The sequence below is a fragment of the Clupea harengus genome, chromosome 11 (genome assembly GCF_900700415.2).
Source record: "Clupea harengus chromosome 11, Ch_v2.0.2, whole genome shotgun sequence".
Lineage (NCBI taxonomy): Eukaryota > Metazoa > Chordata > Actinopteri > Clupeiformes > Clupeidae > Clupea > Clupea harengus.
The window spans coordinates 11,162,091-11,233,532 of record NC_045162.1 but is presented as its reverse complement, the minus strand read 5'-3'; the positions used below and the strand labels follow the sequence as shown (position 1 = coordinate 11,233,532).

General features: G+C 42.6%; 6 protein-coding genes across 8 annotated transcripts in view; 2 read left to right on the top strand and 4 right to left on the bottom strand.

The window, feature by feature from the left end:
- tapbpl (TAP binding protein like) overlaps nt 1–2,367 on the bottom strand; it is an 11,453-nt gene extending 9,086 nt beyond the window's left edge. The window contains exons 1-3 of the mRNA XM_012841982.3: nt 1,594–2,367; nt 1,314–1,405; nt 871–1,080 (exon numbers count right to left, since the gene is read on the bottom strand). Of these exons, the coding sequence (XP_012697436.1) occupies nt 871–1,080; nt 1,314–1,359 (256 nt within the window). The 5' untranslated portion in view covers nt 1,360–1,405; nt 1,594–2,367. The remainder of the gene's footprint in view (nt 1–870; nt 1,081–1,313; nt 1,406–1,593) is intronic.
- A 657-nt stretch (nt 2,368–3,024) lies between these two features.
- LOC105912969 (transmembrane protease serine 9-like) lies at nt 3,025–19,602 on the bottom strand. The gene is made up of 16 exons (XM_031577030.2): nt 19,491–19,602; nt 19,091–19,313; nt 18,706–18,856; nt 18,015–18,140; nt 17,596–17,670; nt 17,254–17,453; nt 16,746–16,963; nt 15,808–16,169; nt 15,386–15,520; nt 15,029–15,103; nt 14,652–14,812; nt 5,564–5,754; nt 4,837–5,159; nt 4,314–4,433; nt 4,141–4,215; nt 3,025–3,935 (listed from the first exon to the last, which is right to left on the bottom strand). Exons 1-16 carry the CDS (start codon nt 19,517–19,519, stop codon nt 3,157–3,159), a joined length of 3,243 nt encoding a protein of 1,080 aa, XP_031432890.1. The 5' UTR covers nt 19,520–19,602; the 3' UTR covers nt 3,025–3,156.
- LOC105912968 lies at nt 19,260–25,056 on the top strand. The gene is made up of 2 exons (XM_042709080.1): nt 19,260–19,372; nt 22,969–25,056. The coding sequence occupies exon 2, from the start codon at nt 23,270–23,272 to the stop codon at nt 24,599–24,601; it is 1,332 nt and encodes a 443-aa protein (XP_042565014.1). The 5' UTR covers nt 19,260–19,372; nt 22,969–23,269; the 3' UTR covers nt 24,602–25,056.
- An 8,301-nt stretch (nt 25,057–33,357) lies between these two features.
- Nucleotides 33,358–60,599, top strand: LOC105912998 (trypsin-3-like). 3 transcript variants are annotated; one of them, XM_012842011.3, is made up of 6 exons: nt 33,358–33,921; nt 57,662–57,769; nt 58,357–58,501; nt 59,351–59,604; nt 59,770–59,906; nt 60,366–60,599. In XM_012842011.3, the coding sequence occupies exons 2-6, from the start codon at nt 57,730–57,732 to the stop codon at nt 60,516–60,518; spliced, it is 729 nt and encodes a 242-aa protein (XP_012697465.2). In that variant the 5' UTR covers nt 33,358–33,921; nt 57,662–57,729; the 3' UTR covers nt 60,519–60,599. The 3 variants fall into 3 exon arrangements, with proteins under 3 accessions (XP_012697465.2, XP_031432892.1, XP_031432891.1); XM_031577032.2 differs by having other exon boundaries at nt 57,659–57,769; XM_031577031.2 differs by lacking the exon at nt 33,358–33,921 and adding an exon at nt 50,298–50,883 and having other exon boundaries at nt 57,659–57,769.
- On the bottom strand, nt 39,546–45,855 carry LOC105912967 (trypsin-3-like). The gene is made up of 5 exons (XM_031576114.2): nt 45,840–45,855; nt 41,098–41,227; nt 40,449–40,702; nt 40,158–40,294; nt 39,546–39,698 (listed from the first exon to the last, which is right to left on the bottom strand). Exons 1-5 carry the CDS (start codon nt 45,853–45,855, stop codon nt 39,546–39,548), a joined length of 690 nt encoding a protein of 229 aa, XP_031431974.1.
- An 8,465-nt stretch (nt 60,600–69,064) lies between the features above and the next one.
- Nucleotides 69,065–71,442, bottom strand: part of LOC105913006 (complement C1r subcomponent-like) — a 10,444-nt gene continuing 8,066 nt past the window's right edge. Inside the window, exons 10-13 of the mRNA XM_012842020.2 lie at nt 71,069–71,143; nt 70,215–70,405; nt 69,671–69,891; nt 69,065–69,586 (exon numbers count right to left, since the gene is read on the bottom strand). Of these exons, the coding sequence (XP_012697474.1) occupies nt 69,223–69,586; nt 69,671–69,891; nt 70,215–70,405; nt 71,069–71,143 (851 nt within the window). The 3' untranslated portion in view covers nt 69,065–69,222. The remainder of the gene's footprint in view (nt 69,587–69,670; nt 69,892–70,214; nt 70,406–71,068; nt 71,144–71,442) is intronic.

Sequence of the window (71,442 nt, the reverse complement as noted above, 5' to 3'; positions counted from 1 at the left end):
TGGAAGAAGGAAAGAAGAAAGGAAAGGAGAGTGGAAGAAGGAAAGAAGAGTGGAAGAACGAAAGAAGAAGAGTGGAAGAAGGAAAGAATAATATTCCTAGTTATACAGTTGAATGGAGAGGGACAGAGAGAAGAGGAGCCTTGGAACCTTTGCGCAGGTGTCAGTGAAGCACAGGTGCAAGCCAGTTTAAAGACCCTATTATGATGTCATAATGGCCCAATGTAAGTCAATGGGAGAAATTGTATTAGTTTTTATTTAATATTTTAAAAAGTATAAAGTTTAGAAAAATGAAAAATACATAGCATAAGTGTCCTTTACAAGACCTACGCAGCAAAGTTTGAACAAAGTTTCTAAGTTAAGCGGTTCAAGCTGAATAAAGCGCAGAAGTTTGGTACAAAGAATAATAATAAGAAGAATAAGAAACGAAGGAATAACAATACAGGGCATTTCATGCACTGTAATAAGAAGAATAAGAAACGAAGGAATAACAATACAGGGCATTTCATGCACTGTAATAAGTATAAGAAACGAAGGAATAACAATACAGGGCATTTCATGCACTGTAATAAGAAGTAGAAGAATAAGAAACAAAGGAATAACAATACAGGGCATTTCATGCACTGTAATAAGAAGTAGAAGAAGTAGAAGAAACGAAGGAATAACAATACAGGGCATTTCATGCACTGTAATAAGAAGCCTAGGAATAACAATACAGGGCATTTCATGCACTGTAATAAGAAACGAAGGAATAACAATACAGGGCATTTCATGCACTGTAATTAGGCTATCATACCAGTATAACAACATAGGGATTGATCAATCATCAGTTCAGGCTGTTTAGCTGATGTTGCTGAGGTTTTACTGACCAACCTTTCACTTCAAAGATGAGTTCATCTGCGCTGGGTTTCTCCGGGGGGTTAAATGGGGTCACGGAGTCCAGAGAGTCGGAGTCGGAGGCGGTCGGCAGATCCCTGAGGACCAGCATCGCCGGCGTCCGGGTGAAGAGCCCTCCTCCACCCATACCCCCCATCATTCCACCTCCCTCCTCTACAAGGAAACAGGACAGCACCACATCTGCGCCTGTCAAGGAAAAGCAAGATTTTCTGACATGATACACACACTTTTTCACACTAGGGGGCGCAGCTTTACAGAACTACACAAATGTCAGACTGCTCGTCTGCTTCCTATGGTTCTTTTCACACTTGCAACACGAAAGATACACTGAGAAAAATCCTTTTCGTCTCTTTCATTGTCATGCAAAACTATTAAATATGTATGTAATAATATAATTATTAGCTCTACATATATCTTACCGTATGCTGATGAGACCAAGCATCCTATCATGAAGACGTTAAGCATAACTAGGCTGGTAGATGTGTCTGCTCAAGGGATTGTCATTGGTAAGCTAAAGATAATTAAAATATGAAAAGATTACGCATTTGCTACAGAAAAGACTGATTCTTCAAGTCAGCCTACATTTTTTTTTAAAACTTTCGCTTTCGTTTTCACAAATGTCTTTCACTCAGCTCAAATTTATTTTATAAACAACCGTACATACATGAACTGTACATATATAAACTTCTGACGCTTTACCAAAACGCAATCTCCCAGTGCGGCTATTCCGTTGAAGGGCAATAGAGCCCGTAAGCAGTGTCGTCAAAAGTCTCCCCTGAGAAGTGAAAGTCAGATCCGCTTTATTTTCACAACCAACGCATGAAACACCTTTGTCGAATCACAGAAGTGGAAGAAGCTGACTTCACAGGGGTGTGTTCCATTTCTGTAGCCTATCAGACACGCGCTTCAGCGATTGGTTTTGTGTAGTGGGCCCTGTTCTTGTGCTAAACGTAATATGACATGGCAAGGCACGTGTATTTCACATCTCATACATAAGCGCATTTATGGCAAATACGTGTAAAATAATAATAGACAAATGACGCAATTACAAAAGGTAAGCAAAGTGGACAGTGGTATTATGTACAAAACTGCCAAACGTGTGGTCAATAGTGATTAGTAGTCATAGTGATTCTTTCAGTGCAGAACCATAAAAAAAAAAAAACAATTCAGATACAAATACAGATTTATTGATCAAGAAATGGGTCCAGTCATTTCACTGTCAAATAAACATTTCAAATGACAGACCAAATTCTTCTTCATTGCAGGCATTTTGAGGGGGTTTCTCTGTAGAAGTGATCCACATTCATTCCAATGTATCTTATCCTAGTGTTCATTTTAATAATACATCATGTATTATTATTAGGGCTGTCAATAGATTAAAAAAAAATAACTAATTAATCGCACATTTTGAAATTAAACGTTTTTTTTCTTCTTAAGACTAAATCTTATAAATTAACGAGTAATCACTTCATACAGCATGTATTTTAGACACTGTTGTTTAATTGTATTTTTTTTTTAAACACAATGGTGCCCCTTGACGGTAAATCGTAAGAATTTCCCCTGAAGCAATTCGAATCACCTCAATCAGCCCACTGTCCTCAACTATGTTGATGGGCTGACAGTCACCGGCAACCCAAATGGCAACCTTTTCACGGACTGGTCTAGTTATTTTCCTAGAGAAGTCATGGAGTGTGGGTTGGCGACCATCTAACCTGGGACTGCTTTCTGTCAGGTGCTTTGCATTAAGGTGATAACTTCAAGACGAGCTGCTTCTGTGATAGCTAAATTCAGCTTGACAAATGCTACATACAACTTTAGTTTTGTCGATTGTTCCGTCATTTTGGCTCTTAAACAGAGACTTTCCGCCCAACAATCCCTCAGCTCTCTCCATCTTCAACTACCGCAGTGGTCTCAAACTTTTTCTGTTCATTCCCCACTTTGAACAAGGGGGGCTATTCAAGCCCCACCTGTCCCTCATCTCTCCCATAAAATGGTAGGCCAAGTCTGGCCTGATGTAATTCCCAATCCTCTCCCCACCTCTTCTCCGCCTCGCTTCCTGTCATAACTTCATGTCCTATCCAAATAAAGGCTTTAAAAAAAATAAAATAATAATAATTATTAAATTATTATTATTTTTTTTAAGTTGCGTTAATTGCGTTAAAATATTTTATCGCGTTAATCGCGGCCGCATTAATCGCATAGATTAACGCGTTAACGCTGACAGCCCTAATTATTATATGTAACATCTTGCCTGGAATTGCCCTATTTCTCCTTCTCCATAGTTTCCCTAATCCAGTCCAGGTAATTCTGTACTTTGGTATAGTAGGTCTTACTTCCACAAGCTGGTCCCCAGGACACAATGCCCTTCACTCGATAGGGTTCCCTATGCGACCCCTTCCCCAACATGGGCTGAACCAGAGCCCCTCCACTGTCCCCTTGGCAGGTGTCTGAGCCATCCAGCCCTGCACAGAACATGTTGCGGGTGAAGGCCATGGGCTGCTTCAGTTGGCTGTGGTCCGGCGTCTTCTGGCACTTTTCCTGGGAGTATTCCCCGATGGCTGCGTAGCGAAGCTTCCTGCTCATCCGGCCCTTCTCCCAGGCTCCAAACCCAGACACCGTCCCCATCTTCCCCTCCAAGGCAGGGCCCTCCGCCCTCTCTGGCAGACACACAGGGAGGAGAGCGGGGCTGAGCCTCACCCTGGAGGAGAGCTTGATCAGGGCGATGTCATTGTCGTAGCTCGTGTGTTCGTCATTAGACAGACCCTTCTGGAAGCCGGGGTGAACGACAACCTTCTCGCTCACCATAATTACTCGCTTGTTGTCTTGGCCTTCGACGATGCCTCCGTACAAGGTGAAGTTCTGGTCATCGTAGCCGTCCACCACAGAGGCCGCGGTGAGAGCCCAGCGATCGCTGAGCAGGGAGGCGCTGGCTCGGTGCGGCTCCCTCACCAGGAGGTGCCAGGGCAGCGCCCGCAGCCTCGCCACTCGGCCACCCAGGATACGGCCACTGCTATGGCTAAGGGTATCTGTGATTCCACACTCTAGGGTGGGAGGGTGGGGGAGAGAGAGAGAGAGAGAGAGAGAGAGAGAGAGAAGAGAGAGAGAGAGAGAAAGAGAGAGACAGATACAGGGAGAGAGAGAGAGAGAGGGGAGGGAGGGAGGAAAGAAACAAAGATTTTGATAATGATAATGTCTGACTGTGCATATATGTTTGGGGCTAGGTGACAAAGCAGACCAATGCATTACCTGGAACACATTTTGGCCACCTGGAATGTCCAGTCCCAGATCTCCACAGTCCGTCAGCAGCGCATGTGTAGGTCTCTGTGTGGGGGACAGAACACAGCCCAGTGCAGTTAGCCTACCACCTGCATCAGCATGGCCAGTATGTGTGAACAGTATCCTGGCGACAGTGCTCCAACCTTGTCCTTCTAGCCTGTAGTACTTCGAGGCACATTTGAGCTGGATTTCACTGTTGTGCTCGTATCTTATGCTGCTGTTCACCACCTCAACCAGGTCTGGTAGTTCAGGGGGATCACAGACTGTGACAGAAAATGATCAGGAAATGCTGGAGCCAGTGCCTTTTCCCATACCTCATATCATTCTTGTCATAAGCATTGCATTTCTAAATTCACACGCTAACAGCTTAGTGGCTCTGCTGCTGCCTCTCAGACTATAAATCAGAGGAATAACATGGATCTGCGGCACAAGAGAAAATTTATTATATACGTATATTATATAAAAATGTATTTACGTCTGTTCTCACTATTCACCATTCTGCTTCTGCATCAGGCCAATGAAACACTGTTCATAGTAAGCCATCTCATTTTAGTCAAACAGCTGAGTGAAAACCTCTGTACAGGATTTATGATTTATGTTTTTGATATTGATCGTCTTTTTAAAGACATAAGAGATTGTGCTGTGTTAATGCTGTAGACTACTCACAGTGTTGCTGCATGGTGCTGCTGATCCAGTGATGATGCGGAGAAACGCGGGTGTAAACTCCATATGTCCCTTCCTGATTGGCCACTGCCCGAAGGAGGACCCCTGCCACCCCAAACCTGCCGCCCTCCTCCACCCCGAGTGCTGCCCCCATGTCACCGCTGGGGAGGGACTTCACTCCCTCAGGGAGCTTAGAGCAGAGGGTATGGTTAGTAGGGACTGCATGCCTACTGCTGCTGTCAGATGTGCAACACCTCACATGATCCACTAGTTGGAGCCAGACACCATGGTGGCCGCTAGAGCTGGACTTGAACGCTGACACCAAGCTGACAGAGACAAAGAAACACACCAGTGGTGAGAGTGTCTGTGTCTGTGTCTGTGTCTGTGTCTGTGTCTGTGTCTGTGTCTGTACCATGAGAAGTAAGCTCTACTGAGTAAGATGACAGAAAGGAGCATACTGGAGAGATGAACCAGATATGGTTTTCAAACTTATAAAACTATAAATAATGCAAGTTTCAGGCTTCAGTAAATGTTATTGTCAGTGAAGAATAACCGTAAATAACCAAGTGTAAGCAATATCAGTCTTACAGTAGCCTATACTGAATTTAGGTTTGACCGTAAGACTGATATTAGGATCAGTCAACACTGTTCTCCATGCCGATCTCCAGTAAGATAGGGTGTTGTGTCCCTTAGTGTGAAAAACATTATTTTAGCATGTAACAGCTCTTACCCACGCTGCCCAGCGCTATAAGATCTCTCTGTGGGAAGGCACAGAGGCATGACATCTGCATTGAATGTGATGGGACTCTTCAGTTTGACCAGGGCAATGTCGTGGTTGAAAGCGGTCAGGCTGTCTGACTTGTTGTACGAAGGGTGAACATGTAGGGATGTAGCCTGAAGAGCAGACTTCCTGATGTACAACTGAAAAACAAACAAAGGATCATCACACATGTGCCAACTGAACAGATCTCAAACTGGAGTCAGTGTAATTGATAATGATATTTGTTCTATCTGGTTAATGGCTGGGATCTATTTTCTTGGCCCTCTAGTCTCCCAGTCTCTCTGTTCCCATCAACCCAACCCTCTCTCTTCTTCACCCTCTTCATCATTTTTTAAACAGTAAATCAGATTAATAAATTATTATCTCATCGCCTACTACCCCTTCTGGGGCTTAGGCCGCAAATAAGAGTTCTCCAAGCATCTCGGTCCTGAGCTAACATCTCAAGCTGTCCCCAAGTGTAGCCCATTTTCTTGGCGTCTGCCTCCCAGTCTCTACGCCAGGTGTTTCGCGGCCGACCTCTCTTTCTTTTCCCTTGGGGATTCCACTTGAGGGACTGTCTTGTGGTGTTTGTGGCTGGTTTACGGAGAGTATGGCCTATCCATCTCCAACGTCGTTGGAGGATCTCTTCGTCTGCTGGCTTTTGGCTGGTACGTTCCCACAGTTCTTTGTTACTGATGGTGTTAGGCCAGTGGATCTGGAGGATTCGTCGCAGACAGGTATTGATGAATGACTGGATTTTGTTTGTCGTATTCACTGTAGTCCTCCATGTCTCAGCTCCGTAGAGTAGGACTGACTTCACATTGCTGTTAAAGATCTTGATCTTTGTTGTGATGGCCAGGTCTTTTGCGCTCCAGATGTTTTTTAGTTGGAGGTACGCAACTCTGGCCTTGCCAATCCTGACTCTCACATCTGCATCTGTTCCACCCTGCTTGTTGACAATGCTGCCAAGGTAGGTGAACTCCTCAACCTCCTCCAGAGCTTCGCCTTCCAGCATGATGGGTGCAGTGTTGGCAGAGTTGACTCTCATGACTTTGCTCTTCCCTCTGTGGATGTTAAGACCGAGGCGAGCAGAGTTGGTTGCGATGGTGCTGGTCTTTTCCTGCATCTGTTGCTGGGTATGAGAGAGAAGGGCCAAGTCATCTGCAAAGTCCAGGTCATCGAGCTGCGCCCACATTGTCCACTGTATGCCATTTTTTCTTTCTGCTGTGGATTGCTTTGTTACCCAATCCATTGCTAGCAGGAACAAGAATGGCGATAGTAAGCACCCCTGCCTCACTCCTGTTTGTACACAGAAAGCACCGGTAGGTTGTCCCTCGTGGATCACTCTGCAGGTCATTCCCTCATAGGTGTTTCTGATAATGTTGGTTAATTTCTCTGGCACTCCGTAGTGCCTGAGAAGCTTCCAGAGGGTCCCTGTCCACACTATCGAAAGCCTTCTCGTAGTCGATGAAGTTTATGAATAGCGGTGAATTCCACTCTAGTGACTGTTCCAGGATGATGCGCAGCGTAGCAATCTGGTCTATACACGATCTGTCTTTGCGGAAGCCAGCTTGCTGGTCTCTAAGCTGGGGGTCAATCACATCCTTCATCCTGTCCAGTAAGATCCTGTAGAAGACCTTTCCTGGGATGGAGAGTAGCATGATCCCCCTATAGTTTCCACAGTTGCTCAGGTCCCCTTTCTTTGGCATCTTAACAAGATAGCCCTCCTTCCATTCGCATGGGATGTTTTCCTCTTCCCACATCTTCTTGAAGAGAGGGTGGAGCATCTCTCCCATGGTCTCGTCCGTCTTCAGAGCCTCAGCTGGCTATCTGGTTGTGGCCTTGCCGTTTCTAAGCTTTTTAATTGCTTTCCTGATCTCCTCCCTTCTTGGTGCACTGAGGTCTATTGGCAGGTCCCTGTCTGCTTGTTGGATGTGTGGTGGGTCTTGTGGGGCTGGTCTGTTAAGTAGTTCCTCGAAATGTTCCATCCATCTTTTCTTCTGTCCTTCCTCCCCAATTATTGGCTTTCCCTCTTTGTCCTTTACCGGTCTTTGATGTTTACTGGTCTTTCCTGCCAGCTTTTTGGTGGTGTCATACAGGTCTTTCAGATTCCCATGTCTAGCTGCTTCTTCTGCTTCTAATGCAAGGGCCTCTATGTAGTTCCTCTTGTCTGTCTTCAAGCTTTTTTTCACGTTCTTATTTGCTTCCCTGTACTCTGTTTGTGCCTTCCCTTTCTCTGCTCTTGTACGACTGCTGTTTAGAGCTGCCTTCTTTTCTTTCCTCTCCTTCACCTTCTTTATTGACTCTGCTGATATCCAAACCTTGTGGTTATCTCTCTGTGGTCCCAGTGCTACATTGCAACATTGCAGGTTGTGATTACAGCTTCCTTTACTACCTTCCACATCCCATCTATGTTTCTTTCCTCACCTTCTTCATCTAGCTCTTGCAGGGCAAACTTGTTCTTTAGTTCGATCTTGAATTTCTCTGCTGCTGCTGGATCTCTTAATAGTGCTGTGTTGAATTTCTTTCTCTGGTTCTTCTCACCTGTCCAGTTTCTCCTCAACTTCAATTGGACTTTGGCAACGAGAAGATGGTGGTCTGATGCTACGTCAGCTCCTCTTCTGGCTCGTACATCTAGGAGGGACCTCCTAAACTTCTTTGTGACACATATATGGTCTATTTGGTTCTCGGTGGAGAGGTCTGGTGATACCCATGTGGCTTTGTGTACTCGTATGTGAGGGAAGACACTTCCTCCGATGACAAGGTTGTTATTTGCACATAGTTCTGCGAATCTCTCTCCATTTTCGTTCATCTCTCCTAGACCATGCTGCCCCATTATCCTCTCATAGCCTCTGTTGTTACTTCCAATTTTTGCATTGATGTCTCCCATTAAGATGGTCTCTTCCTGAGTATCTCTGGATGATGGTCTGTATTCTGCTATAGAATTCATCCTTGCTCTCTTCGTCACTATCGTTGGTTGGGGCATAGCACTGAATGATGTTCATGTTTATTCTTTCCTTCTTTGTTTTGAATGTTGCTGCTATTGCTCTCGAGCCATGTGCCTCCCATCCCATGAGTGCTCTCTGAGCAGCCTTGGACAGCATCAAAGCGACTCCCTGGGTGTGGTGTGCGTTGTCCTCCTCATGGCCTGAGTACAGCAGCAGCTCTCCTGTGACAAGCCTCTTCTGTCCAGAACCCGTCCATCTTGATTCACTAATTCCGAGTATGGCAAAGGTTGTACTTCTTCATCTCGGTGGCAACTTGTGCGGTCTTTCCAGCTTCGAACATGGTCCTTACGAACCATGTACCGATGGTGGTTGTAACACCGGTTGAAAGGATGATTTTCGGCAGAGGGGCTTCCAGGTGCTTCTGGCTTTCACCACCCTGCGTCATAAATCCTTCTGACGAAGGTCCATCTTCTCTCCAGGGCGGGATATCTTGGTTTACTCTTGTTTGCGTATCTGTAACAGGTATTGTTTTATGGGGTGGGGTTGTTAGCCCCACGCCCAACCCCCAACCCCCAACCAATAAATTATTATAGCTCATATTAATTAACCATTCATTAGTAATGTGGCCAGACTTTACCATGTCTCTGCACAGTCAACATTTTTGTTTTTAGTTATAGACAGAAAAATATGTTAAATTCCTTGTGCTACTGGTTGGGCACTTCCCACAGCGTGGAACCTTTTAGTGTCACATGCACGTTCTCATACCCAACAACCTACCCAAAGTATTATACCACAACATGCTGCAATACAACCATGATACCTAGACTTAACAATACTCAACAACAACAACAACAACAATAAAGATACCTTTGTGAGCAACTGGGGTTGTCAGGTGGACACTTTCCTTCGTCAGTGTTTCGTTAAGTTCGGCCCCCTCACAACAGCTTAAAGTCAGTTCTACCATATGGACCTTCCTGGCGATTAAGGTTGTCATTTACCACACTGGCCTGGGGTACGTTCGTCGTAGGATTGAAGCTAAGTTAATCAATTGGCCTTTTAGCCCGTTAAGATTAGCGAGCTGATTGAGAACAGCAAATATCGGTTCGTTAACGGCTGACCCGCATCCTAATCATGTGGTTAATTTCAAGCAGGCTAAAGTTATCATGGCATTTGCGCGTGCACGTCCTACTTCAAAAGGCAGGAAAGGTCGATCACCAAAACCATGATTTTCTAACGGTATAATGGTTCTAAACTCAAAGAAAAGGGCTATTTTTTTCTCCGCTGGCGAGTAGGAGATGAACATGAACGCTTATGAAGAATACAAGACCATAATCATGGCAAAATTCAACACCACCACCGCTGTGAGAGCAAGGTGTGTTGGGATGTTTATAGGGTGATATCTATGTACGAATACCTGACGCCAAGTGTCAGCTGGTACAGAGGTTTCATCTACCGGTTTGCATCTGCATGGTTGCTAGTTCAAATCCCCTCACCTCCTTCCTCGATGTAGTTTTACATTTCCTTGGAAGTCGCTTTGAATAAAAGCGTCTGTTAAATGACTAAATGTATTAATAACAAATGCAATAAATTGAAGCAGTGAAAATAAATTGTCTGTATTTCTCTCTATTCTTATCATGAGTCCACCGTAATCATTTTCTACAATAATGATATGCTATGGTGTACTAATAACACTCATATAATTATGAGTGCTTTGTTCTCCGCATCACCGACACTACAAAAATGTACCACTCGCAAAAAAGCGCAAGACAGTCAATGTTCGACTGTGGTGTTTGCAATAAATGACTCGAGAAGGTCTTGTAAATTAATGATTCCTTGTCGGCTGAATCGGTAGCGCTCATACAAGAATAATGGATCTTGGCGATTGCAAAGAACTCTCTCCCTCCGCTAATCTAACTCTAATATCAGTCCTTGGTCAATGGGATCCCTCCTTTTTCCGGGGGTGTGGCAAGCTTATCCAGCTACACTTAAGTTAGCCTGCCCTGGAGCAGGTTAGTGCTAATCGATATGTAACTATGGTGATTTATCAAAAGTTGCTTCCACGAACCAAAAAGAGGGGCGTTTTTTTATCTTAGCCTGAAAATTAGCTCGCTAAACCGTTTAGCGAGCTACGACGAATACCCCCCAGCTCATATTACCGGTTACGTATGGATTTTCCTGAATACCACAGTGCATATCTAACATGCAATCCAATCAAATACTGGCCGACGTCTATGCGGACACAAGTGTGTGTTTTCCTACAGTGTTTGTTTCTCACTCACCAACCAATCCAAATGCCATGCAGCATTGTACACCAATGAGTATTTCATAGGGGGTGTGAAGGCGGCTCCTCCTTTCATCTGTGTTTCGTGAATAAGGGCCACGACACCCCCAGAAGGCTCAACAGTGGAGTCTGCAGTCCCAAACCCACCGCCCTCAGTACTAATGACAGTTTAGGACACGTCGCTATCAGAGACAACCTCATACACCTCAAGATCCACCTTGACAACATTTCACACACATATCACTGGTACATCATGTAATACAGGTTAATTCACGACCATAGGCGGAGATCCCGGGGGGGGGACGTGTCCCCCCCCACCATAAAGTTGTCCCCCCCAACAATCATTTAAAACAAAACTTTTTTTTTTTTTTAAATATAGTAATATGATATAAAAGCACGACGACACAAGCGGTGCGTATTATAAACGTAAAACAATGTGTTTTTAAGCGTTGAAAAATCATGTTCCCCCTATTCCTCAAAGTGGTTTGGTTCACATGCTGTTTCCAACGGGCGGGGCTACCGGCAGCTCCGTGTTTCAGTTAATCAGCCCAGTAGCCTACATGGTCAGATTGTGAGATTGTTCCTCCTCTGCCTCTCCCGCTGCCGCTATGATACACGATATGTAAAGAGATTTACCTCATTCTCGAACGCAGTACGTTTTTTTCTAAACTCCATTTACGAAGTTCCAATCGATTTGCACAAGTATACATACGTTTATTAATGGATTGGCATGACAACGTGAACGTTTGCCATTATAAAACAATTGGGTTCTATCGAATTATTTAGCTGTTTCTGATTGGACGAGAGACGTTCCATGAGTTGGAATATCCCAGGACATCCCAACTCGGACTTTTCACAGCTAATAATAAATCACCGCGATGAAACATTCTATAGTGCGTTGATACAATTAAGCCAGGGGTTCTCAAACTTTTGCAAGCTGGGCCCCCCCAAAGCTGGTTAGGGGTAGTTGGGGCCCCCCCAGCGCGCGGCCCGCGGCCCGCCGCCACCACCCTCAACTACACCACCATATATAGATAGATAGATAGATAGATAGCATATTGTTATTGATAGGCCTGACATGTCAAGGTTAGGCTATTGTTAGGCCCATACAGACAATTATTATAACTATTTATTATTATTATTATTATTATTATTGTTATTATTATCATCAGTAATAGTAGGCCTATTAGTAGGCTATTCATTATTATCACCATCATTATGTTATTATTATTATAATTAATGATTATCGACCAATTATTATTATTGTATTATTATCATAATAATAATAATAATAAAAAAACTTTATTTATATAGCACCTTTCATGCAAAAGAATGCAGCTCAAAGTGCTTTACAGCAAATACATAATATGCACAAAGAAATGACATGCACATAAAAATAGACATCAAAGAAACATAACTCAGATATAGTGCAAAAAAATATATATATATATATATATATTATATATATATATATATATATATAATTATAGAGATATATTTAATCTAACCCCTTAATATCACCAGTAGAGATTTAAATTAAATTAAATTAAATTAAATTAAATTAAATTAAATTAAAAGTATTTATATATATATATATATAGTGCGAAATGGTAGCTAGTTAAAGGCTAATGTGAAGAGGTACGTTTTTAGTTTTCTTTTAAAGATGTTAAGCGAGCTGGCTTCCCTGATGTCTATAGGCAGTATGTTCCATAGCACTGGGGCGTAATTGACAAATGCTGCGTCTCCGATTTTCTTACGGCTTTTGCTGGGAACCTCCAATAAACCAGCATTCGATGATCGCAGTGTTCTTGATCGCAATGTTAGCAATAATAACACTAATTATTATTATGATATCATTTGGATACTGTTATTATTATGGGCCTCTTGTGATCTTTACAAAAAAAATCCTACAGGTCTGTCAATGTGAGACATGAGCCTGCTTTGCACTGCAAAGGTTCTCAAATCTTGGGGCAATGTTTGACAAACATATCCTCAGGTCATCCTCGATCTGTGCGCGGTTGCGGTATTTAGTTTTGAGCGCAGTCAGTCTTGAAAAGCCTGCCTGGCACAAATATGTCGACGCGAAAAGGAGGAGCATTTTTAAGGCTATGTCGCAAAGCTGATCATTGCTATCCAGAATGACGAAATAGGGGAGATGCTTAAGTCTACTGTCACTCTTCAGCTGCTCTTTCATGTCTATTGACAGCTCATCTGCTGAGCAGAGAAATGGATCCCGAACTTAGGCGAATGAACAGTAGTCCTCTTTGAAATAGGACCCAAACTGATTTCTGATATTCGGCGTGATACAATGTCATTTGACATAGGTATTGCGCTGAGTTTAGCTCCTATTCTACACGTCTTGCGCGGCCGGCAAAATCAGTGTTTCGGCAATTGTATGGGGTTGGCCAAGCTTAGCAATTCTATGAGCAACTACATAAGATGCCTCCAGACACTGCTTGGAGATGGTGGTTCGTTGTTGCTGGAGGCCATCACGTTCATGTTTAAAGAAGTCCACAGGCTTCTCTTTCTGACTTTTACGAATCAGAAACGTGTCCATAGTTGTGTTTGTTTGCTGATACAGTGTGTGTCAAGTTAATAAAGTTCTAATTTCAACGTCGTGTTCTTGTATGTGTGGTTGTGAACGCCACTGAGGGAGCTTTCACTAACCAGTGACAGGTCGGCGGTAGTTTTTTTTTTTTCTCCGTCTGTGACATCGCGCCCCCCCTGGAGAGTGTTCGCGCCCCACACTTTGAGAACCACTGAATTAAGCGATAACCGTTAATTCAAAGTTCTTATAATTCCAAAAGACGTTGACAATGGAACTATTTTTTTGTTGCGGAGAAACAATGGCGAAATAAACATTTTTTTAATCAATAACTTCGTGTCCGGCCTCGTGGCTACGGCCGAACACCACCCGTGGGAATATCCCTTACCTACCCCACTCGCACTCGTACTATATTGCTTAAATAACACACGCATGCCGGTAAATAACACCGTTAAGATAGCTAGCTAGACAGTCTAGGACACTGTCCTGTCAGGGGCAGGTTCATGCTAGTTAATAAACGTAGGTCTACATCTCAGTGCTCAGGTAAATTAATGTTATATTTTCGTGCGGTCGATGAACTATGCTGGTATTGTAACATGGGGCGACAGTGGTACAGGAGGTATAGAGAAGTCGTATTGTAATCAAAAGGTTGCTGGTTCTATTCCCTATCGAAGTGTTCTTGAGCTGTTTTATAACTTACTTTGAGCATCAAGTTCTCTTGAACTTTGGACATTATTTGTCTGTGAATAGATATTTCGTGTCAGTACATTTAATGCTGTTTAGAGAATTCTAAAATGACTTCGAATTTCTGTTTGTAAATGTGATAAGAGAATTCGGTATTTAGCAGTTTATGCTAGCTCTCGTGAAAGCAATTTTTTCATGTCCCCCCCCCCGGAATTACTCTCTGAAATTTGACCATGTATTGTCCCCCCCTACAATGAAATGGGATCTCCGCCCCTGTTCACGACCCCAAGTAGTCTGTGAGCCCCTCAGCCAAAATCAACGGCTCGCTTTTCCCCCCAGCTTTTTCAACATCAAAATAATGACTGCAGGGAACAGGACATTCTGATAAATGAATGGAGGTTATAAAGAAGGTTATCGGCCTGTCACCATAGCAGCCCAAATAAGGCATTCCTGCCTTGCAGTATATTAACGTCTTGTGTTCCTCTGAGGAGTATTGAGCTGGAATAAGATGAGGTTGCATACGTGAGGGGTATTGGGCTGGAATAAGATGAGGTAGCATAAGTGAGGAGTATTGGGCTGGAATAAGATGAGGTTGCATACGTTGACTTGCTGTGCAGTGATGGCTGCTCCTTTGGGCAGCAGGTTGCTGGCTGCAGTGAGGACCCATCTGTCTCCTATCACAGCTCCCGCTCCTTTTACTCCATCAACACTCACAGAGATCTGCCAAGATACCGTCCCATTTTTCACAGGACGACCACATACTTACACAGACACACACACAGAAACAGAAAGACAGACACACGATAAATTCACACAGAAACATAAAAAAACATGACAAGACAAACACATAAACATGTGCAGACACTTATGAGCATGAATACAGCATAGATGTAAGTACAGTAATCACATACAAGCACATGAAAAATTCATTAGCGATACAACCAGTTCTCCCAGTGAAGTTAGCTCCTGTTAGTTACCAGGGATACATGCAGGTATGATGTCACTGTTGTTCCTGTCCCTCCAGACTCCATCTGCTGCACAGGTGTATTGCACTGCACATGAAACATCCAACACAACACCCATATCAGTCTTCTAGAATATATTTATATATATAGTTATGTTTATCCATTAAGGCCAATAGGACATTGCACTGCACATTATACATCCAACAGCTCCTTTCAACATCTGGTTTTAGGTCCTGAGTATATGACAATATTGTACAAAGGGGAGGGGGAGGACACTATGCTGATTGTGACATGACAGTAAGTATAAGCAACAACAATAACAACAACAAAAACACAAAGCCTATTTCAAATTTTGTGTGTACATGTCACCTCTGTGTGTTCCCTGGGAAGCATAGTAAGGCTCATTGCAGTGGTACTCAATGACAGACAGGTACTGCTTCTCAGTGATGGAGAGAAATTTCACCCCCCCATTCAGCAAAGGCTTGGGGTCTCCACAATCTGTGACTGGAATAAGGAAGAATATAAGGGGGGGATAAGGGGACGTGAGCAGGCAAACTGAGAGATATACAGTATATGCTATATATTAATATTGTCTACTGTAGGCCTACTAATATAATTTACATCCAATAATTAATATTCAAAATATTTATATAAACAATATATATATTTACATAAAGTAAATAATATAATTTTCTTACTTTACCTTGATATATTTTTTATTACACTCTTGTAACATTCATGCAGTTTGGTTTTGGGATTATATGCTTTACTTTTTAAAAATCCTCACTTACATTGGTTGTCCATAATCCTGTTTATCCAGTCAGTGTATTTTGATACCCGGGTGTACACTCCGTAATACCCCGGTTCACCACAGCCTACTCCCCAGCTGACTATCCCGGCGGCCCAGTATCGCCCATCCTTTTTAAAAGCAAAAGCCCCCCCACTGTCGCCAGTGCAGGAGTCCTTGCCCCCCTCAGGGAAGCCAGCACAGAACATGTTCTCAGTGTATCTGTAGATGGCATCATCTGGTCTGGCCGAACGGGCATTGTTGACAAAGTCATTACACGTCTTTTGATCCACCAGGGGAAGTTTGACAAATCTGAGATCCGTGGCCAGCATCTGTTTTTCTGTTAGTCCAAACCCCGACACCATCCTGAGAGGGACACAGGGATCAAATGGGGGAGTTAGTACACACACATTTTACTTAAAATCAGGGAAGATATATATCACATCATCATGTCACATCATCATGTCATCATATTATCATTACTGTTTGGAGTTATGCACTGCAAAGTTATGTGACTTCAGTAATCTTGTTACATTGACAGTAAGTGGTGTAATGCATTACATTTTGTATAGTTGTTATAAAGTTAAGTAATTAATAGTGTCATTACTTTTCCAATGCTAAGAGAAGTAATGAGCAATCGGTAATGGACGGCTTTCTTTGAGTAACTTCCTGAACACTGATAGTAATTTATTATAAACAAATAAAGGTGAACTGAAATAAAATCATGTTTAGAATTGTTAAAGGTGATTTCAATTTAATAAAGGTAGAAGTAAAGGTCCGGTATTTAGCAGACACTATAAATTACTAACAACTATAAATATATATGAATGACAGTACTAATGACAGGGCCACCAGGTTGGCACAGAAAGGTCACTGATTATCACTTGTTCATGAGTATTACAGTTTGAACTCAAGCTGAAAGACACTTGTATTCCCTCTTACCCAATGCGTTCAGGGATGTACTCATCGTCAGTGGACGGCAAACACAGTGGCAAGACACTGGGGCTAAACGTGACCTTCTGCTTGAGCTGTATCAGGGCGATGTCATGATCAAAGTTCTGTCTATCTGGGTTGTTATACAAGGGGTGAACCCGCACAGCCTGCACCTTCAGGTGGGGTTTTTTCTGCATTTCAGTAAGACTGTTTCCTCCAACATAGACCTACGGAAACACCAGAGTACCAAAATGAACATCTAAAATGCCTCAGTTAAACATGTTTGTTAGTAGATAAATATAACATTCTTATACGAGACTATTTGGTAATCAAACCAGGCCCCATATTTCATGTACATAATATATATAATAACTAATTTTATGAGAGCTTATACTATCACTTTTGTAACTAATCAAAGCATACTTTTGTTCTCTGTGTGTCATTCTGTTTAGAAAGTGACATATGCCTGAAGTTTATGTTGACCTTATAGAGGCTACTCCAAAACAGTTAAATATACCTTTATATCTTCTGCATCACAAAATATTTGAGACTGCACAAGGTTGTGAGCTGCAGTGAGTAGCCATTGGTCTTGAATCACAAACGCCCCACCTCGACCAATACCCCCCAGGAACACCTGCCAAGGCACAGATCGTGGAGGGGCTTTCTTCCCTCCAAAAACCCTTTGCCTTTGGAGACTAACTGTTGGACGACCACATTCTACACAAGCACCCATGCACACACACACACACACACACACACACACACACACACACGGAGAGTGAGAAACAAACACTGTAGGAAAACACACACTTGTGTCCACATAGACATCGGCCAGTATTTGACTGGATGGTATAGTTACCTGGAACGCACTCAGGACGAGTGTCCATGTGTTTGTGGTCTCTCCACTTGCCATCCTCTGAGCAGGTGTAGTGGACTGCAGAGAGAAGGAATGGCAGAGGACAATCAGGTGCATAGAGTCACAGGAAAATATATTTACGAGAATATACTGTACATGTGGGTACTAGATTTAGTTATTGTCTTTTTGTAAGGTCTATACAAAGCAAAGGTGGTTTTGGTGGTTTTGAGAGTGTGCATATGTGTTGAAGAGTGTGAATGTATGTTGGGTTTGAGTGTGTGAATGCGTGTTTGGGATTGTGCATGTGAATTTGAAAGACTACATTTGCCTTTTGGACCAGGAATGTGGGTGTGAACGTGTGAATGTTTCCAAAATAACCAGAGAAAAAGAAGGAACAGGGATGTTCAGGAAGTGCCACTCACCAACTGGTGTGCCATGGAGTAGATTGAAGGGCTTGTGACAGCGGTACTCAACAACCTGATTGTTTCTGTCAAAGGTCACCTTTGCCTCCCCATTCGTCAAGGGCGCTGGGTCAGAGCAGTTACTACCTGCCACACAGGAGGGAGAATGGGAAAACCAACAGTCATGTTTAAGTGAGGGAGTAGCAGAAACTATCCAGATTTAACAAAGAGCACTGGCCAAAATGCCAGAACAGATCCAGTTTGCTTTTCCTTCTAACCCCCCCCCCCTACTCTGACCCCACGACTTAGCATGCACCTTTCCTGTGGTCTGTTTAAAGCTACAACTCCACTTTGTGCTCAGCTTGTATGAGGCATCACACTGGTTTTGGTTCAAAGGCATTAAAGGGAAACTTTGGGATTTTTCAACCTGGGCCTTATCTTTTTGAGTACAAAAAATGAATCATCAATTAATGATCAAAATCAGTCCAATATTGAGTTCGAATGTGATAACCAGCAACTGCAAAACGGCTATACAATATAATCTCACGGGGCAAATATCTGCGTCAGAGTAAATCACTTGTTTTTACCACTGACAGGCTCATAATGTTATTGTAGGTGTCTGACAACATGGAAAGGATCCATACAGAGATAGGCCTGTGTCTGTTTACCCCAATAACTGTAAAGAAACTGTGGAAAATGCCTTGGCACTCACCAACATAAAAGGCATTGAAGCCCAGGTGTGAGCCTGTGCTCATCTCGGAAGTCCTAAAGACAACATGGAGGTGGTTGCCTGGAGATGAGATAGAGTGGTTACCAGGGAGATGACCACAAAGGTTTCTCAGACTCTCCCGCCCAAAGGTTATCTGTTTAAAAACACAGAGAATGAAAGATACAAATTAAAAACACAAACATACAAACACGACCCATGAGACTGAGGTGCAATGTAGCATATGGGAACTGTTTGCTTCTCGGTTGGCAGCCGACTGAAAAGGTTTTTGGTGACGTTTTTGTCCAAAACTACACCGAATGCTTTCCGGTCCTCCCCTTATCTGAACTGTTCTCCAATTTGTTGTTCTTTAACTTAGCACAGCCCTTACGGTGAGTGAGTCCCTGCTGCAGTTTTCCGAGGGCTGGATGTCCAGGTGTGTGAAGGTGAGCTGGATCCTGTAGCCGGTGGGAACAGTCAGATTCCACTCATACACACCAGTTTGGTAGGGCTGAGGGTACCGAGGAGATTTCACCTCCCCATACAGGACTGCAGGAAGAGGAGAAACCCACTCACACACACTCACGCTCACACATACACTCACACACAGCAGCCTGGTACAGCAATGCAGAAAGAACCAGGAGAGCCTACATTACTTGTAGCATCACCTCAGGTAAAGTGTCAATGACTTAATCTTAACCAGATATAAAATAACTCCACAAAGGAATACAATAGTGTAATGAGGAATAGTCCAAAGCTGTTGAGATATGAGCTAAAAGATGATAACTCACCCAATGGGATATCCCCAGTCCAAAGACATGATGGACAAAGCACTTTATCGGCACTTCTTCAAGGCTACTGAATTACTTTATCGTCGTGTTGGACTGGAGTTCATTTCACTTCCCAGCAAGAGTTTCAGAGTAATCAATGACGGTAGTCCAAAGGTCACCATGAAACATGACAAACAATGTTTGACAACAGCCAGTTACAAATAAATAACTAGAGCTCTAATGTATTAAGGCTGGTGCTGGACTTATTCCGGGCCTAATGTGGTGCTGATACGTTTCAGAACTGGATGCTATCGAGGCCAAACTGAAAAAGACAGCCTCTCCTAGGTGAATACACCACTTCTCTGAAAAGAAACGGATTTAAACAAGATGAAAACACAGAAGATAGAGGCAACTGATTGTAACTGCAGCTGATTTTGTAAGCTATTCACTTAGAAAGTTAGTTCTTGAAATACATTTCCCTGAAACCATACTATGCTTTGGTATATATTTGTATTTTGCATACATGTACTCCAGCTTGTCATCACACGGTCATCTATACTAATGCAACCACTTATGTTACTGGGGAGGTCAAGTTCAGAGATATCCATGTTATAGGACATTGCAGAGGCCATTGTCATACAGGAAACTGTAGGTATTTTTATGGAAGAAGAGAAATCTCTGTTCCTTTCACACTGAATAAGCAGGCGGTAGTGTTTACTCAGGAAAATGATTGTGTGTGTGAGTGGTTAGTGTGTGAGTGTGTGTCTGAGTGATTAGTATGAGAGAAAACAATTAAAAAGATAACATTTATTGAAAACACCTCACCAGTGACAGTATATACACATATCATACATGGGTTCGTGTCAAGACACACGCGCGTGGCGAAAAAATGAAAAACCACAAACTTTGTATAAAGAAAATGGCAGTTCAAATCTCTTGGCTATAAGTAGCCGCCGTCATTTATGCCATTTTTCAAAACAGTTTCTGTCCAACTGTAGGCAAAGGGCAACATCACACACCTTGCACATCCAAGGAGTCTTCAGTTTCTTTTTATTAATGCTGCACATTAGACACATTCTGCGCCCATTAGTGGCCCGCTTTCCAACACCTGGCACTGGAACAGGCACATGATCACAACTGGCTCGTTTGTAAGAAAGCTTATTTGACACCCCGCACAACTCTGCAATCAGCTCCTCCATGAAGGCCTTGTGGGTCAGCGCTTCTTGCTGCCGCTGAGAGGCCAGCTCGTTGTGGATGATATATGCGTTCATGGCAGCAATGTCCAGGAAACTCAAAAACAACTTCCTATACCATTCCATGGTTTTGTGCTGTGTTGTGAAGTACTGAATCAGCTGGACAGAAAGGTCAACACCGCCCATGTGCTTGTTGCAGTCCATAACAGACGAGGGGCATGGATAACTCTTAGGCACCGAGCCACCACTTTTTGGCTTCACCCATCCCTTCACTTTGGACCCCGAGTAGGCTGTGTGTATCGTGGAGCAGACAGACACTTCTTTTCTATCCTGCCACTTCACAAACACCAGAGGTCCATCCCTAATCCACCTGATGGCCCCTCTGTCGGAACTCTTGTTCAGTGCATTAGACGTGTTGCGTGGACAGTTCTTCCTGTGCTCCCTGTATGGACCACAAGCACCAAAGCTTTGTCCACGCAAGTCTCTGAAGAGCTTTGGGCTTGTGTAAAAGCTGTCCGTGTACACATGATACCCAGAACCCAAGTAGGAACGGTTCATGAGTGACATCACAGCGTCATAGGAAACTCCTTGTCCTGTTTGGAAGCGGGTCTTTCTTGTGTAAACAGCTAAATCTACGGTGTATCCATTGCCTGCATCAGCAAGTACAAATATCTTAAAGCCCTTGGTCGCTGCCATTCCGTCACGCATGACAAGGTTCCTATGAGGGTGGTAGAAGGCTTTGCAGGCAGTCCGGATTGTGTCCAGCAGAGGTTCCGCTTTGAACAGACTGTTGTGTTCTGGGGTTCCCTTCTTCTTGTCATTTTCCTGGTCCTCGTGTGGGTTGCTCATTTTAACATTCCAGTAGATAAATCTGTACCTGTCCCTGCTCATCATAGTCACTGGAAACGGTATGGAGAAAATGTCCCCCTGCTGCCAATAATCTTTGATCTGATCCAGCTTAATTGTGGCCATATAGAAAATCAGTCCAATGTATTTGTAAAATTCAATGATGCCAACATCAGTCCACTTGTGCTTGCAACCTTTTGCGACATTCACGGCAGCTTGCTTGTTAGTGTTGTCACACAAAGTCTTGACTGTCCCCTCTGAGAAGAAGAGTTTGAACAGGTTCAGAGGGGTGTGGGTGTCTGCAGATCTCAGCTGAACACCAGGTGGCCGTACAGGGAAGAATTGCAGTAATGGTGGAGTTTCATCAACATCTTTCTCCGTCCTCCATGACTGAGCTGGCTGGGCTGCTTGTGCACTGCTACGCCGGTATCTTTTTGTTGGTTTCTCCTGCCCATCATCACTTGTGCCCGACTGATCATCTACCCCATCTTCATTACTGTAGACATAAACAAAAGTCAGACAGTCTGACATTTGAAACACATTGTCCTCACAACTGGCCAATCATATTCACATGTAGACCTGCAAAATGGTGGCACAAACAAACACAATGAAACTATACAACAGTCATGAAAGATACATTTTACTTGCCGTCTCTAAATTCGTCAAAATATATTATCTAAACTTGCAAAAACACGTGTTGAATTAATTCACTGGTACACAGTAAACCAATGTAAGTACTAGCATTAGGTCATGTAAACAACACTAAACACATTACAGTAGGGGTGTATTACAGTGCTGAATCTTCCCTTGGGAACATTGGCACCTAAACAACACTGTACAAGTAAGACCGAACAACATTTTAACACTTACAGTTCATCTTCAGCTGGATCAAGTCGTTCAAAATAATACAAGTCATCATCAGTGTCGTATACGTCTGAATCTGCCTGGGCAGTAATGCTACAGGCTATTGGATTCTATTTTACATTAACTGTAATAATACTCTGTAAACACAGAGTTGGTGTATTTGTTATTTATTAGAGTAGGCAGGTCCTAATGTGCACGGTTCCTGCTCAGCAAGACAACACATACAATCACAACGTCAAAGACGGACTGATGAAAATGTGTTTGTTGACTTGAAAGATTGCATTGCTTATGTCAAAATAATTTAGCCTGCCAGATTTAATTTGGTTTTGCTGGTATGGACAACCTTCTGCACTGATGGGCAGTGATACTTGTTTTTACATGTGGGTGCTGATGGCCCTTTCACCTCTCAGGTGTGAATGGTTGGAATGTGTATGGACTACCTGTATCAGGTGTGAATGGTTGGAATGTGTAAGGACTGCATGTATCAGGTGTGTATGGTTGGAATGTGTTCAGATCACTGACATTGTTGACCTTAGTCTGCAAGTATTGCTTAGCTTGCCTAAATGCAACACCTCTAAAACATTTTGTGTTTACAGAGATGATGATGATGATGATGATGAGCTGGATGAACAGTCCAGTTCCAGTGTTGGCGGAGAGGAGAGCTCACCACCAAGAAAGAGACGCAGGCAAAGCAGCACAGCAGCCCGGCCAGCTCAGTCATGGGGGACGGAGAAAGATGCTGATGAAGCCCCACCAGGACTGCAGTTCCACCCTGCACGGCCACCTGGTGTTCAGCTGAGATCCGCAGACACCCACACCCCTCTGGACCTGTTCAAACTCTTCTTCTCAGAGGGGACAGTCAAGACTTTGTGTGACAACACTAACAAGCAAGCTGCCATGAAAGTTGCAAAAGGGTACAAGTACAAGTGGACTGATGTTGGCATCAGCGAGTTCTACAAATACATTGGACTGACTTTCTACATGTCCGTGATAAAGCTGAACTACATCAGGGATTACTGGCGTCCAAATAAAATTTTCTCTGTACCGTTTCCAGCTACTATGATGAGCGGGCACAGGTACAGCTTTATCTCTGGGATTGTTAAAATGAGCGACCCACATAAGGATCAGGAAAATGACAAGAAGAAGGGAACACCAGAACACGACAGTCTGTTCCAAGCGAAACCTCTGCTGGATACAATCCGGACTGCCTGCAAATCCTTCTACCACCCTCATAGGAACATTGTCATGCATGAAGGAATGGCAGCAACCAATGGCTTTAGGTTATTTGTACTTGCTGATGCATGCAATGGATACACTGTAGATTTTGTTGTTTACACAGCAAAGCACAGCCGACGCATGGGACGGAAAGTCTCATACGACTTTGCGATGTCACTCATGAACCGTTCCTACTTGGGTTCTGGGTATCATGTGTACACAGACAGCTTCTACACAAGCCCAAAGCTCTGCAGAGACGTATATGGACAAAGCTTTGGTGCTTGTGGTCCATACAGGGAGCACAAGAAGAACTGTCCACGCAACACGTCTAACGCACTGAACAAGAGTTCCGACAGAGGGGCCATCAGATGGATTAGGGATGGTCCTCTTGTGTTTGTGAAGTGGATGGACACAGAAGAAGTGTCTGTCTGCTCCACGATACACACAGCATACAGTGGGGACACAGTGCAGCGGACACAGAGGCCAAAAAATGGTGCTTCGGCCACCAAGACATATCCGTGCCCCTCACCTGTTGTGGAGTACAACAAGTACATGGGCAGTGTTGACCTTTCTGACCAGCTGATTCAGTACTTCACAGCACAGCACAAAACAATAGCATGGAACGGGAAGTTGTTTTTGCATTTCCTGGACATAGCTGCCACAAACGCATACATCATCCACAACGAGCTGGCCTCTCAGCGGCAGCAAGAAGCGCTGACCCACAAGGCCTTCATGAAGGAGCTCACTGCACAGCTGTGTGGTGTGTCCGAGAAGACCTCTCACAAGGAGACTCCAAACACACAAGTCAGCTGTGACCATGTGCCCGTCCCAGCGGCCAGCCTGAGTTCTGATGTCAGGAAGCGAGCTACGCCAGATCAACGCCAAACCTGTCAACTGTGCCGGATGAACAACGGCAAGAAATACAACACTCCATGGAAGTGCAAGGCGTGTGATGTCTCCCTCTGCCTGCAGTTGGACAGAAACTGTTTTGAAGAATGGCACAAAAGACCGTGACTACTTGAGACCTTGAACTTTGCATCTACTATAGATACCGCCATCTTCCATGTATAGTGTCTACTTGCTCTAGTACCGCCATCTTCCATGAGTAGTGTTTACTTGCTATAGTGATCTTCAATGTGTAGTGTCTACTTGCTATAGTGCGTGATGGGCCTCATGGTCTTTTTGATTTTGCATGTGTGCAGTGACATGTGACACTACCGTGTGTGTAGTCTGGATTTACCACACTGACACTTCTCTTGTGGAAAGGGCTTTCCTTTAGGATGGGTAGGGGAATGCGTTGAGGAGGTGCATTTTATGCATATTGAATGTAAACAGACTCTTACTCCTTCTGCTGTTAACTGCTCCTCAAACAACAATAGGAGCATACATTCTAGACAAGCCTTTTAATTGTTTATACAAGTTTAATTGTATTGTTATAATTAACCAACCAGAGTTATTTGTTACCAGAGAATTGTGATGTATAATTATTTATTATAATGTACAATCATTAAAACCTATAACTATGCCTGGTTATAGTTTGTTTGCTATGGACTGCTGGGTCATTCTGACTCCTTCTCCATGGTTTCCCTGATTCAGCCCAGGTAATTCTGCACAGTGATTTAATATCACTTGTCGTTTCCATGACAATCACCCCCCTTTAACACGATGCTTTTCAGAGTGTAGAACACAAACAGAGGGCTTCCGTCATCGCCATAGCAGCTTTCCTCACCTTCCATGCCTGCACAGAGCATGTTCTCTGTGAAAATGAAACCATGGCTGGCTCTATTCTTCTGAGTGTCTTTGCATTTCTTGTCGTCATGTTCCTGTTCATGTCCAGATCCTGACATAGTACCCACCCTGCCCTCTAGTGGAGATTAGGATGAGGTTTTTACGGAGTTCTACCCTGGTGGACAGTTTGATTAAAGTATTGTCATGGTCATAGTTTGTCCAATGGGTCCACAGGGTTTTGATTAATGACCGTAGACATTTACTGATGATGTTTTGTGACCTTATAGACATGGTCCTGATGTTTCATGCAGTTTAGCATAATGGATGCTTAAAAGATGAGCAGAATCATTAACAGAGTGTAATGCCAAGGTCATTGCAATGGACAAGAATGTCAGATAAAGACAGTGGCTTAGGGCTGAAGTAAACCTCAAAATGTCTGTTTGCGCAACACGGATGTGTGCAGTTGTGTCTGTGAAGTATACTGCTTTTGTTGACAATAATTGCAGACTATATGTATGGACCAACATAATCAGTTAATCTTAACACATTCCAACCATTCATGTCTGAAACACACGTCTTGTCCAGTTCAGTCGCGGAAAGTTCCAGCCAATGACATTCCAGTCACACCTGACGTCAGTAGATCTATATTTAGGACTGCAAAATGGCACAGAAAGACACTAAAACTACATAATAGTCATATAGGCTATATTATTTGGCTTGGCTGTTGTTCAATTCATGCAAAATGCATTAAATGTCACGTAATTGCCAGTTTTTGCTTGACGTCTACAAAATGTTGCTTATAATATCTGCTTTCATGACAACGTGAACATATTTTGGAACCCTCCGTCACTGACTGAACTGAAGAAGTGTCACATCGTGCACAGTAAACCAGCAAAGAAAGCCTAGGCTAAGGGTGCTGCACCAAACAAGATTTATTTCTGCTCTGGTCGGACAGAAACGGATGTGGGTAGAGTAAGCAAAAGCTGTACTCAAGTTATAATAATAATAATGACTCAAGTAGAAGTAAAAGTACTAGAGTAAGATTAAAAATGTATTTCAAAAAATGAGTATCAAGTAGTCTAGTGAGAAACTTGAAATTACATTTTAAATCGATACACATTTTTCCCCCTGTTAAATATTGCACTAAACGAAATGGAGCCCTGTCTTCCTACACTTTGTCGAATGACAGATCAGATGATATGCTAAAGTTACATCTGAAGCTGTAGAGAAATATGCTCTATGTTGTTGGCTAACCTTTCAACAGACGGTAGGCCTCTGTGTTAATCACTCCTAGAATAAACCACACACTCACGAATTTAAATGCCGGCTAGCGATAGCTTTTTGCCCCTTAGGCTGTCTTGTAACATTAAGCGTTCTAACATTAGCTACTTAAACTTGGACGTTTCTTGCCATGTCTGGATCCAGTGATAGGATGTGCACACTCCTATGCAGCCCGTTTTTCCACCGATTTCCACGCAGAGACTCATGTTTTGGGAATGACTCCCATAGATTTCCACTGTCAAGTGCCTTGGACAGAAGACACGGGCATCCTGTATATTGCATAAACCCCGTTTAGTCGAGGTCTTCGCTGGCAACGCCGAATCCATGATCTCGAATAAAAGCTTTTCATGACACAATTCAATAAATGTCAGCATGGTATATTTACAAACCTTATTTCATTTTTCAGCAAAATCACTGACAAGTAGGCTAAAGTGTATTTTAAAACTGCCTAAATTATATTATATTAATAAAAGCTTAGTCACAACAGGCACCCCCGCCCCCTCGAATTCGATTCAAGAGTTAATTGCGTGATAATAGCCTTCGAGAGAGGCCAGGAAACGCCCACTTTAAACACCATAAATTCTCCATGCTTGAACCACGCTTCACTCATTTCCAACTGCAAACCCGCATTTCAAAGATGGTGAAACAGATGAAAGGACGAAGTGATCCAGTTGGAGCGGAGGACGTGTTCACCAACGAGGAAGTCTGCAGTGAAGATGCCCTGTCCTCTGAGGACAATGTCACTGACCAACTCAGTGGGTAAGTCTAAACAAAGTACCCTTCTCAAATACTTGAGGGCACGTGTGTTGTGTATTTTGAACTCCTTGTTCTTGTGAATATTCGCTAGCTTAGTTGGTCCAGTAATGCTACAGGCTATTGGAATCTATGTCAGGCAATGCAACTTTACATTAACTGTATTTGTATCGGTGTACGTGAGTTCTTATTCATTAGAGTGGGCAGGTCCTAATGTGCACTGGAACGGTCCTGCTCATCAAGACAACACATACAATTAACGCAGTCCGGAAAAGGCGGACCGATGGAAATGAGTTCGTTGACTTGAAAGACTGCATTGCTTAAGTCAAAATAATTTAGCCTGCCAGATTTAATTAGGTGTTGCTGGTATGGACAACCTTCTGCACTGATGGGCAGTGATACTTGTTTTTACATGTGAGTGCTGATGGCCCTTTCTCCTCTCTTTCAGGTGTGAATGGTTGGAAAGTGTTCAGATCACTGACATCTGCAAGTATTGCGTTGCTTGCCTAAATGCAACACCTCTAAAACATTTTGTGTTTACAGAGATGATGATGATGATGAGCTGGATGAACAGTCCAGTTCCAGTGTTGGCGGAGAGGAGAGCTCACCACCAAGAAAGAGACACAGACAAAGCGGCACAGCAGCCCGGCCAGCTCAGTCATGGGGGACGGAGAAAGATGCTGATGAAGCCCCACCAGGACTGCAGTTCCACCCTGCACGGCCACCTGGTGTTCAGCTGAGATCCGCAGACACCCACACCCCTCTGGACCTGTTCAAACTCTTCTTCTCAGAGGAGACCGTCAAGACTTTGTGTGACAACACTAACAAGCAAGCTGCTATGAAAGTTGCAAAAGGGTACAAGTACAAGTGGACTGATGTTGGCATCAGCGAGTTCTACAAATACATTGGACTGACTTTCTACATGTCCGTGATAAAGCTGAACTACATCAGGGATTACTGGCGTCCAAATAACATTTTCTCAGTACCGTTTCCAGCGACTGTGATGTGCAGGGACAGGCACAGACACATCTCCTGGAATGTTAAAATGAGCGACCCACACGACGATCAGGAAAATGACAAGAAGGGAACCCCAGAACACGACAGTCTGTACCAAGCAAAACCTCTGCTGGACACAATCCGGACTGCCTGCAAAGCCTTCTACCATCCTCATAGGAACCTTGTCATGCATGAAGGAATGGCAGCAACCAATGGCTTTAGGTTATTTGTACTTGCTGATGCATGCAATGGATACACTGTAAATTTTGTTGTTTACACAGCAAAGCACAGCCAACGCATGGGAAGGAAAGTCTCATACGACTTTGCGATGTCACTCATGAACCGTTCCTACTTGGGTTCTGGGTATCATGTGTACACAGACAGCTTTTACACAAGCCCAAAGCTCTTCAGAGACTTACATGGACAACGCTTTGGTGCTTGTGGTCCATACAGGGAGCACAAGAAGAACTGTCCACGCAACACGTCTAACGCACTGAACAAGAGTTCCGACAGAGGGGCCATCAGATGGATTAGGGATGGACCTCTGGTGTTTGTGAAGTGGATGGACAATGAAGAAGTATCTGTCTGCTCCACGATACACACAGCATACAGTGGGGACACAGTGCAGCGGACACAGAGGCCAAAAAACGGTGCTTCGTCCACCAAGACATATCCGTGTCCCTCACCTGTTGTGGAGTACAACAAGTACATGGGCAGTGTTGACCTTTCTAACCAGCTTACTCAGTACTTCACAGCACAGAACCATGGAATGGACCAGGAAGTTGTTTTTGCATTTCCTGGACATGGCTGCCATAAACGCATACATCATCCACAACGAGCTGGCCTCTCAGCGGCAGCAAGAAGCGCTGACCCACAAGGTCTTCATGAAGGAGCTCACTGCACAGCTGTGTGATGTGTCCAAGAAGACTTCTCACAAGGAGACTCCAAACACACAAGTCAGCTGTGACCATGTGCCCGTCCCAGTGACCAGTCAGAGTTCTGATGTCAGAAGGAAGCGAGCTACTCCAGATCAACGCCAAACCTGTCAGCTGTGCAGGATGAACAACGGCAAGCAATACAAAACTTCATGGAAGTGCCAGGTGTGTGATGTCTCCCTCTGCCTGCAGTTGGACAGAAACTGTTTTGAAGAATGGCACAAAAGACTGTGACTACTTGAGACCTTAAACTTCGCCATCTTCCATGTATAGTGTCTACTTGCTCTAGTGATCTTCCATGTTTAGTGTCTACTTGCTATAGTGCTTGACGGCCCACCTGGTCTTTTTGATTTTGCACGTGTGCAGTAACATGTGACACTAGTGTGTGTGTGTAGTATGGATTTACTACACTGACGTTTCTTATAACATTTTATAAATGTTTTTTTTTTTATTGTTATAATTAACCAGCCAGAGGTACCAGTAACTGAAATATGATTATTTATTAGAATGTACTATCATTAAAACCTATAACTATGCCTGGTTATAGTTTGATTTGCTACGGACTGCTGGGTCATTCTGTCTCCTTCTCCATGGTTTCCCTGATTCAGCCCAGGTAATTCTGCACCTTGGTGTAATATGCGTTGTCGTTTCCATGACAATCACCCCACAATGCCTTTCAGAGTGTAGGAGTCCTCTGGCTTCCCTATACTGGTTATGGACACAGAGGGCTTCCGTCATCGCCATAGCAGCTTTCCTCACCTTCCATGCCTGCACAGAGCATGTTCTCTGTGAAAATGAAGCTGTGGCTGGCTCTATTCTTCTGAGTGTCTTTGCATTTTGCGTCGTCATGTACATGTCCAGATAGTAATAAACTATTTCATCCAAACCCTGACATAGTACCCACCCTGCCCTCTAGTGGAGATTGGGATGAGGTTTTTACGGAGTTCTATCCTGGTGGACAGTTTGATTAAAGTATTGTCATGGTCATAGTTTGTCCGATGGGTCCACAGGGTTTTGATTAATGACCGTCGACATTTACTGATGATGTTTTGTGACCTTATAGACATGGTCATGATGTTTCATGCAGTTTAGCATAATGGATGCTTAAAAGATGAGCAGAATCATTAACAGAGTGTAATGCCATGGTCATTGCAATGGACAAGCATGTCAGATAAAGACAGTGGCTTAGGGCTGAAGTAAACCTCAAAATGTCTTTGCACAACACAGATGTCTGCAGTTGTGTCTGTGAAGTATACTAGTTTTGCTGACAATAATTGCAGACTATATGTATGGACCAACATAATCAGTTTATCTAAACACATTACAACCATTTAAATCTGAAACACATTGTCTTGTCCAGTTCAGTCACGGAGAGTTCCAGCCAGTGACATTTTTAGTCACCCCTGACATCGGTAGATCTATATTTAGGACTGCAAAAGGGCACAAACACATTAAAACTACATAAGTCATATAGGCTATATTATTTGATTTGCCTGTTGTTGAATTCATGCAAAATGCATTTAAAGTCACGTAATTGCCAGTTTTGGCTTGGCGTCTACAGAGAATGGCTTATAATTTCTGCTTTCATGACAACGTGAACATATTTTGAAACCCTCCGTCACTGACTGAACTGAACAACAGTCACATCGTGCACAGTAACCCAGCAAAGAAAGCCTGGGGCAGGGGTCTCAAACTCAAATTAATCTGTTGGCTTGCCTATCACAATACTGTAGATACCACTTTTGAGTGTTGTACGTCGCTTTGGACAAAAGCGTCTGCTAAATGACTAAATGTAAATGTAATGACTGTAAATGTACTGTGTGTGATCAGAGGTACAATGGTTAGTGTTGTTGAATAACAAGTAGCTGACCTGAGGTTTAAGCAGTGGTGTATAAAGTACCCAAAAGCCATACTTGAGTAAAAGTAAAGATACCTTACTGGAAAATGACAAGTAAAAGTAAGAAGTAACTTTTTACAATACTACTTGAGTAAAAGTCTTAAAGTATCTGATCTTTACTGTACTTAAGTATCAAAAGTAATTTTCTGACAAATGTACTTAAGTATTGAAAGTAAAAGTACAAGTAAATGCTGTTAATAAAAAAGCAGGGGCAGAATTTTGAGAATTATGCAGTTCATTCCGACTAGAATGAGCATACTTATAAACTGGGCCTTATTTTAACACAATTTTAACACAATAGGCAATACTAAAGCAGCACCGAAAGTAACAACCCAGTCGTTACTTGAAACTGAAAAAAAGATGTATTCATCTTCAAACAAAACGTCCCAAAAAGCCATTATGATTTTTATTTTATTTGAATCTTTGTAACATTTTGTGAATGGGCTCCTGAGTATCCCAAGGTATGCATAAGGCACAACCTGAGAGCAATAACCTGGCGATCTGATACAAAGCCATAGCATTACATCAGCAAGCAAGTTATCAGTACAGTGACTGTGAAATACTTTCAGCAACATGCACACACATCCCTTGAACAATAACGTTAATAGCAGCTATTTTGCTCCACACTGCTACATTACTATACTGTAGATTGACACCATCCTAGCTAGCTAGATACCTCACCAGAGATGGAATTATATACAGATCTTACCCAGCGATGAGAGAACATGACTAGTCTACAAGGTTGTGCTGGTGGCATTTAATGAAGAGGTCGTGGGGTTTCTCATTTTTTGATTGAGACCTGTGTGCTTTTGCTTCGATTGTTGTTGTGTCCCCTTCGTTGTTGATCTTAATGTTTTGGATATATCATTCCACTGCATATTGCAGTCCATTTTGCCTTGATCTGGAGGATATCACGGAGATATTAAAAGTAATTAAAATCCATCTGTCATAATACACGGTCACAGAGCCTCATCTCCCTTGAAATCTCCCTTACAAAAACTAATATAGGTAAAATAGCTTTTAAGTTCTTTGCTTCCCATAAATGGAACACTATTCAAGTGGAGTTGAAATTAACCAAGTATTTGTCTGTCAACCAATTTAAGAGCCTTTTAGATAATAAGGATGTGCCTCAATGCTGTTGTTTTGAATGATTCTCTGATTTATTTTTTTTACTTTATGTTATTTTATTTATTTATTTTTTATGCTTAATTTCTGAGTTGTTTGGTGTGTTTTTTTTTTAAATGTATTTTGTCTGTTTCGTTTTGTTGTGGTTTGTTTATGTATTGTTCTTCTGTACTATGTGGCCTCAATCAGGGCATTGCTGCAAAAGAGCCCTGTGCTCAGTCAATTCTCCCTGAATAAACAATGATGATGATATTACTCCAAAAAGAATCACTGACACTGACAGACAGTATAGTGCATGAACGAGTTCAAAAGACGTAGCAACAGTAACTAAGAGGACGGGGCTATCGCGAACGGTGCGCATTAACGTGCGCTAGGACCACTGATTCGCCAAACCTGCTTGCAGTCTGTGTTCTACCTCAGTCCCCGACGTTGGTCTCGTCAATCTCATGATTTTTTTTTTTTCTAAAGATGATTTGATTTTGTAACGAGTAACGAAGGTTTCAGGGGAAAAGTATCGGAGTAAAAGTATCAGTTTTCTTTGCAAAATGTAGCGAAGTAAAAGTAAACAGAAATATAAGTAGTAAAGTAAAGTACAGATATCCAAAAAAACGACTTAAGTACATTAACGAAGTATACTGTATTCGTTACTATACAACCAGGGGTACGTTCGTCGTAGGATTGAAGCTAAGTTAATCAATTGGCCTTTTAGCCCGTTAAGATTAGCGAGCTGATTGAGAACAGCAAATATCGGTTCGTTAACGGCTGATCCGCATCCAAATCATGTGGTTAATTTCAACCAGGCTAAATTTACCGGGGCATTTTCGCGTGCACGTCCTACTTCAAAAGGCAGGAAAGGTCGATCACCAAAACAATGATTTTCTAGCGCTATAATGGTTCTAAACTCAAAGAAAATTGCTATTTTTTTCTCCGCTAGCCAGCAGGAGATGAACATGAACGCTTATGAAGAATACAAGACCATAATCATGGCAAAATTCAACACCGCCACCGTTGTGAGAGCAAGGTGTGTTGGTGTGTTGCGTTGCTTCGCGTCGTGTTGCATCAGGTCGAGGTCTGTCTGATCACAAAATTCATAGTTTACCCACCTCTAATTTTAGCACTACAGCACTGTGTACAACACTGGGAAATGTATAGTCCGCCGGTCATTATCGGAAAATAAATATATGTAACAGATACGAGATATCCATATATTGTTTTCCTCTTTATCTGTTAAACTAATTTCCTATACGTGTAGTCACTAGCCAATCAGCAGGTTGGAATGCAGGTGAGACTAAACAGGAAGTAGTGAGAGACCGGTGAACGTGGAGAACGTGAGTGCAGCTTCCTGACTCTGCAGATTTGGAAGAGTGAACAAATAAGTTTAATACTGAATATAGGTTTAAGTTAGCGACACTTAGTGATTGCCTTTTTGCCTTTGGAGTGTGTAGCCGTTAAGACATTAGCGAGGCGCAGTGCACCGGCCAGAGGAAGAAGTTAGAATCGCGTTGGTTTGTGTTTGCTGCCCTTTGATCCTTGCCGCCGCTGAGGTCGACAGTTCCCTGCCATCCAGAGACTGCTCCAGAGTTCCAGCGACCGAGTGCAAACTGAAGGGAAGACTTGAGGTAAAGTAACCTGACTTTGTGTTATTTAACAGCAAGCTATAGTGGAGAGAAATCATTGCTTTAGTCGCGGATGCGACGGAGAGAGATCACTCTGCCTGGACCGAAACTTTTGTTAATTGACAGGGTTAGTATGTTGGCCAACATTAGTGGTAACATGTTTGAATTACTACTGTGAAGGGTGAACTGTGAAAGGTGATTTTTGAGTAACCAGCAATATTTCCATGTACTTTGTATTTGTTTTAATATTTCAATTGATTTAGTATAATAAATAATCACTCATTTTCAACTGTTTAACTATTGCTTATACGGTGAAGTTCTTGGATCTTCTCTGAAGTAGGGGCGTTAGGGGAAATACAGGGTAAGTTGCACATACAGAAACTTATGCTTGTATTTTATCCTTTAGGTCATCACTGTGACATGTACAAATCCTAAAGCCTAAACTATTATATTCGTTTCACTTAGGGCAGGTTAGGCTTGAGACTAGTAGGCCTGGGGGTTAGGGGCTCAGATCCTTTTATCTCCAGCCGTTCAGGGAAGTGTTAATTACCCCTACTAAGCGGACGTAGGTCCCGTTCGCTACATATAGCTGTGTGTCAAAGGCAAACGTTTCAGTGCGTTTTCTGTTGCTCTGGACGAGAGTCCTGACATAAATGACAATGCTCAGCTCGCGATTTATTTCCGCGGTGTGAACAACCAGTTTGAAGTGACAGAGGAATTACCGTCGTACCACAAGTTAGGATATATTCATATATTCAAATCCTAACAGGTAGCCGTCCAACTACATGCCCGCTGGACCCCATCCCATCCAACATCCTTCAAGCCATATCGCCTGCCGTCTTACCGGCAATAACACAGGTGATTAATGCTTCATTTAATTCTGGAACATTTCCTTCTCTTTTCAAAGTGGCTCGGGTAACGCCGCTGCTCAAGAAGCCGTCTCTCGATCCCACTCAGGTGGAAAACTATCGACCGGTCTCACTTCTCACGCTCCTATCTAAAACCATTGAGAGGGCAGCTTCCAAACAGGTCACCGAGTTCCTGTCAAAGAACAATCTCCTCGATCCGAACCAGTCTGGCTTCAAAAGCGGTCACTCCACCGAAACAGCCCTGTTGTCTGTAATGGAGGCCTTAAAAACAGCTAGAGCAGCAGCTCAATCCTCGGCTCTCGTCCTGCTTGACTTATCAGCTGCGTTTGATACAGTCAACCACCGCATCCTTCTGTCCATACTGTCAAGTATGGGCATTTCTGGCAATGCGCACTCCTGGTTTGAATCCTACCTCACTGGGCGCTCGTTCAACGTGTCATGGCAAGGTCAGCTGTCTGTACCTCACCGCCTCACCACTGGGGTGCCCCAAGGCTCGGTGATGGGACCACTTCTCTTTGCCATTTACACCACCTCGTTGGGCCCTATCATCCGCTCGCATGGTTTTTCCTACCACTGTTATGCCGATGATACTCAACTGTTTCTGTCTTTCCCTCCTGAGGACACCACGGTCTCGACGCGGATTTCGGACTGTCTCGCTGATATATCCACATGGATGAAAAATCACCACCTTCAGCTGAACCTGGCCAAAACGGAACTGATGGTCTTCCCAGCCAAACAGGTCATCCACCACAACATCAAGATCAATACTGACTCTTTATCTCTTGCTCCATCCAAAACAGCAAGAAACCTCGGGGTCATTATTGATGACCAACTGACCTTCACGGCCCACATCGCCTCTGTCTCCAGGTCGTGCCGCTTTGCGCTATACAACATCCGCAAAATCAGGCCGTACCTAACCCAGTATGCCACCCAGCTGCTGGTGCAAACCTTGGTGAGCTCCCGCCTTGACTACTGCAACGCCCTCCTAACGGGCCTGCCGGCTTGCGTGGTGAAACCACTACAGATGATCCAGAACGCGGCGGCGCGTCTGGTGTTCAACCAACCGAAAAGGGCACACGTCACCCCGCTACTCATCGAGCTCCACTGGCTGCCAGTAGCTGCTCGCATTAAGTTCAAGTCACTTATGCTTGCCTACAGAGTGCTTACTGGTTCTGCTCCCACCTACCTAAATGCTCTTGTAAGGGCAAATGTTACACCCAGGACGCTGCGCTCGTCTAGTGAGCGTCGTTTGGCACTGCCGTCCGTGCAAGCACGGCAATCCAGACTATTTTCATTTATAGTTCCACGTTGGTGGAACGAACTGCCTAGTATTACCAGAGCAGGGGCGTCCCTCTCTACCTTCAAGAAGCTTTTGAAGACCCAACTCTTCAGAGAGCACCTCCCCTCCTAACTGGCACCTGACTAGCGCTTAACTTGCACTTCAGCAGTTACATTCCTGCACTTCTTTTTCCTCTTTTCTAGGTTGTTGTTTTTCTAATTCTCATGTAAAGTAGTATTTATTGTTACACCATGCTTTTTTATTGCTCTTAGCTTGACTGTTCTCTCCCTTGTACGTCGCTTTGGACAAAAGCGTCTGCTAAATGACTAAATGTAAATGTAAATGTAAATATATTTGAGCGACTGTGTGACGCAATTGAGCATGCTGGTTTGTCATGAAAGTCGCTCCGAGGAATAACAACACACGGTGCTCCATCAATGATCAGTATATAAGTAAACTATTAATTTAAGATCACTAGATGGAAGGATGTTGTATTTTGGCAAACAAATTACATTATACTCTTATTAATTAATATTTATTATAAATACATTTATTTTATAAAATGAAATAATTCAATACTTTTTGCTGAAACTTTATTCAGTTTTCTGCTTTGTTTTGTTTGTTTGCAGCCTTGTTACCAACTATACAAAAGTGGTGCAGTACAGCATTTGCTTTGAAAGGAAAAATATATGTAGTTGTCAATGAAGATATTATCCCACTATTACTACAGTATATGTCATGGGCTATCAATAAAAAGAGATCCAAAAATTCTACTATAACAAACACCTTTATCCAAAGAGCGTCTTGCATTGCCCAGACTTAAAACTCAGGTCAGCTACTTGTTATTCAACAACACTAACCATTGTACCTCTGATCACACACGGTAAATGTACAGTCATTACATTTACATTTAGCAGACGCTTTTGTCCAAAGCGACGTACAACACTCAAAAGTGGTATCTACAGTATTGTGATAGGCAAGCCAACAGATTCATTTGAGTTTGAGACCCCTGCCCCAGGCTTTCTTTGCTGGTTTACTGTGCACAATGTGACTGTTGTTCAGTTCAGTTCAGTTCAGTCAGTGACGGAGCGTTTCAAAATATTTTCACGTTGTCATGAAAGCAGAAATTATAAGCCATACTCTGTAGACGCCAAGCAAAAACTGGCAATTACGTGACTTGAAATGCATTTTGCATGAATTCGACAACAGGCAAATAAAATAATATAGCCTATATGACTTATGTAGTTTTAATGTGTTTATGTGCCATTTTGCAATCCTAAATATAGTGTAGCGTAGCTCGGATTCTGCTACACGGACTGGTGTTGTTGTTATGCCGCGGTGTATTGTGGGAGTACTACACCGCAGCTGTTAGCTTAGCCACAGTGCTATCTGTTGTGTATGTCCCATTGTTGTGTGTGTGGTTGATGTAGAATTGTTCCTGTTCTGTATTGATGTGTTTTGTACATATAACTGAAGTGTCAACCGTGTTTATGTGTTATAGATGTTGTGAATATAATCCTGTGTATTTAGTGTTAATCTTTGTACGAGTATGACTTGAGTTCTAAAACCATTTGTAACTACCCGCTGGTTTTAACTCATAAACATGACTCCACGCTTCATACTGATGTCCAACTCTTTCTTATTTATTGTCGGGAACACCGTGAAAACTAGTCAGACAAACAAACAAACGAACAAACAATCAACAAACCAAACAAACCCAAATTGTACACATAGCAATCACAAACAAATATACATATTCCATTTAAAACATAGTACAGATATGTAAACGCATTACCGTGTTCGCCTGGAAACCAGCAGTAGATTGATTGGGAACATAATTAGTGCGTGTTCTCTCAGTCTTTCGAGTCCGATGTGCCAGAGCCCTTCCAGGTCATATAACCAGGTAAGGTCACGTGACACAAAGGGTCACCAGACTAACGCACAAATTCATTAAATCCACCAGCAAATGGACATTAACTTTGCACACCAACAAATGAGATCACAAACTCATAAATAAAAATGATTAATTAATCTATGCAATTTAAATGTCCATCACCTACGGCCATATCTTGGCAGCTGATCCATCAGGGTCAGCTACACCATTCATCGTCTCGAGCCCATTCTTATCTTCGCCACAATAGATCTACCGATGTCAGGGGTGACTGGAATGTCACTGGCTGGAACTCTCCGTGACTGAACTGGACAAGACAATGTGTTTCAGATTTAAATGGTTGTAATGTGTTTAGATAAACTGATTATGTTGGTCCATACATATAGTCTGCAATTATTGTCAGCAAAACTAGTATACTTCACAGACACAACTGCAGACATCCGTGTTGTGCAAAGACATTTTGAGGTTTACTTCAGCCCTAAGCCACTGTCTTTATCTGACATGCTTGTCTATTGCAATGACCATGGCATTACACTCTGTTAATGATTCTGCTGATCTTTTAAGTATCCATTATGCTAAACTGCATGAAACATCATGACCAGGGTTAGGATCAAATACACGTAGATTGTTACTATCTGGACATGTACAGGAACATGACAACGCAAAATGCAAAGACACTCAAAAGAATAGAGCCAGCCACGGCTTCATTTTAACAGAGAACATGCTCTGTGCAGGCATGGAAGGTGAGGAAAGCTGCTATGGCGATGACAGAGGTCCTCTGTGTCCATAACGGGTATAGGGAAGGGAGCTCCAGCATTGATCACCGTTCAATGAGATAATTAAGTTTACAGCTCAAAAAAGACATTTTAGGATGCACTTACACTTTCAAATTACATCATAGCCAAATGAGTGGTTAAACTGCGTTGATTTTCGATGGAGGGCCAGGCATATTGTTCTGGCTTTTGTCATTGTAATTCAATGTATGCAGTATTTCAGTATCATTTCAGTGTACCTTCTTAGAAAAAAAGGTATTTACTGTATGTGTTAAGATTTGATTTCTGTGCCTGTATGACCACAGGTTGCAGCTGCAATCAAAAAACAGTGACATCTCCCAAAGGGGAAGGATCATGGAACTAGCCCTCTCTACCTACTCCTCAATTCAGATGTGCATGTGTGAAGCAACTGGTGCAGAATTTAGCGTGTAGAGGAACTAGCTAATCATGGAAAATATCACAGCCACTGAGTTCTGTTCTCACTGAGGAAGAGTTCAGTTCATTGCCTACTATACTCTACTCTACTGCCTACAAGTGCTATGGTTTTAAGTATACAAAATGAAGCAATACTAATTTATTACCTGCAAAAACACCAGTAGTCAATAAAAAATATCTCAAAATCTTGTCATGAAGATTGTGCTACCAGCTAAGACCTGAATGAGATGTCACAGCATTTCTGATGGTTTGTTCATGTATGTGTGTGTGCATTAAATGAGGTCTCTGTGAAAGCCATATTTCAGTTGCAAATGTCTTTATTGGCCATAGAGTTCATCATGACAGCATTGTCTCATTGGAACAGAGGTGTGTATGGGTTTTTAGTTGCTCTTCATGACACCCTTGATCCAGCGGTTGTAACGGCACACGCGGGCGTAGACACCGGGTTTGTCCCTCAAAGCACACTCATTGGGTCCCCAGGAGACCACACCCTGCAGCTGGCCACCGCACACCAGAGGTCCGCCAGAGTCACCCTGTATGGAATTAACACGTAGACGCACACGCAACACAGACAGACACACGCACACACAAATAAGTAATTCAGCTGCTTCAGTAGGCTTTCAGTTCTCTTCTCAATTTAGATTTTGCTTTTCACTTTCTGTCAGCTTTTCTCTGTACTTGTACAGTCTTAAATATGTAAAAAGCATGAGAAACTGGTCACTATAATGTTGCACATGACGGAGACAGCCTAGCTTTAAAGTGAGTGCTTGGGGTTATCTATGATTATGATGACATGGAGGGGTCATCAATGACTATGATATCATGATTCCATGGGATTCCATCTGTGATTATGATATGCATTCAGTGGTGATCTATTATTTTGACATCATGATTACAGGGCAGATCTCGAGTTATGATGTCATGCTTGGGGTTATCTATGATTATGATGTCATAATTCCAGGGGGCATTGGTGATTATGACATGGCTCTGACCTTGCAGCTGTCAGCTCCTCCTTGCATGAAGCCAGAGCAGACCATGTTCTTAGTCATGCTGTCACGATAGGCCATCTTGCAGGTGCGATCATCGATGATGGGTTGTGTAAGGCACTGCAGGCGGTCAGGAAAGATCGCTGATAGACAGAAAACACTCATGTTTGTAGGCTATGTCACAGAACAAGTTTGGTATGTAGGAGTCATTCAGAATATTCTGAAGAAGTACGGCAAAAAAAACACAAGAGTGCACAAAGATACGGAGACGGAGGAGTAACTATACATACTACTTACTACTTTTGCCGTCGGTGGCGCCCCATCCGGACACCATGCATTGCTCGTTGGGAATGGGACATCTGCTGGGCAGGGCAACAGTCTTGACATAGCGGTTGAGTGTAGCCGGGCGGCTCAGCTTGATGAGCATGATGTCGTTGTCCAGGTTGTTGGGATTGTAGTTGGGGTGCTTGATGATCTTGGCGGAGTCGATTAACTGTTCGGTGCCCTCGTTGGAGGAGAGGCTGTGCTCACCAAGGCGCACCTGGATGCGACTTCAGAGGGGAGTGAACAGCTGGGCTTAGTTATGAGTTAAGAGTTAGCATGAGCTAATGCTATAATGCAGGCTTTCAATCAGAATGACAACTGTAACAGACGATACCCGACGAGGCAAAATCCCGGACAATTTTGGAATCCCTGCCGGATGCATTTTTTTAGGTCTCGAAAAGAGGACATGTCCGGGCAAAAGAGGACGTCTGGTCACCCTAACTTTAGATTTATGCTTGGTGAATTCAAACACCATACTTTAGATTTCTGCTTGGTGAATTCAGACACCATGTGTTAGATTTCTGCTTGGTTAATTCAGACACCATGCTATAGATTTGCGCTTGGTGGATTTAGACACCCTTGTGAGGTGGATCCTATTTTCAGAGAGGAGGTTAGGACTCACCGTGTGTAGCAGTGGGCAGCAGACACAACCCACTGGCTGGAGATGAGGGAGCCACCGCAGAAGTGTTGGCCTGCATTCAGGGACGCCTGGTAGGGCACGGAGTGCCTGCGGCACTCATGACCTCCCACCACTTCCACATGTGTTTAGTTAAGATACCTTTTAAGTATTTTCCGTTTCTTGTGTATTATTGTTTCACTCATAAGTTTTCACCTGACATCAATAAAGGAGCAAGGTGCTTTTTATTTTTATTTTTTATTTATTTTTATTTATGTGAAGCACATTGTTGTGCATGTATGTGAAGCACATTGAATTACCACGGTGTATGAATTGTGCTATATAAATAAAATTGCCTTGCCTTGCCTACCTGGCTCGTGAAATCAAGTTTGGCTGACTGTTTAACGGACTCAACACACTGGACGTGCAAAACGCGAGGACAGTACACAGCCCTAACTAAACTAAACTAAAGGTTTTTTTTTAATTGTCCCGCTGCAATTAAAACGCCGACGTCAATCAAAAGCTATTGTCTATAAAGGAAAGCATTGCCATAGAAAAAATATAAATCTCCCGTTGAATTTTGTGTGGTGGAAACATGAAAGTCCAGTTCATGTAGTGTTGTCACCGATAATAAAAATAGACATGACTAAAATCATGTAATTCCCATCCAATCATCATATTATTGCTAAAAGTAATGATATGATTACCACAAAGGAGCAGGACTTGAGTTTAGCCGTAGTCATACGTTTCTTCCTTGCGCCCCACCAGAGACGGTTGTTCTGGGGGCATGCATTGTATGCTGTGGGTGAATTCATTCCATTTCGGATCTCCCTGTACCTTGACTGGAGCGTGAGCAGGTGACAATACTTGGTGGGGTTTCTCACACTTCAAGGTATGTTCCCCATCACGTGGCTCTGGTTGTCTCCTCACCACTGGAGCTATCTATACTGCTCTCGTCATTTCTGTACAGTATTGACTCTCAACTGGCTTAGCATTCACCTTATGTTCATGCTCCAAGAGGTCACATACATCATTGCAAATATTCAGGTTGTGAATATTCTGGGAACAAATATCCCCCCAAACCTACAGCTCTCTCCACAACTTCCTCAGCTAAAGCATCGCTTGTAGCTTCCATTGACTCTGGTTTTGTGTGTGTTCTGACCTCTGACCCTAATGGTTCCTCAGTTTCCTGTGCCTTCACTATTATCCCATCACAGTCATCAGGCACTGCCCACTCAATATGACACAGCCCACTCTCAACTGGGGATTTTCCATCAGGCACCAAACCTAGACCATCTTTGTCAATAGTCACACACATATCACCTTTGTCAAGCCGCTGACTCTCAGCTGTCGTAAAAGACTGTAATGAGGGCAGATTTAGTTTCCCGGAACCTCAGACATAAGGGCTTGTTTCTGCCTATTATTCAATTTCAAAAATGTACAGAACATGCTTTCATCATCACCACACTCCTTGTCATTCCATATGTTATGGTTAGATTGGGGAGCATGTCTGCCTCTGCCCTGAGACCTGCATTCCTTTGCCCAATTACCATACCATAACTCTCCCTTGTATGTCGCTTTGGACAAAAGCGTCTGCTAAATGACTAAATGTAAATGTAAATGTATTTCCCACACATATGGCATAAATCATGTGAACTACTTCTAGACCTATATCTTGGTTTATGATGTTGATATCCAAAAGATTGCACCACATGCCTACCAGCATACCTAGCTGTTAACCGTCTCAATCTGGTAGTGCCATCATTAACATCTGAGTTTACACTCATGTTCTCTGGCTTACACTCAGCAATTGGCTCGCCTGTCCCTCTCCCTGTGAGGGGGCTGCTCACACCACCACCAACAAACTCTCTGTTATCCAGCCAACTTATTTTAATACTATGCCACAATTAGTCGAGCTGACCGCGCGTCTTCGGGTCGTATTAAACACAATGTCACACTTGCCTATACGTCTGATACATCGGCTTATGAAAAATGCCACTGTCCGTCGGGCACAACCACAAAACTTCAGAGTTTTTTATTTTTATTCTTACTTACCTGGGCCACACTTCAGGCACAAACCACACTACTTTGGGCTATCAACAACTCGTTTCAGTTACTTTAAAAACATTTCACGGCCTGGGCCTCTTTTGTTTCAGCTCCTTTCTAAACTTATTTCAACACAATTCTGTCACCTCACTACTTCGGGCTGATTTAGTTAATTAATCGTTAACGAAATTGCACAGAGCTGACCCACAGCCAAACACCTCCTGCTTATTAATGGAACAAAGAGAAGAAGCAGATGATCCCTATCTGTAAACCTCCTTTCTCGGTTGTTTTAAACGTGCAGGTCTCCTGAAAGAATAATAGTAGAATACTTTTTTTTAGAAATTGCGGGATGGGTGGCTTGCCAATTGTAAGAAAAAGGAAGTGTCTTTGTGTTTGATGAAGCAATCTGTCTTTGTAAGAAAAACGACGTTTCTTATGTGGTTGATGCAGCAATCTGTGTGGTCTGGGAACCTTTTTGCTGTTCTGTATGATAATCAGGTTTTCTTTTCTACCATAATAAGATTATCATTTTGGATATTATGCTGGCCAACTTTTGGTGGTCACAGCAGCTGCTTGATCATGAATCTCATGTTCACTCACAGGATATACTGTAATTCCTTACAATGCCCACAACCACTTCAAGTTTTATCATTACAGTGGCAAAGCTGCAGGTGTCTCGGGAACCTTCACCTTATCCCAGAAGGAAAGTTCAGGTTAACTAATCCACTGCACATGGCAGTATGTTGTTCAAGCTTTTAGTTAAATGTACTAATGTTATGTGATCCATGACTATAGAGTTAATAGGGTTACAGTTAGGGTTGGGGTGTGTAGAAGAAAATCCTCTTGCTCTGTTCGACAGGTGCTGTGGTGTCTTGGTGTGAGCCAGTTTTACCTTGATACTACATGGTGCAACAGATGTTCCATAGGGAAGGCAAATAAGGCAGCCTGACCTCATGTTTGTCAAAGACATTTTGTTTGTTTTGAATGTATTTTTGAACCTCAGACATTCAAGTTAGTGGAAATTGGTGAACATCTAAAGTGAAAAAACACGTTTTATATCATTTTGCAAAGTGAAAGACTGTAAACAATCTTTTTTTATGTCTTTGGGGTTTTTCCTATTCGAGCCATTCTGTATTTAACTGACAGAAAAGCTAATCTTGTGTAACACCAGCTTCTCTCTGATCAACCAGTGGTAAAGCACCAAAGAAGAGTCACAGTCAAAAGGTCAATACGTGACCAATTTATTGAGATGACAGTTGGGAGCACAAGGGGGAGTGCGGGGGACAGTTGCTCACTTTCAGGGGTTAAAGGCACACTAACAGCTCACAGCAAACAGTGGATACACTACAATCATATAATTGCAAAAGGTCTCAAGACTTGAGTGAGTGTAGCAATTTGACCACCAACCCCCCCCCCCCCCCCCACACACACACACACACACACACACACACACGTTACAGCCTAAAAGCAAGCAGCTGACCCCCTGGCTACTGCCAGTGGCCCGTAGATGTTTTAACTACAGTGTTTATGGCAATAAATAGATTAAAAACATTGTTCTTTATTAAGATTTATACCAAGATAAAGTTAAAATAGTACTTCTACTGCTGATCTTCGTTATCTAGGCTGACTGCTGGCTGAGCCACTTAAGAGCCGTAGATGGCGTACAAATCTCTGTACAGGTCGGCTGCTCTGGCTGGGACTAAAACAAACTCAAAAGATATAGACTCAAACTGTACAAATCACCATGCATAATAGTTACATTATCACATGCATCAAAAAGCCACAGAATTACCCAACAACCAAACAAAATGAACAAAATTAACTGCACACCATCTACCTTACCCCCTGCACACAATTAAGACCAATAGGAACACTCTGAAAGGCATCGTTTTAAAGGGGGGTGATTGTCATGGAAACGACAAGGGCTATTACACCAAGGTGCAGAATTACGTGGGCTGACCCAGCTGTCCATAGCAAATCAAACTATAACCAGTCATAGTTATAGGTTTTAATGGAAGTACATTATAATGAATGATCATATATCACAGTTACTGGTACCTCTGGTTGGTTAATTATAACAATTAAAATAAACATTTATAAACAATTAATAGAATGTATGCTCCTATTGTTGTTTGAGGAGCTGTTAACAGCAGAAGGAGTAAGAGTCTGTTGACATTCAATATGCATAAAATGCACCTCCTCAACGCATTCCCCTACCCATCCTAAAGGAAAGCCCTTTCCACAAGACAAGTGTCAGTGTAGTTAATCCAGCCTACACACATATTAGTGTCACACATGTTACTGCACACATGCAAAGTCAAAAAGACCAGGAGGCCCGTCAAGCACTATAGCAAGTAGACACTATACACGGAAGATCACTATAGCAAGTAGACACTATACATGGAAGATCCCTATCTGTAAACCTCCTTTCTCGGTCGTTTTAAACGTGCAGGTCTCCTGAAACAGAATCATAGTAGAATACTTTTTTTTTTAAATTGCAGGATGGGTGGCTTGCCAATTGTAAGAAAAAGGAGGTGTCTTTGTGTTTGATGAAGCAATCTTTCTTTGTAAGAAAAATGAAGTTTCCTATGTGGTTGATGCAGCAATCTGTCTTTGTAAGAAAAAGGACGTTTATTTTGTGGTTGATGCAGCAATCTGTCTTTACTCCAGAAAAGTGCAGTAACGAAGCACTTGGAACTTACGTCGGATTTTTGTCATTCGTTCTGCGGAGAAGGTGATTGGCTTCAATTTGCCATCTCTCCAGGATTTGAATGCATCCAGGACCCTGAGGCGTGCAGGGAAGATTATGGCTGATCCCTCCCACCCTGGACACAAACTCCTTGTGCCACTACCCCGGCAGAAGGCTGCGGTCCATCAGGACCAAAACCTCACGCCACCTGAGCAGCTTCTTCCCTTCTGCGGTTGGCCTCATCAACAAGGCCCGGGACCCCCGCCCCCCAACACGGACTCTAATCCCTTTTTTGCACACTCCTGCTGTAACTTAATATGTGTATTGTTTATTGTGTATGTTTATTGTTTTCACCAACGTACCACAAAAAATTCCTCGTAGGTAAAAACCTACTTGGCAGTAAAAACCTTTCTGATTCTGATTCTGATTCTGATTCTGATTCAGCGGTGCAGATCTGAACAACAAGCATCTCCAACTCTAGCCATATACAGTATACTGTTTAAGACACCTCTTAGGCTTTTAATGAAAATGAGCTAGGCTTCAAATGCAAACAGCTCTAGGAAACTTTTGCTGTTCTGTATGATAATCAGGTTTCTCTGACTGAGATGGTTCTCAATGGCCTACTCCATTCCCATACTATGATTAATTGCAGTCACTGACACCTCAGTTTGCTTCCTGACCCCAGGTGTCTGAGCAAATCCAGTGTGGGGACCTTTCCTTTGTTACCATGATAAGATTATCATTTTGAATATTATGCTGGCCAATTTTTGGTGGTCACAGAAGCAGCAGCAGCTTGATCATTAATCTCATGTTCACTCACAGGATATGCTGTAATTTCTTACAGTACCCTCTTAATGCTATGAACCATACATAGCATCACATTCTCAGTCACACCTTTCATAGAGGTGCCCAGTGGCGGTGATGTGTTGCTTCAGGTTGCTCCCTCTGCGGCCTTTAGGGAGTCTTACCCATCATTAGACTCATCACCATCATGCACACTGGTCATCTCCCATTCTCAATAGGTAAGTTATCATGGGGTCATTCTGTAATTTGATACTATAATACAAAAAATGTCTCAGGTTTGGGAGAAGCATTTGAGAACCACCACAACCAAGGCATCTCACATCCAAACTGCTCTCGTCATTTCTGTACAGTATTGACTCTCAACTGGCTTAGCATTCACCTTATGTTCATGCTCCAGGAGGTCGCATTCATCATTGCAAATATTCAGGTTGTGAATATTCTGGGAACAAATATCCCCCCAAACCTACAGCTCTCTCCACAACTTCCCCAGCTATAGCATCGCTTGTAGCTTCCATTGACTCTGGTTCTGTGTGTGTTCTGACCTCTGACCCCAATGGTTCCTCAGTTTCCTGTGCCTTCACTATTATCCCGTCACAGTCATCTGGCACTGCCCACTCAATATGACACAGCCAACTCTCAACTGGGGATTTTCCATCTGGCACCAAACCTAGACCATCTTTGTCAATAGTCACACACATATCACCTTTGTCAAGCCGCTGACTCTCAGCTGTCGTAAAAGACTGTAATGAGGGCAGATTTAGTTTCCCGGAACCTCAGACATAAGGGCTTGTTTCTGCCTATTATTCAATTTCAAAAATGTACAGAACATGCTTTCATCATCACCACACTCCTTGTCATTCCATATGTTATGGTTAGATTGGGGAGCATGTCTGCCTCTGCCCTGAGACCTGCATTCCTTTGCCCAATTACCATACCATAACTCTCCCTTGTACGTCGCTTTGGACAAAAGCGTCTGCTAAATGACTAAATGTAAATGTAAATGTATTTCCCACACATATGGCATAAATCATGTGATATTCTTCTGGACCTATATCTTGGTTTATGATGTTGATATTCAAAAGATTGCACCACATGCCTACCAGCATACCTAGCTGTTATCAGTCTCAATCTGGTAGTGCCATCATTAACATCTGAGTCTACACTCATGTTCTCTGGCTTACACTCAGCAATTGGCTCGCCTCTCCCTCTCCCTGTGAGGGGGCTGCTCACACCACAAAATTGCACAGAGCTGACCCACAGCCAAACACCTCCTGCTTATTAATGGAACAAAGAGAAGAAGCAGATGATCCCTATCTGTAAACCTCCTTTCTCTGTCGTTTTAAACGTGCAGGTCTCCTGAAACAGAATAATAGTAGAATACTTTTTTTTAGACATTGCAGGATGGGTGGCTTGCCAATTGTAAGAAAAAGGAAGTGTCTTTGTGTTTGATGAAGCAATCTGTCTTTGTAAGAAAAAGGAAGTTTCTTATGTGGTTGATGCAGCAATCTGTCTTTGTAAGAAAAAAAGGTTTCTATGGTTGATGCAGCAATCTGTGGTCTGGGAACCTTTTTGCTGTTCTGTAAGATAATCCGGTTTTCTTTTCTTTGTTACCATGATAAGATTATCATTTTGGATATTATGCTGGCCAACTTTTGGTGGTCACAGCAGCTGCTTGATCATGAATCTCATGTTCACTCACAGGATATACTGTAATTCCTTACACTGCCCACAGCCACCTCAAGTTTTATCATTACAGTGGGAAAGCTGCAGGTGTCTCGGGAACCTTCACCTTATCCCAGAAGGAAAGTTCAGGTTAACTAATCCACTGCACATGGCAGTATGTTGTTCAAGCTTTTAGTTAAATGTTGTTAAATGTGATCCATGACTATAGAGTTAATAGGGTTACAGTTAGGGTTGCGGTGTGAAGAAGAAAATCCTCTTGCTCTGTTCGACAGGTGCTGTGGTGTTTTGGTGTGAGCCAGTTTTACCTTGATACTACATGGTGATGCAACAGATGTTCCATAGGGAAGGCAATTAAGGCACCCTGACCTCATGTTTGTCCAAGACATTTTGTTTGTTTTTAATGTATTTTTGAACCTCAGACATGAAAGTTGGTGGAAATTGGTAGACATCTAAAGTGAAACAACACGTTTTATATCATTTTGCAATGTGAAAGACTGTAAACAATCTTTTTTTATGTCTTTGGGGTTTTTCCTATTCGAGCCATTCTGCATTTAACTGACAGAAAAGCTAATCTTGTGTAACACCAGCTTCTCTCTGATCAACCAGTGGTAAAGCACCAAAGAAGAGTCACAGTCAAAAGGTCAATACGTGACCAATTTATTGAGATGACAGTTGGGAGCACAAGGGGGAGTGTGGGGGACAGTTGCTCACTTTCAGGGGTTAAAGGCACACTAACAGCTCACAGCAAACAGTGGATACACTACAATCATATAATTGCAAAAGGTCTGCATGTTAAATGTTTTTAATCTATTTATTGCCATAAACACTGTAGTTAAAACATCTACGGGCCACTGGCTGTAGCCAGGGGGTCAGCTGCTTGCTTTTAGGCTGTAACGTGTGTGTGTGTGTGTGTGTGTGTGTGTGTGTGTGTGGGGGGGGGGGGGGTTGGTGGTCAAATTGCTACACTCACTCAAGTCTTGAGACCTTTAAGAGGATTTTCTTCTACACACCCCAACCCTAACTGTAACCCTATAAACTCTATAGTCATGGATCTGATAGGTGAAAATTCACCCTAGTTACCTTAGGACTCCGGAGCTGCATATAAGTATATTTATTAGACAAACAACAATTGCAATTGGGCTCACTCACAAAACAAGTATGAAAGTGAAGCAATGATAAACACATTGCACAAGGTTTATATAGACAGAAGTTGAGCGTTCAGCAGGGAAAACCACGTGGTGGATTTCTGATGTCCGAGGCAAGGATGGAAGTTTTGCAAAGTCGGAAGAAGCACAGTTCGAACCTTCTTATCACTTCTGGTACAAATGCAGACTAAGTGGCACCTAATATTCTAAGTTACACACACGCAGAAACACAGAAAAGCCATGTTCCTGCTTACATAAGTACATGATTCATTTAAGGTAATTAATAATACAAGGCACTTTATTATAGTCTTAAGTCATTAACAGTGTTCGGAAATGATCTCCATCAGATCACATAACATTAGTACATTTAACTAAAAGCTTGAACAACATACTGCCATGTGCAGTGGATTAGTTAACCTGAACTTTCCTTCTGGGATAAGGTGAAGGTTCCCGAGACACCTGCAGCTTTCCCACTGTAATGATAAAACTTGAGGTGGTTGTGGGCAGTGTAAGGAATTACAGTATATCCTGTGAGTGAACATGAGATTCATGATCAAGCAGCTGCTGTGACCACCAAAAGTTGGCCAGCATGATATCCAAAATGATAATCTTATCATGGTAACAAAGAAAAGAAAACCGGATTATCTTACAGAACAGCAAAAAGGTTCCCAGACCACACAGATTGCTGCATCAACCATAGAAACTTTTTTTTTCTTACAAAGACAGATTGCTTCATCAAACACAGAGACACTTCCTTTTTCTTACAATTGGCAAGCCACCCATCCTGCAATTTCTAAAAAAAAGTATTCTACTATTATTCTTTCAGGAGACATTGTCACAAGCCGGCTCTTAGGCTTGCTACAAGAAACCAAAAGTACACCAAGTTCGTCCAAACGCAACAGTTTAATTTCCAAAGTTCATCAAATAAAGCTACAATCCGTGTGTTCTCTTCTCTCCTCGAATGCAGGAAGTGCCGGATCTTTATAGGGGAGGGACACGCCCACCCAGGTGGTTAAATCACCGGCACCTGGAAGACAGAGACTTAACACAGCAACACACGCATGCACTCAAATACACACATTCGTTAGTGGACAAAACAGACAGAGCTGTGGAGCCCAAAAAGGGTTCGTCACATGCACGTTTAAAACGACCGAGAAAGGAGGTTTACAGATAGGGATCATCTGCTTCTTCTCTTTGTTCCATTAATAAGCAGGAGGTGTTTGGCTGTGGGTCAGCTCTGTGCAATTTCGTTAACGATTAATTAACTGAATCAGCCCGAAGTAGTGAGGTGACAGAATTGTGTTGAAATAAGTTTCTAAAGGAGCTGAAACAAAAGAGGCCCAGGCCGTGAAACGTTTTTAAAGTAACTGAAACGAGTTGTTGATAGCCCAAAGTAGTGTGGTTTGTGCCTGAAGTTTGGCCGAGGTAAGTAAAAATAAAAATAAAAAACTCTGAAGTTTTGTGGTTGTGCCCGACGGACAGTGGCATTTTTCATAAGCCGATGTATCGGACGTATAGGCAAGTGTGACATTGTCTTTAATATGACCCGAAGACGTGCGGTCAGCTCGACTAATTGTGGCATAGTATTAAAACAGTTGGCTGGATAACAGAGAGTTTGTTGGTGGTGGTGTGAGCAGCCCCCTCACAGGGAGAGGGAGAGGCGAGCCAATTGCTGAGTGTAAGCCAGAGAACATGAGTGTAGACTCAGATGTTAATGATGGCACTACCAGATTGAGACTGTTAACAGCTAGGTATGCTGGTAGGCATGTGGTGCAATCTTTTGGATATCAACATCATAAACCAAGATATAGGTCCAGAAGAATATCACATGCTTTATGCCATATGTGTGGGAAATACATTTACATTTACATTTACATTTAAATTTAGTCATTTAGCAGACGCTTTTGTCCAAAGCGACGTACAAGGGAGAGTTATGGTATGGTAATTGGGCAAAGGAATGCAGGTCTCAGGGCAGAGGCAGACATGCTCCCCAATCTAACCATAACATATGGAATGACAAGGAGTGTGGTGATGATGAAAGCATGTTCTGTACATTTTTGAAATTGAATAATAGGCAGAAACAAGCCCTTATGTCTGAGGTTCCGGGAAACTAAATCTGCCCTCATTACAGTCTTTTACGACAGCTGAGAGTCAGCGGCTTGACAAAGGTGATATGTGTGTCACTATTGACAAAGATGGTCTAGGTTTGGTGCCAGATGGAAAATCCCCAGTTGAGAGTGGGCTGTGTCATATTGAATGGGCAGTGCCAGATGACTGTGATGGGATAATAGTGAAGGCACAGGAAACTGAGGAACCATTGGGGTCAGAGGTCAGAACACACACAGAACCAGAGTCAATGGAAGCTACAAGCGATGCTTTAGCTGGGGAAGAGCTGTAGGTTTGGGGGGATATTTGTTCCCAGAATATTCACAACCTGAATATTTGCAATGATGCATGTGACCTCTTGGAGCATGAACATAAGGTGAATGCTAAGCCAGTTGAGAGTCAATACTGTGCAGAAATGACGAGAGCAGTATAGATAGCTCCAGTGGTGAGGAGACAACCAGAGCCACGTGATGGGGAACATACCTTGAAGTGTGAGAAACCCCACCAAGTATTGTCACCTGCTCACGCTCCAGTCAAGGTACAGGGAGATCCGAAATGGAATGAATTCACCCACAGCATACAATGCATGCCCCCAGAACAACCGTCTCTGGTGGGGCGCAAGGAAGAAATGTATGACTACCGCTAAACTCAAGTCCTGCTCCTTTGTGGTAATCATATCATTACTTGTAGCAATAATATGATGATTGGATGAGAATTACATGATGATTTTAGTCATGTCTATTTTTATTATGAGTGACAACACTACATGAACTGGACTTTCATGTTTCCACCACACAAAATTCAAGGACTTAACTGAACTATATCAGAAGTGATGATCATAGATGCATATTTGCCACTCACAGCTCGCAGAAGGCGAGTATCGCTGTACAAAAGCAGGACAGTAAAACAATTTTACACAAAATTTGAGGATTAAAGGGTTTTTTGCTTTTACCAGTGAGATCAGGAACTTGGCAAATTGGTAGCAAGATGCCAATGTAAAATGTTTACCACTACACTATAGGAACATGTGTTTCGTTTAAACCTTTTTACACTATGGGAACATGTGTTTTGTTGATCATGATGTCTGATTATGTTCATTATGGTTTTATTAAGTTTTATTATGATCATTATGTACGTAGTTTGATTTATGATCAGATGGGGAGATTGTTAGATGCAGGTTGATTTCATAAGGAATTCGGCAAGAACAGCATACTCTTTCACATTTGTATTTAGATGTGTTTTGGACGTGAGATGCCTTGGTTGTGGTGGTTCTCAAATGCTTCTCCCAAACCTGAGACATTTTTTATATTATAGTATCAAATTACAGAATGACCCTATGATAACTTACCTATTGAGACTGGGAGATGACCAGTGTGCATGATGGTGATGAGTCTAATGATGGGTAAGACTCCCTAATGGCCGCAGAGGGAGCAACCTAAAGCAGCACATCACCACCACTGGGCACCTCTATGAAAGGTGTGACTGAGAATGTGATGCTATGTACTGTATGGTTCATAGCATTAAGAGGGGACTGTAAGAAATTACAGTATATCCTGTGAGTGAACATGAGATTCATGATCAAGTTGCTGCTGCTGCTGTGACCACCAAAAGTTGGCCAGCATAATATCCAAAATGATAATCTTATCATGGTAACAAAGGAAAGGTCCCCACACTGGATTTGCTCAGACACCTGGGGTCAGGAAGCAAACTGAGGTGTCAGTGAATGCAATTAATCATAGTATGGGAATGGAGTAGGCCATTGAGAACCATCTCAGTCAGAGAAACCTGATTATCATACAGAACAGCAAAAGGTTCCTAGAGCTGTTTGCATTTGAAGCCTAGCTCATTTTCATTAAAAGCCTAAGAGATGTCTTAAACAGTATATATGGCTAGAGTTGGAGATGCTTGTTGTTCAGATCTGCACCGCTGAATCTGACGTAACTTCCAAGTGCTTCGTTACTGCACTTTTCTGGAGTAAAGACAGATTGCTGCATCAACCACAAAATAAACGTCGTTTTTCTTACAAAGACAGATTGCTTCATCAAACACAAAGACACTTCCTTTTTCTTACAATTGGCAAGCCACCCATCCTGCAATTTAAAAAAAAAAGGATTCTACTATTATTCTGTTTCAGGAGACCTGCACGTTTAAAACGACTGAGAAAGGAGGTTTACAGATAGAGATCATCTGCTTCTTCTTTTTTCCCATTAATAAACAGGAGGTGTTTGGCTGTGGGTCAGCTCTGTGCAATTTTGTTAACGATTAATTAACTGAATCAGCCCGAAGTAGTGAGGTGACAGAATTGTGTTGAAATAAGTTTCTAAAGGAGCTGAAACTAAAGAGGCCCAGGCCGTGAAACGTTTTTAAAGTAACTGAAATGAGTTGTTGATAACCCAAAGTAGTGTGGTTTGTGCCTGAAGTGTGGCCCAGGTAAGTAAAAATAAAAATGAAAAACTCTGAAGTTTTGTGGTTGTGCCCGACGGACAGTGGCATTTTTCACAAGCCGATGTATCGGACGTATAGGCAAGTGTGACATTGTGTTTAATACGACCCGAAGACGTGCGGTCAGCTCGACTAATTGTGGCATAGTATTAAAATAAGTTGGCTGGATAACAGAGAGTTTGTTGGTGGTGGTGTGAGCAGCCCCCTCACAGGGAGAGGGAGAGGCGAGCCAATTGCTGAGTGTAAGCCAGAGAACATGAGTGTAAACTCAGATGTTAATGATGGCACTACCAGATTGAGACTGTTAACAGCTAGGTATGCTGGTAGGCATGTGGTGCAATCTTTTGGATATCAACATCATAAACCAAGATATAGGTCCAGAAGAATATCACATGATTTATGCCATATGTGTGGGAAATACATTTACATTTACATTTACATTTAGTCATTTAGCAGACGCTTTTGTCCAAAGCGACGGAATTACATGATGATTTTAGTCATGTCTATTTTTATTATCAGTGACAACACTACATGAACTGGACTTTCATGTTTCCACCAAACAAAATTCAAGGACTTAACTGAACTATATCAGAAGTGATGATCATAGATGCATATTTGCCACTATGTCGCTCGGGGCGACAGTGGTACAGGAGGTAAAGAAGTCGTTTAGTAATCAGAAGGTTGCTAGTTCAATTCCCTGTCGAAGCGTCCTTGAGCAAGACACTTAGCTCCTGATGTGCAGTGTGCCATCAGTGTAAATGTAAAATGTGTATACATTGTAAGTCGCTTTGGATAAAAGCGTCTGCTAAATGACTAAATGTAAATGTAACAGCTCGCAGAAGGCGAGTATCGCTGTACAAAAGCAGGACAGTAAAACAATTTTACACAAAATTTGAGGATTAAAGGGTTTTTTGCTTTTACCAGTGAGATCAGGAACTTGGCAAATTGGTAGCAAGATGCCAATGTAAAATGTTTACCACTACACTATAGGAACATGTGTTTCGTTTAAACCTTTTTACACTATGGGAACATGTGTTTTGTTGATCATGATGTCTGATTATGTTCATTATGGTTTTATTAAGTTTTATTATGATCATTATGTACGTAGTTTGATTTATGATCAGATGGGGAGATTGTTAGATGCAGGTTGATTTCATAAGGAATTCGGCAAGAACAGCATACTCTTTCACATTTGTATTTAGATGTGTTTTGGATGTGAGATGCCTTGGTTGTGGTGGTTCTCAAATGCTTCTCCCAAACCTGAGACATTTTTTATATTATAGTATCAAATTACAGAATGACCCTATGATAACTTACCTATTGAGACTGGGAGATGACCAGTGTGCATGATGGTGATGAGTCTAATGATGGGTAAGACTCCCTAATGGCCGCAGAGGGAGCAACCTAAAGCAGCACATCACCACCACTGGGCACCTTTATGAAAGGTGTGACTGAGAATGTGATGCTATGTATGGTTCACAGCAGGGGTCTTCAACCGGGGGTCCGCGACCCCCAGGGGGTCCGCGGAGGTACTGCAGGGGGTCCGCCAAATTATTTCATCTGAAGCATTTTTCCCTCTTCCAAAAATTAAAAACGTCCAATAGGCTACATAAACATAAACAGATCGTAACAATTGCTTTCTATTCGTTTATAAAATAATACATAGGCTACCCATGAATCTTCACGTGATCATTTGATTACCATGGCAACATATGCACTTTTAGCTACATTTAGCTATCTGGTGCCAAAACACGTTACCTGCCATAACCATACAATTTAAAAGTTTTGTAATTTCTCGGAACAAAAGCTCCACGTCATACAGCACTGATGGCGGTTCAGATGATCTACCTTCAGAGGATGCCAACATGCCTTAATACCCAAAAACGCAAACTGTAGAAAACACGTAAATATTCAAATAATTATCTGAAGTTTGGCTTCACCTACAAAGAGACCGATGGTGACAAACTACCAGTGTGCGTGGTTTGCTCTCCCGTGCTATCAAACGAAAGTATGAAGCCATCAAAGCTGCAACGACACGTAGACTTAGAGACAACCCATGCTCACTTGAAAGAAACAAACATTTAATATTTCCCGTTTAAAATCTTTTGAGGGCCAGCAGACAATCAGCCACAGTTGGCGAGCTAGCTTTAAAACCCTCTTATCAAGTTGCATTACGTGTCGCTCAGACCAAAACGCCATACATAATTGCGGAAAGTTTAATATTGCCAGCAGCTAGTAATATGTGAAAAACAACGTTTGGGAAGGAGGAGTACGTGAAAAAAAATGAAAAGCATCCCTTTGCTTTTTTCCCCCTTTCAATTGATGAATTGGCAGCTGATGTGAGGGCACAACTAGTCGCGAAACTCCCGAAAGCAGATTATTTTGCACTACAATTAGATGAATCCACAGACATGTCAAAGACCCTCTGTTTTTAGCGTTTGTGTGGTTGTCTACCAAAATGAGATGCAGGAGGAATTTATATTCTGTAAGCAGCTGCATGGACGTACAGAAGAGTTCAGAGACTTTCAAAGTGATCGACAATTTTTTCCGTGAACGTGATATACCCTGGCCAAAATGTGTCGCGATGTGCACAGACGGTGTAAGAGCCATGTGTGACGCACTGAATGCTTCATAGGGAGAATCTTGTTGCCAAAGACATGAGTGATGAATTGTCAAACGTCAGGCCTCTCACTAGATCATGAGATATTTCATCCATACTTAAGCTTCTCAAGCTACTCAATTCTTTGTCCCCCCCTCATTGAATACAGAGTAATGGCTAACTGTAAGGGAGAAAAAAAATCATAAAATTATAAACAGAATAAATTGAAACGAGTTGTGTGTTACAAATTATGTATCATTATGTTCAAACACGTGTAGGGGAGTGTGTTTGTGTTTGTGTGTGTGTGTGTGTGTGTCTGATACTTAGTTCCAGATAAAATATATGAATATCAGGCCTAAATTTGGGGCGGCGGGGGTGGGGGTCCCTGCTCAGTGTCTCTCTCAGCCAAGGGGTCCTTGGGCTGAAAAAGGTTGAAGACCCCTGGTTCATAGCATTAAGAGGGGACTGTAAGAAATTACAGTATATCCTGTGAGTGAACATGAGATTCATGATCAAGTTGCTGCTGCTGCTGTGACCACCAAAAGTTGGCCAGCATAATATCCAAAATGATAATCTTATCATGGTAACAAAGGAAAGGTCCCCACACTGGATTTGCTCAGACACCTGGGGTCAGGAAGCAAACTGAGGTGTCAGTGAATGCAATTAATCATAGTATGGGAATGGAGTAGGCCATTGAGAACCATCTCAGTCAGAGAAACCTGATTATCATACAGAACATCAAAAGGTTCCTAGACCTGTTTGCATTTGAAGCCTAGCTCATTTACATTTAAAGCCTAAGAGATGTCTTAAACAGTATATATGGATAGAGTTGGAGATGCTTGTTGTTCAGATCTGCACCGCCGAATCCGACGTAAGTTCCAAGTGCTTCGTTACTGCACTTTTCTGGAGTAAAGACAGATTGCTGCATCAACCACAAAATAAACGTCCTTTTTCTTACAAAGACAGATTACTGCATCACCGACAAAAGAAACTTTGTTTCCTTACAAGGACAGATTGCTGCCTCAAACACAAATACACTTCCTTTTTTTACAGCAGGTAGGAGTTATAAAAAGGATAGAAGATGTCCATGTCTCACAGCAAGCAGCTTGCAGACCAGCGAGAACATGAAGACCCTGATTTTGTTGGCATTGCTCGGAGCGGCATGTGAGTAAACTGCAGTGAAACAGCACATAAGGGGTTATATGAACGTTTTCATAGTTTAAGCTAGGTACTGTTAGGTAGGAGGTGTTGCTGGTACAATGGTTAGCATTGCTGCCTTCCAAACAGTTGACCCTGGTTCACTGCCTGTTCAGAGGGAGATGGCTTTGTAAGTAGATTCTATTACAGATCTACTTAATACATGCCCTTTGCCTTAGGAGGTTTCCCTCTTCATCACAGTCATCTGTGTGACCTAGGGGATTAAATCAAGTGCTTTCAGACTATGTTCATTGTTAATGGTACTATGCAAATAAGTAACATTTAATTGATTTAATTTGAATGAACTTACACACTTAATAGCCAACACTGGGAGAGATCTAGCCTGGATCAATCAGGCACAAATGTAATTATTACACAATCAGCTGTAATCTGGGTTGTAATTGCACACTAGCATTTTGATTTATCTCCACTTTTGGTGTGAGGCTCTTTTTCTCTTGATACCTTCTTGCATCTATACTTGTTTGTTGCAGTAAAACGCTTCTATCTTTAATACATATGTTGTTGTTGTTGTTGTTGTCGTTGGGCCGCTGTAGGGGCTGATGTGGAAGTGGTGGGAGGTCATGAGTGCCGCAGGCACTCCGTGCCCTACCAGGCGTCCCTGAATGCAGGCCGACACTTCTGCGGTGGCTCCCTCATCTCCAGCCAGTGGGTTGTGTCTGCTGCCCACTGCTACACACGGTGAGTCCTAACCTCCTCTCTGAAAATAGGATCCACCTCACAAGGGTGTCTAAATCCACCAAGCGCAAATCTATAGCATGGTGTCTGAATTAACCAAGCAGAAATCTAAAACATGGTGTCTGAATTCACCAAGCAGATATCTAAAACATGGTGTCTGAATTCACCAAGCAGAAATCTAAAGCATGGTGTTTGAATTCACCAAGCAGAAATCTAAAGTGTGATGTTTGAATTCACCAAGCAGATATCTAAAACATGGTGTCCGAATTCACCAAAAATTTTAAAATGTGGTGTCTGAATCCACCACAAATTGCACAAGAGAAAACATACACCTGCTTATAATTCTGGAACAGATCTGGTGCTGATCAGACACACCGATCCAGCAGACTGTCTGAAGCCTTTCCTCCATCTGCTGCTATCTGTGTAGGTGTGTGAATTTGGTTGGATGACTGTTCAAACCAAATAACAGGAAAACACTGATAACAGATGCATTAAAACTGGGGTAAGAAATGAGGATCTCCCAGGCGACTGGTGATCTCTCTACAATTAGCATTAGCACGGGGTTGAAACTGCAGTACATTGTATATTTTCCCACGCACAATACGCACAGTCATTGTACCTTATATAATATTTTTCCAAGTAAACAGCTCCATAATTAACGCTTACTCTGTTAGAGTTTTCAGTGGCTACAGTGGTTACTCTGACTGAAAGCCTGGCTAGCATTAGCATGTGCAAACTCTCCATAGCCTTTACTCTGTTACAGTTGTCATTCTGATTGAAAGCCTGCATTAGCATTAGCTCATGCTAACTCTTAACTCATAACTAAGCCCAGCTGTTCACTCCCCTCTGAAGTCGCATCCAGGTCCGCCTTGGTGAGCACAGCCTCTCCTCCAACGAGGGCACCGAACAGTTAATCGACTCCGCCAAGATCATCAAGCACCCCAACTACAATCGCAACAACCTGGACAACGACATCATGCTCATCAAGCTGAGCCGCCCGGCTACACTCAACAGCTATGTCAAGACTGTGGCCCTGCCCAGCAAATGTCCCATTCCCAATGAGGAATGCATGGTGTCCGGATGGGGCGCCACCGACGGCAAAAGTAGTAAGTAGTATGTATAGTTACTCCTCCGTCTCCGTATCTTTGTGCACTCTTATGTGTTTTTTTGCAGGACTTCTTCAGAATAAGGGCACATTCTGAATGACTCCTACATAGCAAACTTGAATTCTGTGACATAGCCTACAAACATGAGTGTATTCTGTCTATCAGCGATCTTTCCTGACCGCCTGCAGTGCCTTACACAACCCATCATCGATGATCCCACCTGCAAGAGGGCCTATCGCTGCCTCATGACTAAGAACATGGTCTGCTCTGGCTTCATGCAAGGAGGAGCCGACAGCTGCAAGGTCAGAGCCATGTCATAATCACCAATGCCCCCTGGAATTATGACATCATAATCATAGATAACCCCAAGCATGACATCTTAACTAGAGATCTGCCCTGTAATCATGATGTCAAAATAATAGATCACCACTGAAAGCATATCATAATCACAGATGGAATCCCATGGAATCATGATATCATAGTCATTGATGACCCCTCCATGTCATCATAATCATAGATAACCCCAAGCACTCACTTTAAAGCTAGGCTGTCTCTGTGATGTGCAACATTATAGTGACCAGTTTCTTATGCTTTTTACATATTTAAGACTGTACAAGTACAGAGAAAAGCTGACAGAAAGTGAAAAGCAAAATCTAAATTGAGAAGAGAACTGAAAGCCTACTGAAGCAGCTGAATTACTTATTTGTGTGTGCGTGTGTCTGTCTGTGTTGCGTGTGCGTCTACGTGTTAATTCCATACAGGGTGACTCTGGCGGACCTCTGGTGTGCGGTGGCCAGCTGCAGGGTGTGGTCTCCTGGGGACCAAATGAGTGTGCTTTGAGGGACAAACCCGGTGTCTACACCCGCGTGTGCCGTTACAACCGCTGGATTAAGGGTGTCATGAAGAGCAACTAAAAACCCATACACACCTCTGTTCCAATGAGACAATGCTGTCATGATGAACTCTATGGCCAATAAAGACATTTGCAACTGAAATATGGCTTTCACAGAGACCTCATTTAATGCACACACACACATACATGAACAAACCATCAGAAATGCTGTGACATCATCTCATTCAGGTCTTAGCTGGTAGCACAATCTTCATGACAAGATTTTGAGATTTTTTTTATTGACTACTGGTGTTTTTGCAGGTAATAAATTAGTATTGCTTCATTTTGTATACTTAAAACCATAGCACTTGTAGGCAGTAGAGTAGAGTAGGCAATGAACTGAACTCTTCCTCAGTGAGAACAGAACTCAGTGGCTGTGATATTTTCCATGATTAGCTAGTTCCTCTACACGCTAAATTCTGCACCAGTTGCTTCACACATGCACATCTGAATTGAGGAGTAGGTAGAGAGGGCTAGTTCCATGATCCTTCCCCTTTGGGAGATGTCACTGTTTTTTGATTGCAGCTGCAACCTGTGGTCATACAGGCACAGAAATCAAATCTTAACACGTACAGTAAATACCTTTTTTTCTAAGAAGGTACACTGAAATGATACTGAAATACTGCATACATTGAATTACAATGACAAAAGCCAGAACAATATGCCTAGCCCTCCATCGAAAATCAACGCAGTTTAACCACTCATTTGGCTATGATGTAATTTGAAAGTGTAATTGCACCCGAAAATGTGTTTTTTGAGCTGTAAACTAAATTATCTTGAACAGTGATCAATGCTGGTGTTCCCTTCCCTATACCTGTTATGGACACAGAGGACCTCTGTCGTCGCCATAGCAGCTTTCCTCTCCTTCCATGCCTGCACAGAGCATATCTGTGAAAATGAAGCCATGGCTAGCTCTATTCTTCAGAGGGTCTTTGCATTTCGCGTCGTCATGTTCCTGTACATGTCCAGATAGTAACAATCTATTTGATCCAAACCCTGACACAGTACCCAGCTTGCCCTCTAGTGGAGATTGGGATGAGGTTTTTACGGAGTTCTACCCTGGTGGACAGTTTGATTAAAGTATTGTCATGGTCATAGTTTGTCCGATGGGTCCACAGGGTTTTGATTAATGACCGTAGACATTTACTGATGATGTTTTGTGAACTTAGAGACATGGTCCTGATGTTTCATGCAGTTTAGCATAATGGATGCTTAAAAGATCAGCAGAATCATTAACAGAGTGTAATGCCAAGGTCATTGCAATTGACAAGCATGTCAGATAAAGATAGTGGCTTAGGGCTGAAGTAAACCTCAAAATGTCAGTTTGCGCAACACCGATGCGTATGTGTGCAGTTGTTTCTGTGAAGTATTCTGGTTTTGCTGTTGCAGACACGTGTCTCAGCACACAAGCTCAATCACTCAATCGCAGTGCTTGAAATAATATCTCTACAGCATGTGAGTCTCCAGCAAAGACTCTTTTTGTATAGGGCTATAGATTTCTCTGCCCCTTCATAACCGTTTACTCCTCTAGCTAAATAGCTATCTACCATAAAATACTCTTGCTGCTAATCTAATCAGCTATGATTCACTGAGCAATAAAATAAACAAAACTCTTTCTACCAGTGGTTCTCCAGTAGTTTAACTCCCAGGAAGCAAACATACTAATACAAATGTTTATTTGTAATTTACTTTGTTTTCTCTTGAGCCTGAGCCACTGCTTGAGATCTGGTCAGTTTACAGTAATACAGAAAAGAGTGTGTGCACCTGGCCTTTTCAACAGTCCATCAGAAGTTGTCCATATTCCATTTTCTGAGCAAATGTATCTTTCTAACATCAGAAGAAAGAGAGGGCAGAGATATGTGTGCATATGTAGATAGACGGGTAGAAAGAGAGAGTAGAGATATGTATGCATATGTACATAAAGGGGTAAAAAGACAGGGTAGAGATATGTGTAACACTGTTTAGACTGTTACAGCTGCAACATAAAATGGACACAGACGACAGAGTTTACAAAAGTAGGCCTTTCAATTTGAGTAAATCCATAATTTAACAAAAATCTAGGGGAGACAGCACAAAAATAAAACAGACACAAGCGCATGGTGACTTGTAACTGCAAGGCTCCGCAGGACAGAAGGACAGACTCCACTCCTTTCATCCACGCCATCTACGCTGCTGACTAGCAGATTAATTAAGCCCATGCACCACTCAAAGGGCTGCACTGCCACGCCTGTGAGGATGCAGTGGTGCGTAACAAAGTCTACCTATTCAGGGCAGGGAGGGCCTGCACTGCGATGCACTGCCATCTTAACCTCTGGGCCACAGCGGCAGACGCAAAGCATAGGGAGTGTGCTGAGTCAGATCTTCTGTCGGAAGGCAGGCCTACTCACCCGGGCCCTCAGTTCTGTAATATGGGGAATTACACTTGAGTTGCAGTTCAGCCCCGTAGAAATTTGTTGAATTGGAAACTTGTTCAAGCATCTCTGGAAGGAAAGGCTTCTGGTGGTCTGTAAGTAAGATGATACACATCAGTACAGTACCTTCATCACATTCATGTAAGAGTAATGATACAATCTTCTACAACCAACCTAAGGTGTTTACTTTTAGCTTTTAATACATATGGTTTTTGTAAACAATGGGATTAAAGATATTGTGATTGGCCTCTGCCTCAACATTAAAATACTGATATGGCTGAAGAACAAATTAATTTAAATGCTAACAAAGTAGGTAGACAAAGGCTGAACACACATTCATCTCTGACGTACAATTTCAAACATGTATAACTAATTTATACTCACAGTTTTCCTCCATTGTTATGTTGATCCAGTCCAAGTACTGAGCAACACGGGTGTATACTCCATAACTTCCCGCTTGCCCACAGTCAATCCCCCAGCTAACAAACCCTGCGGCCTAAAAATACCCATCATCTTCCAAAGCACAAACACTCCCAGTATCGCCCTGAAATGTGTCTTTGCTGCCCTCAGGGAGCCCAGCACAGAACATGTCAGTGAAGATGTCACCTGTGTCACTCCTTTTCTTGTCAATAGAGGTGCGGCACTTCGCTTGGTCCACCAGGGGGAGCTGTACACACCTGAGCTCATTGGCAATGTAGCCTCTTTCTCTTATACCAAATCCTGACACATACCTTAAAAAACAAGAGCAAGATAGGTAAGATGGTATATGTAATCAGTTACAGTAAGCATGTTCACTATTTGTCTAAAGAGTCTCTTACCCAAGTTTGTCTGTGGCATAACATTGGCAGTGGCATGACATTTGCACCAAATGTGATTGGCAGCATGAGCTTGATAAGGGCATTGCATTGATCATTGTTACTGTTCCCAGGTTGGTTATTGTACTGAGGATGAATATAAATGGATGCCACTTCAACTTCATTGTGCCCAGACAAACTTCTATTAATCTGTGCGCTGTATGAGTTTATACTTGCAGACATTTCTATCCAAAAGAACTTCAAGTAGCCCAGATACATATTTTTATCAGCATGTGTGCTTACTGGGTATCACATTTATGGCTTTGATGTTTAGCACCTTGTTCTATCAGTTGAGGCACAAAGTCATATTACAGTCACTGCTACTGACACACTCGCCCAATACCACTGACACACTCGCTCAATACCACTGCCACACTCGCCCAATACCACTGACACACTCACTCAATACCACTGCCACATTCACACAACGCTTTGGGTGGTTACCATTCACCACATAAACAATAACAATAAACAATAACAGTCTATTTACGTACATTTATCTCAAACGAGAAGATAAAAGAGAACCTTATATAAAATGTTAAATAATAAGACAAAGCTGCATGGAAAAGGTTGAAGAATCCTGAATGCCCTCTGCCTGCCTGTTAAATGTGAGCTTAAATTGAGTTGAAAATAAATACAATATTTGTTGTATATTAAGCTCTGTGTGTGAAGACTCAGCATACTAACATTATTGGTGGCACATGGCTGAAGTGTACATCATTACACCATTTCTGAATTATTCTAGATTTATAACTGATTGCAAACCTGGAAAGCGGCACATACACAAAAGGTGTTTCTTGATCTTCAAATATTTCAAGGTAGTACAACAGTCCAGTGAGAAAGTTGGTTCCTGGAAGTAGTTACCAGGGATACATGCAGGTATGATGTCACTGTTGTTCCTGTTTCTCCAGACTCCATCTGCTGAACAGGTGTATTGCACTGCACATGAAACATCCAACACAACACCCATTTCAGTCTTCTAGAATATATTTATAGAGCATCATGACCAACATCTGTTAAGGCCTAAGGACATCAACAGGGATCACTGGATGTGCCTCGAGGGAGTCCGATTGCAGCTACTTCTGGAACGGTTCTGGCTCTAACCTTACGTGGGCTGACTGCCTTGGAGCCCGGTAGATTAGAAGGAACCATTTCTACTGAATTCATGCAGACCATTTCATATTTTAAGTGTACAACTCAGTGACACCACCTTTGGCTGTTCCCTGGAAAGCGTAGTACGGCTCATTGCAGTGATACTCAATGACAGACAGGTACTGCTTCTTAATGATGGAGAGAAATGTCACCCCCCATTCAGCAAAGGCTTGGGGTCTCCACAATCTGTGACTGGAATAGTATAACATACAAGTATGTGTATAACTAATAAAAAAGAGATGCAGTTGAGATACGCACCAACAGCCTTATAAGAGGCTGCAAAGCCCCTGATGTGATGCTTTGTTCATTGCAGATGTCTTAGGCTACGTTTACACGGAGCCTGGATTGCCTGAATCCGGAAACATTTTTGGATCCGGTACCTTTTTTTTATCGCGTTCACACGGAGCCGTGTCAAGAAAAATCTGCGTTTACACTGAAACGCTGGAGTGGTTGAATCTGCTGTAAAGACTTCATGGAGCATGCGCATAAACAGAAGACAGAAGTGGAGATCCAACTAGCAAACGACTTCTCTACCACCTGAAAACATTGTTACCACAGCACTCAAACAGGACTAGTTAGAATCGCGCACTTCGCCATAACCCTCGTTTGTGTTCAGGGACGTGCACAGGAGGGGTCTAAGGTTGCTCGGGCAACTGCCCTTTTGCCCTCCTTAACTGAAGTTGCCCCTCCGAAGGAAATATATATATTTTTTTAAGTAGTATTACGGCTGCAGAACTTCATAGGCCTAGATAAAATAATCGCGGAATAAGCGTCCAGGGGACGGGGTGCTTGGCGGCGGTTAGTGAGAGTTTCAAGTGATATAGGCAAAATATGCGTCCAGGGGACGGGGGCGTGGCGGCGGCGGTGACAAAAATGAACGTGTTGCCCCTTTTTTCCAGGGCAGAGCAACTGCCCTTCAAAATTCCTGTGCACGTCCCTGTTTGTGTTAAGTTAGCTTCACAGGCTAGGTTTTGAGGCTATTGATGACACTTTTAAAAACCGGTTTTGAACAATAGTCTGATGCAAATAGATTAAACAGTAATAGCTTAAAGTGTGGCTTTTTAATGTCATCCCTTTCCTAACCAGTTTCTTAACAACATCGATTAAGTTTATGTTGTTGCTGTTATGAAGTGACGCAGCAGGGTTAATAAGGGTTCAGGCTGAGGTTACGAGGCAGGGCGTGGGGCAATGACATCATCTGGTTAGAAAGTGTGCGGATCGGGCGTTTACACAATCACGGATCCGCTGGCGGGTTCAAAGCTACCCACTCTGGAGACCGGATTCAAAAGGTTGCGGATTCAGTGACCCAATCCGCCGGGTTTGTGTAAAGGAGAGGCAGCTCAGACAACATATCTTTCCGGATTTCACACAATCCAGGCTCTGTGTAAACGGCCCCTTAAAGACCACATGGAGATGGTTGCCTGGAGATAAGAAGGTGTGGTAACTAGGGAAAAGGCCGCAAAAGCATCCCAGGACCTTTTGATCAAATGTGATCTGTTTAACCATGCAGACAAACAAACAAAAACATAGAAGAACATGAGAATCTGAATCTTTCATGGTATTTCTTCTATGCATTACATGTTTCCTTTTATGCTGTTAATTCACCCTGGGCCCTGCATTTAACCAGTTGCTAAAAGATGCCAGGCTAGCAAGTTTTTATCACTGTCATCTGTGATGTTGATGTTTGCAAGGTTTTTTTCCTATCTTATAGGCAGGCTACAAAGCTTGCTGTTTTATAGAAAGCTCCTTACTGCAGCTTTAAAGACTGCATACATTCCCTTTAACCTCACCATTGTAGTGTCGGGTTCCAAAATTGACTGTGTATGCATCAGAGAAGTACAGTTTCATGCAGAAGTTTCTTGCTTCCTATTTTTAAAGTTCATGAAGTAGAAACTACCTGTGCATTGACATTTTTAGATAGGCTAGTTAGTTTGCTTCAGAGGTTGAGGTTTAAACTCCAATAAACTATCGCCTTCGGCCATGGGTAGCCAAACTGCAATAAACTATCTCCTTCGGCCATGGGTAGCCAAACTGTTTGTGTAATATGGTGCAATGTAGTCCTGTACACTTTTCAGTTTATATAGCATAATGGACCCCAGTGAAATGCAGCCAAGCAGAACTACTTGGGCATCAGATAACAGATGCCTCTTAAACGGATGTGGTTGTTATTTGGTCCATCTGATCCATCTGTCCAACACAGATTAACTCCAGAAACTCTGATATGAGTTGCTCTCTAATTTGCCTTCTTGCTAAATAAAAACAGCCCTTACAGTGAGTGAGTCCATGCTGCAGTCCTCTGAAGGCTCAATGTCCAGGTGTGTGAAGGTGAGCTGGATTCTGTAGCCGGTGGGAGCAGTCAGATCTCTCTCCTCGTACACACCAGCTGGGTAGGGCTGAGGGTACAGAGGAGATTTCACCTCCCCATACAGGACTGCAGGAGGAGACACACACACACACACACACACACACACACTCACACACACTCACACACACGCTCACGCTCACGCACACGTCTGTTAGCTAAAACAACTCCAGTGTTTGTACACATCCCTGGCTATGTAAATAGGGCACAAACATCAGGAGCACAGAAGGGTGTATTTTAATATGAATAACTTTATGACAGAATTGTGGACTACATCAACCTAAAAACAATTAATTTAAGGAAAAAAATGAAATTAAAGATATTATAATGATATATATATTAAAAAAAAATCCACAAAATACTGTATAATTAGCTCGAGAGCCAAGGATATAACGGAGAAGAAACAGCAGAGGACTCAATGGGATGCCGCCAATCCAGAGACATTCTAAAATCAGGTCACTGTGGTGTGTCCCATATCTGTCCTTTCAGGAGTTGGAGGTGGAATCACCTCTCTGCACAGCAGATTGAGCTAAACAGACTGGCCAGCGCAATCAATGACAAGAGTCTAAAATTCACCTCAAAACTCGGCCTTGTTTGATTGGGAACAGAGCCAGAGCTCTGCTCATTCAACCAACAACACTCTGGACCTGACCTGCTCTGGACTGCTTCAGAACGGCCTCAGACTGAGGTTCTGTCTGGACCCAAATAAAACCAGAACAGAGATATCGTCTCCTAAAGTAGAATGTTGGTCAGTCATGTGAGCAAATATATTTGTCTTATTATGATGAAGTTATTTATCTTTAATCTTTTACTGATGACTTGGGGAAACCCTTTCGGCTGACATTTACAGCCAAACAAATAGAGAGTTTCAAGCCAAAACATTTCAAATAGAACGTTTGCTACAAAACCAAAATAAATGTAACCACACCAGTGACCTGTCAGTGTTTTTGATTCATTATTTATTTGACTATAAAGATCTGTGCCTAGAAAAGACTAGGTGCTTATCACCAGCTACAAACTCTCCTTTACAGTTTGGTGTAATGCTGTTCCACCCTGGACAGACCTTACACCACACTGATTCTGTCACTGTCACGCACATTCGGTCACTGTCTACGGAGAAATGAGGAATTACAAAAGCAAACCCACATCCTCTACAGTGGTCATGTATTCTCTCCAGCACCAGACGGCACCTTTAAAGTGGCATTATGTAGGAATTGTACTTCAGGGTTAGGGTTATGATTAGCAGTTTTACTTTAAAATAACAGCTTAAAAAAAATTGGGGCGCTACAATGACGTTTAATATGGAGAATCGCCTCCGTGCCATTGCCATACTAGGGTCCGTAGGCATATTGCTGCGTTATGTAGGTTTGCCTGAAGCCGCCCGGTTACTACTGTCTGCTGAACTAGTAAGTAGCTTATTTGCCGTCTTGCTTTGTCTTGTGTTGCACTTGCTTGATGTTTGACTGTGTTAGGAAAGTTGTTGACTCACTAGTTTGTCTTAGTGTCAAAGTAAGCAAATTTCAAGAGGTTTCGCTAGGTTTAGCCGCTTGCATCTCGTTAGCGATTAGCAATTCCTACATAATGCCACTTAAGCATACTATAAAGGCGCTCATTAGGAGCTAATTTCATTGGACGTTGTACATTGGGGTCAGAAAAAGCTTCATGACGGAGGCAAGCTATAGAGGATGTCTGGAAATACTGACAACCACTTATCTCAGTCCCAGATCCGTTTTCAAATGTAAATGATTTCAGATTCATCACTGATATTAAGCAATAAGTACACATTAGCTCAGAGATTTTCTGGGAATTTATTGAGAAAGAATGAGACAACTGTGTGGCTGTGAACTTTTAATCACTGAAATTAAATGTGAACGGTTTTGTGAGTTCTCACATGGAGCCTTTCTTTGGCAGCTTTACCCATTTCACATTATTTAGAATCCACTCCCGCTAATTAGTTTTTTCCTCCATGGTCTTGGTGATCCAGTCCAAGAATTGGGTAACTCTGGTATACACTCCGTAAACGCCTTCCTCTCCACAGTTGATTCCCCAGCTGACGATCCCTGCGGCCCAGTAGCGGTCATCGTCCTTCAAAACATAAGCCCCCCCACTGTCACCCTGACATGTGTCTTTGCTGCCCTCAGGGAACCCAGCACAGAACATGTTGTCAGTGAAGATGGAGATGTCACCTCCAGTGGGTCTTTTCTCGTCAATAGAGATGCGGCACTGTCCTTGATCCACTAGGGGGAGCTTCACATACCTGAGCTTATTTGCAATCATGCTCTCCTCTGTAATACCAAAACCTGATACAGTCCTAAAAGGGCAACCAAAATGTTAGCTAGCATATATCATAAGCTATAACATGTCTATAAACATACACATATTTAGCTTCTCTTACCCAAGTTTGTTTGTTGGGTATTGAGCATTAGCTGGGGGTAGACACAGTGGCATGACAGATGCACCAAATGTGATTGGCCGCATGAGCTTGATAAGGGCAATGTCATGATCAAAGTTACTTTTCTCAGGTCGGTTATCGTATTGGGGGTGAATATGTATAGATGCCACTTCGAGAGGAGGTGACTTTATCAGCTGTTCAACATCATTGTGCCCAACATACAGCTGCCAAAGAAATTGGGATTAATCAACTGAAGACAGAAATTCAACTGGTTTAAGGTACTATAGGAATAGGACTTTTGCAAACAAAATAGTTGACAAAAAAGCTTTCTATTTTATAATCCTTCAGACTTTAATGATTATGCTGTATCTCACATCCCTATTATTACTGTTCCTGTGTAATTGTATACTAAACAGATTTTCATAGATGAGAAAAAACAACTTCAACGATTATAAACCCATGCAGTTTTGTCAGCACCAAAATTGACTTTAGGTTCAGGAACCTGCAGTTAACCCCAGCTGTCCCAACAGAAACACCTGCAGACTACCTTTATCGCGTCCTTTGAAGCAGATGCCAGGTTGTGAGCTGCAGTCATAATCCACTTGGGTGCGATGACAGCTGCTCCTCCGCGGCCAGGTACGAGCAGCAGCACCTGCCACGGGAACGCCCCTGCTCCGGCGACTTCCCCCCCTAGCACCTTCTGACGACCTTCATTAGACTTCTCTAAACGGCCACACACTGGACAGATGGACGGGCACACAAGTGAATAAAAAGGTGAATTTGGGGCAGTTACGTGAGGGAATTTCATTCCGGTTGCTAGTCCCTGGTGTTGATATAGGGCATAATATTCCGTTACTCTGACTAATGGGCAATCGGAATGAAATAGCCTCATGTAACCACCTCAAACAGGATGAACTACCTCAATCAAAATTAAATTAATTTGGAATCAAAGGCCTGGGATGTGATGGGACAATTGATACTTTCCCTGTCTTTTCAGAAACTTTAAGAACATCAACTGAAGTGGCAAACATCAGCTAACAGGCCTGATCTTTTAATGAGACTTACTTTGTAACTCTGTAAGTTTTTAACTAACTTTACTACCTAATTTAGAAGAGGAGACACCCTTGGTGTTGCCTTTCTCAGTTAACTACAGTTTAACTACAGTTAACTACAGTTTAAGCTCATTCATTCATGCAGGCGTTCATTCATTCATTCATTCATTTAACAATGCTTTGGAGTAAACGTGGATGACTGCATGCAATATATCTGTTTAAGTCAGAAAGTATTTGTCACTTTCCCAAATAAACAGGGGTCCCTAATGAAGTAGAGATCATGCCCGTTCATGTGCTATGGAGAATGAAAGCAACACGTATATTTACACAACAGCATCAATAGACTGACCTGGAACACACACAGGAATGACATCATTGCTGGTCTGCTTCCACTTGCGATCCGCCTCACAGGTGAACTGCACCACTGCCAATGAGGATGAAACACAGAGAGAACATGAGAGAGAGAGAGAGCGAGAGAGAGAGAGAGAGAGAGAGAGAGAGAGAGAGAGCGTCCTATACGTTTTGCCTTGTATGGGAGAAAAGTATTTAATTAATATCTCATCATAATTTATTTCAATTTTATTTGTAATGTTTTACAGTTTTGCTTGGTAGAATAAAACCTGCACTGACTAAAAGTGCTGTATAGTCATTTGCATACATTCTTGTTTTATCATTCGTATGTAATAGTTTTATTTTAGGGAAGTTACCTTTATAGACTGTCAG

Coding starts and splice junctions, on each gene's coding strand:
- LOC105912998 (XM_012842011.3), top strand. CDS start 57,730: ATGAAGACCCTGATTTTGTTGGCATTGCTCGGAGCGGCAT. Junction 57,770..58,356: donor GGCATTGCTCGGAGCGGCAT/GTGAGTAAACTG, acceptor GGGCCGCTGTAG/GGGCTGATGTGGAAGTGGTG. Junction 58,502..59,350: donor GCTGCCCACTGCTACACACG/GTGAGTCCTAAC, acceptor TCCCCTCTGAAG/TCGCATCCAGGTCCGCCTTG.
- LOC105912969 (XM_031577030.2), bottom strand. CDS start 19,519: ATGTCTTTGGACTGGGGATATCCCATTGG. Junction 19,314..19,490: donor GACTGGGGATATCCCATTGG/GTGAGTTATCAT, acceptor TTGCTGTACCAG/GCTGCTGTGTGTGAGTGTAT. Junction 16,964..17,253: donor GTGATGCAGAAGATATAAAG/GTATATTTAACT, acceptor GTGTTTCCGTAG/GTCTATGTTGGAGGAAACAG.
- LOC105912967 (XM_031576114.2), bottom strand. Junction 40,703..41,097: donor GCTGCCCACTGCTACACACG/GTGAGTCCTAAC, acceptor TCCCCTCTGAAG/TCGCATCCAGGTGCGCCTTG. Junction 40,295..40,448: donor CGCCACCGACGGCAAAAGTA/GTAAGTAGTATG, acceptor TCTGTCTATCAG/CGATCTTTCCTGACCGCCTG.
- LOC105912968 (XM_042709080.1), top strand. CDS start 23,270: ATGAAAGTTGCAAAAGGGTACAAGTACAAGTGGACTGATGTTGGCATC.